This window comes from Rhinolophus sinicus, chromosome 7, assembly GCF_057876585.1.
Source record: "Rhinolophus sinicus isolate RSI-liver-muscle chromosome 7, RSI-T2T, whole genome shotgun sequence".
NCBI lineage: Eukaryota > Metazoa > Chordata > Mammalia > Chiroptera > Rhinolophidae > Rhinolophus > Rhinolophus sinicus.
Window position 1 is genome coordinate 6,462,540 of NC_142507.1, and position 72,089 is coordinate 6,534,628.

At 41.0% G+C, this 72,089-nt stretch overlaps 1 protein-coding gene and 1 long non-coding RNA gene across 5 annotated transcripts; one reads left to right on the plus strand and one right to left on the minus strand.

The window, feature by feature from the left end:
- Window positions 1-14,804: 14,804 nt before the first annotated feature.
- On the minus strand, window positions 14,805-23,990 carry LOC141568444 (uncharacterized). The gene is made up of 3 exons (XR_016021684.1): window positions 23,743-23,990; window positions 20,901-23,470; window positions 14,805-15,893 (listed from the first exon to the last, which is right to left on the minus strand). It is a non-coding gene; the product is annotated as an uncharacterized LOC141568444 (long non-coding RNA).
- Window positions 23,991-24,132: 142 nt separating this feature from the next.
- PEX2 (peroxisomal biogenesis factor 2) lies at window positions 24,133-37,134 on the plus strand. 4 transcript variants are annotated; one of them, XM_019725699.3, is made up of 4 exons: window positions 24,454-24,701; window positions 28,066-28,160; window positions 34,244-34,344; window positions 35,849-37,134. In XM_019725699.3, exon 4 carries the CDS (start codon window positions 35,866-35,868, stop codon window positions 36,781-36,783), a length of 918 nt encoding a protein of 305 aa, XP_019581258.3. In that variant the 5' UTR covers window positions 24,454-24,701; window positions 28,066-28,160; window positions 34,244-34,344; window positions 35,849-35,865; the 3' UTR covers window positions 36,784-37,134. The 4 variants fall into 4 exon arrangements, with proteins under 4 accessions (XP_019581249.3, XP_019581258.3, XP_074174508.2 ...); XM_019725690.3 differs by lacking the exon at window positions 28,066-28,160 and having other exon boundaries at window positions 24,133-24,701; XM_074318407.2 differs by lacking the exon at window positions 28,066-28,160 and having other exon boundaries at window positions 35,329-37,134.
- The last annotated feature ends 34,955 nt before the right edge of the window (window positions 37,135-72,089 follow it).

Genomic DNA, 72,089 nt, shown 5'->3' on the forward strand with positions numbered 1-72,089 from the left:
AATAGAACATAAAGGGAAAGTGATTTTAAAAAGATATTGAGCCTCATATATTAAAAATAAAGTGCTGGATTTCATCCAGAAGCAAACTGGTAATTGTGTTAAAATGTGGATGCTGAAATTTCTCCCCGAGCTGCCTCTTGAAGTTGACCAGGTCACGCTTGCATCTGCCAAAATTCCAAAATTGGCACTTCTTCTTAAGTCAGTGTATAGGGGTTGGCCAGCTGGAAAACTGCCTGTGGAGTTCCAATAATTTGAAAATCATCAACATAAATTTTCTCCCTAAAAAGAATGCTTCTTCTAGAAGGCTGTTGACACATAGATACTTTACCGACAGCACATCCAGGAACTGGCCTGAATTTATGCTTATGGGTCCAAAGTTGACCCCTACTTGGAAAGAACAAAAATGAGCACAACCCCATTTCCTAGGAAATAAGGAATCTTGGGGAAAAAGAATACACACACACACACACACACACACAAACACGTGTGATTATATATCGATATTTGATACAGGGCTTTATTTTGGGTAACAGTATCTGTGCTGGAATAATTCACCCATAGTTCTTAAAGTAGCTTTTGGTGGAAAAATCACAGCAATTTCTGGGATAATTGAGAGTGGAGCTGAAGAAGTCAGTAGTTTTTGCTTAACAAAGTTGCCATTAACTCTGACAAAAAAACTTGATACAAAGTGACTTCATGTTAACCAACCAAATGACACTGTACAGTATATTAAACACTAAACCAATAACATCGTTCCAAGGCCTGCTGAGGGTAGTCAAGATCGTTATCATTCACCTAGTGGCAAGCTCCATCTCTAAAATCAAGCTATTTATGGAACCAAATTTCAGGGCAAACTTTGATCAGCTTATTTCCTCCTATCAGAGAATTCTTAACACAAACATAATCTTTTTTATGATTAGTTTGGTGTTCTTTTCAAGCCCAAGAATTCACATTCATGAAGAAGACGATAATCATCACAGTTTTCTAAAACACTTGCATGGACGACACAGCCAGCCAAAGTAATGCCAATCAGCGGAGGAGACAAAAATCTTCTGAGAATGAGCATTCCTGTTCACTCACAAACTACATTGTAGGGAATGCTAGGAAATGGCTTTTACTTAAACACTTAGATATGCATTTAATTAACCAGAAGTGCAACTTTTTTTCCTATGAAGGAACCAGTGAAAAATGTCAATAACATACCTATTGAATAAATTATAGCAGTTGTGCATTAAAAGTTTCTACGAACCTAAAAAAGATAATAATGATTTAAGATAACATCGTATTTTCCCGTAAATCATGACTATTGATTCTTACATCAGACCTGTGAGTGACTGAGAAAGAATCGCTAGTCCAAATGTACAGATGAGGAAACAGGTATAGTTGTTTCCATGTTAGTATGGAGGCCTGAGCTCCATGGATGAAGTCATCCAGAATGATGACACTGACAGTGTTGGAAAGGAAGAAAGCAGGGAGGGTGCTGAAGCAATCAGAGACTTCGGGGAGAGTGGCCAGAAGGAAGACGCTACACTCACTTACATCTGTGGCTAATTTTAAGTACTACAATTATAATAGAAGTTCTATTTCTTTAAATGTCTAGTTCTTTGAAAAAGCTGACAGATGGAGCTGTCATTCTGTCTGATGTCCAAACACATAGCTTGATTTAGATCATGAAAATCATTTATATGTGGCTATAGAGTTATTTGAGCTGTTGAAAACATTTTGCTTTTGACTGCATGGTGTAAAATGCATTTAAAGATGATCCAAACAATGAGGAAATGCATTCATTCAGCAAACACTTATTGAGTGTTCTTTGCAAAACTTGCCCCTCTCATCCTATAGGTGTCATCGGAAATGTCGCCTTCTCAAATCCACCACTTGTCTAGCTGATCGAGTCAGCCCCGCCCCCTTCTAGTTTCTAACTCATTGGCCTGTTTAACGTCATTTACAGCACTTACCCTTATGTGGAATCATCTTATCTAGTTGTTTATATGGTTTTTTTCTGTCCCCTGCTAGCCATCTACCCCCAACCAGCGGTTTGAAAGCAGGGAGTGTGCCCTGAACAGTTATCTGGGTGCTGTAACGACTCGATTTATATCGGAGGAAAGAATAAAGACCTCTGAAATTTTACCTAACATTTTATGCAAAATAGTAACGTTGCATGTAGCATGGCAACTGATTCTCCGAAAAGTACTATGAAGTAGCTGCACTGAGAATATATGTTTAGGAAACATCCTCCCGTCTTCCCCAAGCCGATAGTTTACACAACATAAAATCAGTGTTCACAGACTGTAACAACTGTTGAAAGACACCCGTGTTTTCAAGATGTGTTCAGTGCCATACACTCGCCAGATTGAGTTCCAGCTGCTTTGTTCATCCTATATTCCAGATGTAGGAGCAAGCACCAAGCCCACATACACTTCCAGGGATGTTTTGTTTCCTAAACAGTATGAAGCCCTGAGAACTGCTAGAAAATCCACCTATTTCGCTCCCCCCCGTTAGCCCAGCTGGCCACAAATGCCAAGCCATGTTTCTATACACCACTAGGCTGAAAACAATTCATTTCTCTTTGCAAGATGTGTTATATCTAGGATACACCGTAGTTAATTGTATTGTTATTTTTATTTAAATAACAATTACATTGGGATACACATTATATGTTTCAGAGTCTGCTTTTTCCTTCTGATTATAAAAGTGCTGCCAGAGAGCTCCGTTTTATCGGAATACATTTCCTTTTCCTCCAGAGTACACAGCCAGATTTCATTTTCTAGCTCCACAACCAGGTGAGACTGTGTCTGAGATCTGGCCTGGGGTGATGCATGTCGATGGGCAAGTGTGGTGAGAAGCAACTCTGACGAGCACAACTCAGGAGCCTGTATGCCTGAATGCTCACAGAGGCACCTCCAACACGGTACACACCCTACCCCACGGGCTGTGACATAAAAGACATATGAGTTCCTATTACATTAAGCCAGAGAGATCTTAGGGATAGTCTGTTACTCAACTAGTGTTATTTTCCATCATAGTATTCCTAGTAGAAATTTGAAAAATACAAAAACATATTGCTTATTCCCACATATTTATTATTCTAGGTGAACTTCAGACTTATTCGGTCGGGATTTTAATTGGAATTGCAATGAATATATAAAGTAATTAGAATAATTTTGTCATTGTTATAATACTTCATATTGTTATTCAGAATTAGGTACATGTATCCATTTATTGGAATCACATTCTTCATTTAGGAACTGTATTATTTCTTGTTACATTTAGTCTGAGGTATTTGGTTTATTATTACATTTAATTATTTGCAATTATATTTGGAATAGTTTTCCCTATATCATTTTCTTGCTTATAGTTTTATCAGAGCCATTTTACATATTTTGTAACCACTCACATTATTAGATTCTTCTATCTGAAAGTACTTTTTCCTGTGAATTCTCTTGGGTTTTTCAAATACATAATCATATCATCTATACTTAATGATAATATTGCTCTTTCTTTTCCAATGTTTATGATTATTATTTCACTCCTTTGTCTAATTTAACTAGATATATAGTATTTCCAGAAAAATATTAAGTAATGAGGGGCAACTAGGCATACCTACCTTATTCCTGACTTTGGTGGGGATGCTTTAGGGTTTCATCCCCCAGAATAATGCTAGCAATGCATATAATTTTATTCAAAAAGTATCATTCCCTTCCTATTTTATAAAGGATTTTTCTTCTTTGACCTGTAGTCAGTTCTACCAGGAGATTCCATATTGTTAAACATTCTCGCATTCCTGAAATAAACCCCACTTGGTCATGGCATATTATTTTTTTAACATAGTGCTGGATTTTATTTTCTGCACTTTAGTTACTGTTTTGCATTAGTTTTCATAAGTGAGATGATTTATTGTTTTCTTTTTGTATGTGTGGTGTCTGTCAGGTTTTTGTTTTGTTTTGTTTTTTTCAAGAATTGGAGTGTGTTCTTTATTTTCTATGCCTGAAACAATCTAATCTAGATTGCATAAAAATTACCTGTTCTTTGAAGGTTTGAAAACATTTATCCATGAAATTCTTTGATATTTTTACGCAAGGCCCTAATTTCCGTGATCATTGTTTTGTTTAGTATATCTGCATATTTTGAGTCAATTTTGGTTATTTATTTTCAATTTCTTGGAAAATTTAGAAACTTGTTCCTGAATTTTTAAGTTGTCTATGGATTGCGTAATATTGGTCTGAAAAGTAGAAATTCAGTATTTTTTTCAAGCAGATTTTAAAGGAGATAGTCCCAAAATTATGTTCATGGATGTTAACAGGATACCATAAAAGAGGCTACAAAGCCCATATCACTGGGAAATGCTTTAAAACAAATACTGAAGATCTCTTTTCTGTAGGACTTCCAGATTTCCTTAAAGCTCCTATGTGCATCTTGACTCTTTAAAGGGGGATTGGGGGATATAACCTTTTCCATAGTTGACTGTATAATCCCCCTTTTTCTTTCAAGGAGCAATTCATGGCACTTGTATATACACTTTAAGAAAGAGGGCTAAGAAATCTGAAGAACATAGTTATCATTGCAGAAGTATTTTCAGGATTGACATGACTAGGAAGTTCTGGAAGACAATCCCCTCTAGAAAAGTCATACCAACACAACAGAAATATATAAACTCCAGTGGCTCAGAAAGACGCACTTTTGTGTCATGCAAACATTTTCTGTGCTCATACCTTTGATTGTATGTCACGCTGAGAAATTCCAAAGACCTCAAATATTACGTAAAACATGAAGCTGCAACCATCTGAATATTTAAAAGTATTCATACTTATGTTAGCTTAAGTAACTAGAGACTTTGCACAATCTTTACTTATAGTAGTTAAAATATTGCTTATTTAAACGGGGGTTATTTTATATTTATATATTACAGATATTGACCATAAAGCCAAGGTTTCTCCCTGCAATATTACATTCTATCCAGCTTACAAGTGGAGAAATGTTATATTCTATCTCAGCAAAGCCTTTATGCAACTCTTCAGAGTCTTGGTCTTTAGAAACTAACCTATAATGGCATCTGGAAAACTTTCAAAATGCCGAATTATAAAAGGAAGCGCTAATGTGTGACTACACCGTGTAAATCAAGGTTATCTACCTCGCATATCATATAAAGGCTTCTTTTATCATATTATTAAAAGAAGTCCCTAAGTCAAAACAGTGAGTCTACTGGAAACCCACAGAAGCGTAAGGATGGCAGTGGACAGCCGGGGTGGCTTGTCCAGCTAGCGAGGGCCAACTGTCCCCTCTTTTAAACTGTTCAGTAACCTCACACTGGTAGCTTTGGTAAGAGCATTCGTGTCATGGAAACTGGCAGACATTCAAATCAGAACTTTTTTTCCCTCAGAAAGTTGTTTATTACACATTTACCAGCATACCACTGCTAATTATCCAAAACATCAATAATCCTGATATCCATAACTATGAATTATTCTGTTTATAAATGTGAATTCTGTAATAAACCATGAAGTCACTCATTCTGAGTTCCCAAAAACTACATGTGCACATAATTTATCTTATTACTTTAACACACTGCAAATTCTACTGCAATTGCTATATATCTTAATTATAATAGATTACACCATAGACATGTTTCATTATTATTTATAAAACTTTGAAACACATCCCATATTTGACATAATTAGATAGTTGTCTTTGTTGTGAAAAAAACCAAATGTACCAAACTTGAGCACTTCTGTGAGTGGTTTGGCCTGTGTTTTTATAGTTACTCTTTTTTTCTATTTAATAATGAGTCTGTATATCTCAATGGTTTTCCTTAAATTTTTCAAATATCTTGATCACAGACCTTCCATTTCTGTGTTTAACTCAATACTATTTACGTATTTGACCTAAATGTTTGAGGAGATATTTGCTGGAGCCATAGGTAACATTGTGTCAAGAAAATTACTTCAAGTTTACAGAATTAAATGCTACATGTATTCACATTTCTGTGCACTGATTTTAATCATAAATTTCAAAAATGGGAAAATTTGCTCTCTTGGTTCTGGAATACTCGTACACTCATGCAAATTTCCTTTCATATGAGATGGTAATCTTATTTATTTTATAGTATGTTGAATAATTTGATAATCTGGAGCATTTATAAGCATCAAAAAGTGCCGATGAATACATTGTTATTTTCTGAAATAGTACCTGTTGAAATTATTTATTTATCCACCTCTTTCAATACATGCGCGCGCGCGCGTACACACACACACACACACATTTTTTACAACCACCTATCTAAAGTTACTAATGTAAAACTCTAGATACAGGAAAATAAAGAATTCAAATACAGCAACAATGACGGTTAAGATAGCTAATAAATTCTGTTCTCACACTTAACCCTGTACTTTCCAGCAGCCAGAAAAAGAGGCAGGGAGAGGGGATGCAAATTGCATGTGTCTTACTTTTGCAAAAATAAAAACTTACGTTTCATCCAGTAAGTATTTATTAATTGCCTACCACACGTTAGGTGCTACAATAATCCTGAGCACACAGAAGTTAATCAGCCATGCAAAGCAGATATAAAAGTCAAGTAAGTGGAAATGATATAACATGTGCCATGCTGACCCTGTGGGGTACCCAATGAGTGAGTAATATTAATCTAGGGTGGGGGGAATCATGAAAGATTTTAGAGAGACTTTTCCAAGAAAGATTTTAGAATTAAATGTATCTTTGTGTGACAGGAATTTCAAGTGAAGAGTGGCACAAGCAAAGGGATGAAAGCCCCGACCAACAGGGCACTTCCGGTACGTGTTGTTCTGGTCAAGTGTAGAGTCTGGGAAGATGGAGAGAGATTGAAGGTCACAGCACACAGACAGTTACTGTTCATAGAAGAGAACTGGGTTCATTAACAGTGTCTGCTCTGAGAGAAAGAAAAGAAGCCCTAACCATAGGTGGGAGAGATTGGAGGCTACACGGTAGAAAGTAGAGATTCCTAGATGCAGACTTCTCAGTGAGCGAATTAGGGAACTGAGAGACCGTGTGAGAATGAGATACCGTAATGTAGTCTTTTCGAGGTAGAGGAATTCAAAATTCTTCCAGACTCAAAGGATCTCTGTGGAGTGGGATGACCCATGAAAAAAGAAGCGTGAAGGTAACTGGAAATGAGTTGCTCAAGGAATTGAGAGTGGAAGGTCCAGGGAGCAGACAGGACTCCCTGGCCCAAGGGATGGTCATGTGAGCCGTGCCTGGCCAGTCAGGCTTCCCTGAACTTCGGGGCCTGGTGGCAGCCGTGGTGGTGCTCATGGGCATTAAGCAGGGGCAGTTGGGATCCTGACAGATGCACAAATGACAGAGTCTTATGTCAAGCTTTTCTCTAAGTGGGTAAGCCAGAAACACATGACTCTGGCTGCTTTCCACATCTTCATCAGCAGCATGAATGAAGCCTGTCCTCCTTAAGAGGAAACAAGCCCCCCAAAGAGAAACACGATTCTGGGGATAGAGAAAGGGAGAGAAAGAATGGATACAAAAACCACTGGCATCCCTACATCAAGCCATAACTGCCATCTACCCACTTCTCAATGTCATGACAATGTTCAATCAAGTTAGTTTGAATTTTTTTCTGTTTCTTTGCATTCAAAGAGTCACAGTAACACTTCAGACTTAAATCTAAAGCTGGTTTCTTATTCCAGCTAGATGCCCAACCTTGTGCAAATCACAAGCGGTCTGCACCACCTTACCCGCAAAGTGATTACATGAACTTGGTACCTACGTATTTGTCTGTTCCAGGATTCTATGACCTAACATATAGTTAAACGAAAATAACTATTTCATACTAGATCTTAGTTTTGCTCAAATACCATTTCTTTTCTAACTATTTCCCTGATTCAAACCCTGTATTATTCCTATATAATGGAATCAAAGAGAAGAGAGTGCAAAACTAAGGCATAACCAGCAGTATTTGGCAAGGTTTCATTCCTGATTTGGTTCTATTTTCATGGGAATATGAACTGTAGATAAGTTACCAAAATAAGTTATTCATTCTCTATGGAAACAACCTAAGTATGTTTCTTTATGTTTATTACTACATAGTTTATGCTAGAACTTGTTATCTAAACTTACAACCATAATAAATTCTACACCAATTAGATTTGATTCAGAAAAGTTTATTAAACACTTATCCCAATGAAAAAATAATTTACATTATCACCCAAACTGGGTCTCTTTGGGTCCCACGCTTAGCGCCTTGCTCTATACATTAAACACTCAATAAATGTTTGTTAAATTAAATTAAAGCAGTTGCTTTTATTGCAGCTCACATGCCCTTCCATGATTAATGAATCATCACTAAGTGAGACATTAATGAGTGTGCTTTGCTCATCAGGAAAAAAAAAAAAAAAAAAAAAAGAAAGAAAGAAAGCGTTCTGTTTTGGAGATAGACGACATTTTACAACAGGGGAAGAGCTGCAACTCCAGGAATTAAATTTGCCATCACTGCTCCTGACAGGTGGCTAGACTCAAAAGAACAGTCCCAGCCACTACCCGTGAGCTGACATAGCTTCAAGTTAATCAAGACTCCATACAATCAGAAGGGACAAAGGAATGGGAGAATCTACCCAGGACAGGTCCAAAGCAGAGACAACTCTGAAGTTTAGAGTTCCCATGGCTGCCATGTTTCTAAACATTCTGCCCATAAATTTCTTCTTCTTTGGTAATCAAAGGACCAGCGCACACAGGGAAGATTGAACAATAAGACTAGGCTGACCTGAATAAAAAGAGAGAAACTAGGGATAGATCCCAAAGTAGGAAAAGAACGTAACCCTGAATCCACACGTGGCATGTGAGGGAACCACAGCAAACCGGGAAATCTAGGCAGTCAGATTTCAGATGGCAGGACGATCGGGCAGGACAATCGGGCAGGGAGCCGCTGCTCTTGAAGTTAGAACGTGGTTGTCAGAGGGAAGCAGCTACTTGTGATAAGAGGTCTGTATATGCAAGCGAACAGCAAAGGATGCAAAGGCACCCAGGAGCCTGGTCTGAGGTAAAATTGGGTAAGATCAGGGAGAAGAATGCGTTACGGAGAAATTAGGGACAAAGGGAAAGGTCACAGTTGTAGCGAAAGGCTTGACAACACCACTGATTGCAACTGGGGCACAAGCAAGACGCCAGGCCTCACACATGGTGGCTTGGTGCCGGGTCAGCAAGCTGCAGTCCCAGGGCACACCAATCTTTCTCAACTATGAACAGATCAGGTCTTGGGCCTGGGCCAGAGAACAAATGATCGAGGTAACGTACGCCAAGTGTCTAACAGAGAGGAAACATTTCCCTGGTGCCATGTCCTCTTTTTCTTTGTTCAATTATTTTATTTAGGGGCCGGATGAGGGGGGAAAAATCACACCACTAGAACCCCCAGTATGCCTTCTGCGACATATAGCTGGTCCCATCAACATCTGACCACTCGGATTTTTAGCGAGCATTGCCATGATTTGTTTTGCTGTCACCGACAGTCCCATGCTCTTCTGAAACATTATGTGCTGTGAATAGACAATAAATACAGAATTAGTGGCCTTGGGAAAGGATAAGTAGCGTGACCAAAAGGAAGAAATAAGCAAGGGAAGCTGGACTTCAGAATCCTGGAAAAGGCGCTCGAGGGCCCTCTCAGAAGACTGAAGTGGTGCCACGTGGAGGAAACTGCCTAGAGGTCGCTGAGTGTTGTCACTGGAGACCGGAGACTGTGGGTTTCATTCAGAACGACTCGATTTACAGCACGTCGTAAAGAAAGTAAAAGAACTGGCCAGAAATTTCTATCAGTGTCTCCTTCATCATTTCTCTATTCCAAAATCACTTGTGCACTGATCTCCTACTCGTCGGCCCTTTGGGATCTGATAAAATACAGGGCTCAGTAATTTCCTCTACAAGACTATCTTTACTTGCTATTAGTGACCAACAAACAGGGGTTGTGGCATTTTTTGGCCAAGGGACATATATGGGGGAAGGGTATAGTTTTCAGATCTGACATTGACTCACACTGACATTACAATATAATGACAGTTAAACATAATTCTAAAAAAATAGGGAGAAGAGTGATTTACTGAAACAAATTCCTCATACCCTTGTCAATTAATTCTAATCTCACAAGTTTGTCTTTAGGCACAAAGTTATATTCACCCACAGCAACTTTCACAACAGTCATGGACTTTTTTTACTATTCGAAAATTTAAAAAGCCATGTAAACTCTTTTTTCTTTAATGATACTGGGATTTACGTATCCTTTACAATAAGATACAGTCATCATAATATTTTTAAAGGTTATTATCTTCATTCTTCCCTGATTAGGACATGACACTGTCATGAGCAGTTGATTTGGTTAAAATTATTATGACCTATGTTAATTTTATGATTCTCAACTCTAAAACTGATGCAGATATTTTAAATCCACCGGTAAGGAAAAAAAAAAAAAATACAGACTTGATATGGGATGAAAGAAAACTTGTTAAAGTTTACATCAAAATAACTGCTACAAAGAAGCGATGCACACATTTCATGCAGGACATTGTAACAATTAGTGTTTAATCCTGCCAACCAGTTATTTTCTCCACTTAGGATTTTAGGTTTTACAGTGTAATCATCAGGCCAGTAATAGCTAATCAGGGCATAAAATAAAGTTAAAATGTTTTACCAGCCATATAAACATTTGTGCTTCTAGATTTTTCACTAGTTGAAAGCAACATGATAGGCTGTTAGGTAGCTGAATATAGAGTATATTGGAATTGCACCATGTGCTATTTCAAAGAAACATCTGACTTAGCTAGGAACATGCTTTTGATTTATTAGTTGACTTCTGTGCAGACATATGTGATTTCTTGATTCTTTTATTCGTGTCACACTTTTGATGCAATCAACCCTCATGTTCTCTTCTCCTTTTCTTCAATTCCTGGGAGAAAATATAATCAATCACCGAGGAAGTGCAGTAGGGTAACAGCCCTTTTTCTAATACAATTTTCCTTTTTTATCCCGCTGTTTTAAAAAATATATTTTTGAAAGAGAAAATAAATGAGGTGATTTAGTGGTGATCTTCCTCTCTGCACATTCTCAAGTTTGGACTGCCTTGGTTTGTCAATTTTGATACTGGAAATTGATGGAAAATGATAAAATTCCTCTTACTTTTATATGAATTTGTTCCTAAAAAATTAGTTCTAGTTTGTCATATCGTCCAGTACAAGAATGCCAAAATAAAAATGGGGGTTGAGAGACCAGACAGGCAATTGGTAGACGCTTCAGATGCAAGTGGCAAGCCCAATACTAAAGGTGAAAAAAAAATTATTATGAGTTAATTCTTATTGAATACATACTGCACCCTGATGAGTATTATGCATTTTACCTGGATTATCACAGGTAATTTCCCAACAATACATAATTCAAATATTGGCCTTAGTCCCATTTTGCAGTTCAGATAACTGAGTCTCAGGACTGACGTCGCTGTCCAAAATCACACAGGACTGACGTCGCTGTCCAAAGTCACAGAGCTGTGCTTCAAACATGGGTCCCCTGGCTTCCTGGCTTACCACACGAAGCTGTTCTCTCTCTCTCTTTCTCTCTCTCTCTCCTATCAGCCAGCACTTTCCTGATGGCTTTGGTAAATGGTCTGCCAACTCTGCCCGCTTGTGAGACATAATCTCATGGAGGGTTTTCTGGCCCTACATAATATAACCACTCCAACAAGCCCACTTCTCTCAAGCATTTTGCTTTCTCTTCCTCTCCCATCTGCCTGGCCAACTCAGGCATTCTAACTCACTGGGAGTTGGCCATTGTTTTTCTAGGTTATCTAGGAACCACCACAATAGTACATGTGCCCTACACCTAGAGTCTTGGCTGGGATGTTAATCCTTATTCCCTAAGAAGGTGCCTCCAAATTAATCAACCTTTGCTTCATCTGGCCCCTGGACCGAGCACTCTTAAAAAGCCAACCCCTACTCACTGGCCCAGCATCCAGGAAGGTGATGAGGGCTGAACCTGAGCAAAGCACCAGATCCTATGGGGAGGGCCTTCTGTAGCATCTTCCAGCACCGCTGAAGTGCCAGCCTTTCCTACCAAAATAAGTGTGGCCGCCCTAGAGGGGTATGGAGCCCACATCCTCAGGGACACCCGGAGAGCCCTGGCCCACTTCTCGGGATCCCGAGTTTTCCCCACTAGGGCTCTGGCCTCCCCACTAGACCTGCCTTAGCTACAATTCTCAGTTGGTTCCTCTCTCTGCCATTTGACTGCACTGCCCTTTAAATGTGCCCAAACCACCCAAGCTCTCTAGTTTCGCACTTAGCCACCAACCACGTGTTAATGGCTGGCAGTCTTTTGTTAACCTTCTGCAGGGCCTCGTTTCAATCCAGCGGTACCCAGTCAACTCCACTGTCTTCGTAAGCATGGGTGCCCTGTGTTAACCCCCTGTGACCCACACCTAATCCTCCCAGGCCCATCCCTTATATCTTTAGCCTGATGTTTAGGATGTTTGGGGTTAACTGGAAAAATGATTTCAATCCTGTCCAGCTTCTATCTCATCTCACAGCTGAAAGCAGGGCCAGTTTCAGAGGTGTGTGACTCCAATGGGCTCTGTTATAGCCATCAAGAAAGTCTCAGTAATTGCATACTTGAACTTGGGTTTTGCAAGTGAAGTCCATGGGACAATGGAACATACACACGAGCAGAGGAGACACAAGCATTCAGTCGGTTGTGTTCCCTACTTCCCAATTCACATGGCACACTTGTGATGCCCATGAGTACGGGGACCCCCAATAAGTGAAGGCTCAGAGAGACTCCAATCAAGGATGTAGTTAGTGTGTTACATTTATAACTGAGTAAGCAAGGAACCAAGGGCCCCCAGAGGCCATGCTTTCTGTTTGAACTGGAATTGCTTCAAACACAGAAAGAAAACAACGTTGTTCTAGAAACATGACAGCAAAGGCAGTTTATAATATCCTTTCATACTCATGTTAGTGCCCTGTATTAGTAAACCACTTTACACTGAAAATCATGACATAGAAGGAAAGGAAAAAATAGGACAATCCACATTTCCTTTTTCTTTCAATCTTTCCTTAATCATCCAGAGGAAGCCAGAGATAGAAAGTGTTGGTAAATGTGTCAAAAGTGAAAAAAAAAAATCAGTTGAGTTAATTTTTTGCAGAGTTTCCACTGTTTGGGTAAGAAAAAAATACACACACACACACACACACACACACTCAGGTACAAGCTACAAAGAAGCTTCATGCAATTTTGGTGAATACACATGCAAGTTAAATGCTCTCATGTTTGCATTTAAAATAGACATTGCGCAAAACAAAGGTGAGTGGAAAAATTCATGCTAACAATTTAAACTTTTAATTGTTCTTTACTTAGAACATCAAATGGCAACTTTAGAATATCATGACGAGAGAGACTGTGAAGGGAAGGAGTCGGCTTTATATTCTAGCACCTTCGATGATACTTTTTCCTGTCTTTGGAACAAGAGGCCCCACATTTTCATTTTGGACTGAGCTCTGCAAATTATGTAGCCGGCCCTGGCCGCAAGCTAGTTATTTGACTTCTTCCCATCTCACTCATTTATTATTGAACGATTAAGTAAAACCCAGGTTTTGGCTCCAGGCCTGAAAAGGAGGGGAGCTGAAGTGCAAAAGGAAGCATGTTGTGATTATTAAGAGGCCCAATGCCAGAGTCAGGGGGCCTGAGTGCAAATTCTGACCTGTCGCCTTCACCATCTGAGGGAATTTATGTAATTTCTCCGTGTCCCATCTTCTTCATCTGTGAAAATGACATTGTGGTCATAACAATGCCCATTACACGGAGTTGTGAATATCCAGTGAGGTAATATAAACACTTAGAATAGTGTCTGGCATGTAGCTGGTATTATATAAACATTAGCCGTTAATATTATTTCACAAAATAGAGGGAAGTAGCCTAACCTTAATTGGAAATATGAGCCACCTATACTTTATGACAAATAAGTACTTTATTATAAAGTAGCATTCTTTTCAAAAATTATATATGACACTTAGAAATATTTGTCTTCACTAAGCACTACTTAAACATACAGGGATATGGTAAAAGATCTGGATAGGGGAGCAGGAATCCATTGTGATTATCCCATAATGCATTTGGTGTTCATCTTAAGCCTATGAGTGACATGTCAGGCACTGCTTCAGGTGCTCAGCCCGTAGATAGTCAGAGTTCATTATTGCTGCACTGTGTTAGAGCTACAGTGACCTGGGAACATGGAGAAATTGGTAAAATTTTACTTCCTAAATTAAATGTTAATTTGGTAATTCACTAACCACCCAGAAAACAATACCTCACAACAAAGCTGGCTGAAACAAACTTGCCTTAATGTATCCTAGAGACTCCCCAATGTTTGGACGTTCCGGCACTCACAGATCATACATTCTATTGAAGTAACACAACTTGGAAGGTTCAATACTACAGAGAATAGAGCCTGAACTTAGAACTGGGAAGTAATGTTCGTAATTGTAAAGACCTAAGTTCTCATTTCTCTAAACAGCTATGAAACACTCCCATGTTCCAAATCCCTTTGGAAGTATGTGAATGTACGAAGGAAGGAAGTGCCCAGCCTCAATAATTAAAAATACCACTACAACGTTTATCTTTAAAGAGAGCTTTGCACACTGGGAAAAGAAAGATTTCAACCTGCTTCTGAGTAGAATAATCTTTAATTCAACAAAGCACTCACAAAATAATTGTTTTAGAAAACCAACGCATACAATTTCCCTTTTAGGATAATTCCAGTCTCCGGCGAAATGGCCTGGGCATTTTGGTTCTTTCACTCCTGTTCATATTATTTCTTCATGGCTTTTCTACTCTGGTAGCATACAAGCTACTACACGGTAAGCACATTCTCATAAGTGTTTATATCCTTCCAAAGTGACTAGCCTAGTGTCACGTAGGCTGTAAAAATCTCGTTTCATTGATGGCCACGGCTCAGTAGGGTTTTCTAACAAGCATAACTTTTAACTGATAGCATTTGGAAGGAGCAAATACAGAAATCATCCATTTTATACCGTCTGTCTGTCATAATGGCTAAAAAGAACACTTTGAAGTTATTAAATCTCTGCAAGTTGAATAGTATAAAACAAAGCACTTAGAGATCGTAGAGCAATCGCAAACGTGTTGTATTCTCAGGGTTACTTTTCTTCTCAGACGTTTTGGAATCACAGTGGATTCAACCTGTGCTCCTCCAAGTCTGGATAAGGTCAAACCTAGTGAAGCAGCTGCGTTACCTTCTGACATCCCTTCATTTTGGTGTCTGAGTCTAATCCAAAGTGTCTACAGTCATGTGGCAACTTACTCTTAAAATTGTGTAACTTTAGAACCAGAAAACTTCTCACAATTTATCTGCCATATGCTTCGTCTCCCACGAGGGACTGAGGGCTTCGGGAGTCCCATCATTTGCCCATGAGCACGTATTTCCATGGGCGTGGTGGACACAAGCAACCAGGTCTCTGACGTCCAGCCCCATTCTTCTAACTCCACAGCTTCACCTTACTCCAACTGTCAGGGGATGGCTGCGACCCAGAGGTAACCAGGAGCAATGTTTAGTTTCCAGATCCTTCTACAATGAGTCACCGGAGGGACAATACACGAATTCAGAAACTCGAGAAGAATCGGGACTTCTGGATGCTTTCCAGACTGTGTAGAAATCATGTGCAAACAGTGTACTTATATAAATCTTCACTCTACACCCCACATTCTGAGGGATGCAAGAATATTGACTGTGGACCAGTCCTGTGCCCCTGATGCAATAAGCATCCAGATAGCTCTCATTCAGAATACCTTGTCATGGTTTCAAAGGCATCTTTTTGAAGAAAGTTCCTCCCTCTGAGAGTCACTGGAGTCCTCCAGGGTGGAGTTGTGGGCTGGGGATGAAGCTAAGCAAGGGATTCCGAGGTTCTCAGGTCAATGATGTCAGGTTAAATTATTGCCATGTATTTTTTCTCTTTTCCTCACTGACTTCCTCTGTTACAGCAGTAAGATATACCGTAGAGTACAAATACTTGAATACATTCAGAAAAAGGAGCTATTTTATAAAGAAATGACTTCCAGCTTATTCCTCGAGGGCTGATTCAGAATCTGTCTGCCTGCACGGTGCAGGGAGTATCTACCCTCTCCTAAATTATGAGATCAAAATAACACGAGGAGCCAGATTGGGGGTAGGCTAAGAATTTAGGACTTAGCCTCTCTTATGGATGCAATTATATTATTGCAGAAAACCTGCAGACCTAGGAAAGAAGGCTTCAAAAATACATGCAGACAGCATAGAGGCCCATAAATTTAAGCGTGGAATTGGGTTAACTCCAGGCATACAAAAGCAGCCTTCAGGATCCTAATGCATTAATACAAAAGGGTTCTTAGAGGACATGGCCAAAAGGTGACAGATTAAGAAACTGAGGCTCATGACAGTTAAGAGACTTTCCAAAAGTCACACAACTATCAGAGACAAAGTGATGCCTCTGTATATATTTCAAATGTGCAATCGCCTGCCTAACGCTGCTGTGAAACAGAAGTTAGTCCCTAAAAGTAAGAATCAAAAGGTACCCTATGGACTGGAGAGTTTTGAGGCATGTTGAGGATGGAGAGAGACTACGGGAAAAGAGGTTACATATTTTCCTTTTGTCATTAGGCAGTGAGCTCTCCATTCCTCTATGGCCACTGCTTTTGGCGAGGTCTGAGCTGTGGAAACGTTTTTCCTGGATTCATCTGTTCCCTGGAAAGGAAACTCAATCTGGCTTAAGAGAAAAAGTTCCTCTCCAAGTAATGATAAATTGTCTAAATTGAAAGCTCACACCATAAACAAATTTGAGCAGTTCAGACATCTTGCAAAATTAAATTTCCATCTAGTGAATTTGAATGCTGGTTTGAGAAAAAAGAGAGGATACTATTTTAAGCCCTGCTTCATATGACTTCTTTCCATGGGACTGTTTTGAAGGTCCACTCCCAGGTAACTGAAAACACAATCATAATGATTTTTTTCTTTATTTCTATGTGCTCTATTTTTAGTGAAATACTTAGTGGGCTTTGAATGTGACCACAAATAGCATTGTTTTTAGAAGGAAATGAAAAGGCCTGCAAATTTAGATATTCATGTAGTTTTACTGAAACTAACTATAAACTGAACACATCTTTGAATGTTAAGAAATTTAACCACACCAAGTGTTTTGTGTGCATTCCTATCTCATAATAATCTAAAATTATATATATATATATATATATATATATATATATATATATATATATATATATATATATAATGATCTGGTATGTGCCTCATATCTAGTGAGCATTCAATAAACGTAAGCTGTTACCAATATTCTACTTTTATTATCATCATCATCATGATTTGTAGTGGAAAGAGCTTTTGCTACGAGCTAGGAGATCTACAAAGTTGCCTGACATTTCAAGGCTCATTTCCTTATCTCTATACTAAAATAGTATTAGTACCTTAGTATTAATTATCTATTGCTCAATAACAAAATACTCCAAAACTGCGTGGCTTGAAAAAACATTTATCATCCCATAAGTTCTCTGGCTTAGGATTTCTCACAAGGCTTCAGTCAGGGTGGCCACTGGGGCAGCCATCATCTCAAGGGCCCCTTAGAGAAAAGTCACCCCCAAGTTCATGCTCTGGTTGTTGGCAGGACTCCGTTCCTCACAAGCTGTGAGACTGAGGTCCTTCATTCCTTTCGGGCTGCTGGCTGGCAGCCACCCTCAGTTCCTTGCCATAAGTGGCCTCTCTACGGGGCAATATACCCCACTGGCACTGGCTTCATCAAAACAAGCTCGTAAAAGGGAAGCAGGCATAGTGTGAGCAAGAGGGAAGGCACGGTCTTCTGGAAGTTGGCCCCAGAAGTGATAACCTATCACTCCTGTCCTACTCTATTCCCTGGGAGAGTCTAGATCCAGCCCACATTCAAAGGGACAAAGTTATACAAGGGCCTGAAGGCTACATGGTAGGGAACACAAATGGACATCTTTAGGCTGCCTACCACCCCTAAAGTTATTGGAGACATTAAATGGGAATAATGTACTACTATCTGAAATTCCCTGTGGCGTGCTCAGCCTATAGCAGATACCCTCCCCTCTGACCAGAATCACAGTCCTTGAAAACAAGGCCACTCAGCACTCTGCTAAGCACATCTGGCTCTCACCAACCACTCGAGGAATAGATGGTAAGTGACACTGACATAACTATTCACAGTTTCGGTAATATCGCCTCCATTTTCAGAAAGTACCACCTATGTCCCTTTCAGCAGTGATCCATGTACGGTACACAAGTGTGGGAGGCAGAATAATGGTCCCCCAAAGACGCACCCCTAAAGCCTGTCAATAAATTACATGGCAAAATGGACTTTGCAGATGGAATTAAGTTAAGGATCTTGAGATGGGAGATGGACCTCAATTATCCAGGGGGACCTAATCTATCACAGGAATCCTTAACAGTTGAGAGCCTTCCTCGTCTGTCATCAGAGAAAGAGACATAACTGCAAAATTGTTAGAGAGACACAAGATAGCTGGTTTTGAAGATGGAGGAAGGAGGCCATGAGCCGAGGAATGCGGATGCCTCCTAGAGGCTGGAAGGGACAAGAAAACAGATTCTACCCTAGTTTCCAGAAAGGAATGCAGTCCTGCCGACCACATGATCTTAGCCTAGTGAGATCAGTGTTAGGCTTCGGACACACAGAGCTGTAAGATAATACATTTCTGTTGTTTTCACTGTAAATGTGTGGTAACTTGTTACATTATAGCAGATCACAGGAAAATAATGTAAAGAGAAAATAGGTTAGGTTACTAATGAAAGGGACCCTACACAAGTACTCGCTAAATGTTTAATGAATATTTATAGTCATTCTATTGTATAAGGTAAGATATTAAAAAATAATTGAAAGTTAAAAATCTCTAATTAAACATTATCATAATCACAAAACACGGGGCAATTTCTTTTCACTGTGTTATAAGGTTACATTAGCTGTCACCAAAAGCAAGAGAACATAAACCATGGTGTTTTTACTTAAGAAACACAGAATAGTGACCATGAGGTAGAAACCACTGTAGACACTTCATAAACGTGAACTCATTTGGATCTATTAGCCCTAAGACACAGTTCCTGTTACCACTCCTGTTTTAAGGACAAAGAACACACACAGGGTCCATTAGCTGGCCCAGGAGACACAGGTGGTAAGTGGCAGAGCAGAATTCAAAGCCAACTGCTCTGGCTCCAGAAACCATGCTTCTAACCACCAGTTAGGCGTCTTCTAAAGTCATAACCTTACACAGTCCCATTCAGTTACTTTAGATACTTCTTTAGACTTAAGCAGAATTTTTTCAATTGTATGTATTCTGGGTTATTTTTCCCTATTCATTCATTCATTCATTCATTCATTCATTCATTCATTCATTCATTCATTCAACAATGACTACTAAGAACCTGCCTTGGGCACAGAGGAAAGGAGAAATGAATAAAATGAGGAGCCTCCCCTTAATAGAATTCACAGTTGAGTGACAAGAGACCGACATGTAAACAGATAATGACAAAATGATATCACTAATTCTTCCAAGCAAAACCACCTTGCATTCCCTATTAACGAGTTCATGATTTAGAAGGAAAGACAAATGCTTAAATAAAACAACCGTGATAGCTTTAATGCTCCAGTAGAAGCAGGTAAGGAGCTACGAGGCGTATAAAAAGGAATAATTATCTGCAGGAACTGGGGGGGTGGGGGTGGCATTGAAGGGTTTGAAGGACAGTAACAGTACCACGAGGACTTCTGTACCGCAGGAAGATCATGAGGGTGCAGAGATAATGAGGGTTCAGCAACGATTCTTAGAACAGAAGAAGAGGTGTGGAGTTGTATGAGGGTATTAGAGCCAGGGACCCAGGATATGCCCTGGACCTCTCCTCTCAGCCACACATGGGCCTCTCTCAAGGAATAGTAATACCAGAAGAGAAGAAAGAGAAGTTAACAATGATGGTTGTGTATTAGGCAGAGGAATAGTGGGGGGGTGGGGGGCTTTGCATCCTTATGCCCTTCCAAGGAACTCAGACAGTAACCTGGGGCAACCAGAGTCTGGACAATGTGTTTTAAGTGCACGGGCAGATAACACTAGAAAGTAGCACTGCTAGAAAGATGGAGGAGTGGGGAGAAATCAGAGGCTGAGAAAGGAGACAGCATTGTAGTGTATTCAAAGGCAAAAAATTAGTTTTTATTTCATAAGGAGACTGGATTTACCTAAAGGAAAGATTTATTTTTAACAATAAACTACTGCTTTTAAAAGTCGAATTGTCACCAATACGTATCGCTAGCAGTAGTTTACTATGTGCAGACACTGTTCTAAGTACTTGACATATAGTGGCTTGTTTAATCCCCAAGTGTTATTTTTCATTCAGTCCATTGCTAATTTAGACTCAGAGAGGTAAGGTCACTTGTCCAAGGTCAGCCCGGAACTGGTAAAGATAGACTTTAAATCCAGATACTGTGATGCTAGATCCTGCGCTCAGAGTCACTGTGTCACCAAAGCATGTTGAGTAAATAAATCCACACATTCAGAAAGTTTTACCATGTCATGGTTCAGAGCACACACGGACTCTGCAACCAGACTGTGTAGGTTTGAATCCTGATTCCTCCACTCAGTGGCTATGAGAAGTTGGGCCAGCTACTTCCCCACTCAGCATGTTTCCCTGCCTCTAAGGGGGGTAATAAGTGCTTGTCTCCTAGGGCATTTGCAAGGACTAAATGAGTAAATGCAGACAACGGATTTATAATAGCACTTGGAACACACTACACATCCACTAAAATATATATGTTATTGTCAACATTATTCTATCTAAAGTACCGAGAATACTGGTGATAAAGGCTGGATACACCTACCGCGTGGCCCCAGTTGTGATCTGTGGCAGGCAGATCCCTGAAAAGACCCACGTCCTAATCCCAGGAACCTGTGAACAGGATACCTCATCCACGCAAAAGGGATTTAGTAGATGTGATTAAGGTTATGGACCTTGAGAGCTAGAGGTTATCCTGGATTACTTAGGTCGGCTCCGCTTATTCAGATTCTTAGAAGATGGCACTTGAAGAGGTAAAGAAACAACAGGACAGGTAAGAGAAATCAGAAGGATGAGAGAGTCTCAACTCACCACTGCTGGCTTTGAATATTGAGAAAAAGGGCCACAAGCCAAGGAATGTGGATGGCTTCTAGAAGCTGGGACATCCCTCAGCTGACAGCTGGCAAGGACCCAGGGACGTCAATACTGCTACAGCAAGGAACTGAATTCTAGCTACAACCTGAATGAGCAGAAAAAGAGATTCTTCCCTGGACCCTGTAGAAAGAGCACAGACCTGAAGACAATTTGATTTTAGCCCAGTGACACCTGACGTGCACTTCTGACTACAGCATTGTAAGATAATCCATTGGTGGTGTTTTGAGAAGGTAACTTTATGGCAATTTGCTATATCAGCAATAGTAAACTAATGTAAGGTCTGTTCAATGTTTTCCTAAAAGACTCAAATATATTGATTTAAGAACTATGTAATATGCTAAAATAAATTTAACTTTTTAAGTCAGCAATTTTAAACTATGTTAGCGGCATAAATCAATGTCTCCTTTACATATCTATTATTAAGTTGCTGAGGACCTAAAAGTCACTGAAGGGCTGAAAGGGGGTATTATAAATAAGATGCTATTATAATGTTTCATCTTTTTTCTATTTAAAGGTAAAGAAACATTCTAATTTAAATTTTTTGGTCTTTAGGGTCTCATAATGAATGCATGAATGAAGTATACTTTGATTTTTTTTTTTACTAATATTTTCAAGCCCACAGCCAAATCCTAGTAAGACTCTTTCGTAACATGTCCGCAGGAAATATAAACTGTTTTAGGTTTAAAATATAAACCTGTTTTAGGTTTAAAACAGGTAACTTGTTGAATTTACAGAGGCACAGCAGTTGCTCAAAAGCAAAATACACTATTGCTTGGTCATTATCTACTTTTTCACTGTATCCAAATTGATACTCATTAGCACCGAGAGAGTAAAGGCCACGTATGTGCTGTTCACCTTTATATCAACACTGCCTGGCCCCTCGCAGGCTTTTGTTAAATAAAGGAATGAAAAATAAAAATAAAGCAAGTATGAAAAACTGGAAACAAAGCTCCTCTGAAACCTCGGCTTACTGGTTCACTGGAAATCTAAAAAGGTGTATTTAGAGATTAAATGATACAAGCCAGAACTTAAACATTCTTCAACAGAAGTCTTAAATGTTCTACACGTTTCATGGTATTCTGCATCAGATTCATTAAACATAATTCAGATTTCTTGATAGCTTGGTATCTTTATTAGTATCAACAGATATTGTGATGCTCCTGTGACATGAATAAGGCCCCATACACTAGAACTTGCTTTCTGAAAATATCAGTCTTTTTTTTTTCTTCTTTCGGTCCTTTTTTTCCCCCTTTCATAAAAATTACATGAAGCACCGTACACCTGAGGGCCTATCTAAGCTGTGCAACATGGCCACCTTCCTTCACAATTGCTATGTGAAAGACCCTAGAAGGTAAGCAATTATAGTCAACGACAGATTGCACATCAGACACTGTCCCATAAGATTGTAATGGACCTAAAAACTCCTATGGCCTCATGACAGTCACAGCTGCCGTGAGGTCTGAGGTCATAGTGCAACATATTACCCGCGTTTTGTGTAAACAAACCTACTGCACTGTCGTGTAAAAGTTAGCCCCTACAATTATGTCCAGTACATAATACTTGATAATAGCAAACGACCATAGTACTGGTTTATGTATTTCCTATATTCTTTTATCATTAGAATGCACTCTTTCTACTTATAAAAAAATCTGCTATAAGACAGCCTGCCACGTTACACTGGCAGCAGCCTCACACTTATGTTCACTGTGTCTGATTGTGTCGTTTTCTCTTGTACTTGATGTCATCTCGTGTTGTTTTGTAGAGTAACGTGCTGTGCAGGCTTGTGGCCCAGGGGCAATAGACTGTAACACACAACCTACGTGTGCAATAGGCTGAATCACGTAGGTCTGTGTAGGTGCTCTGTGATGTTCCCACGATGATGAAATCACCTAACGACGCGTTTCTCAGAATGTTTCCCGTCGTTAAGTGGAACATGACTGTACCTAGAAGGTAACCTAGACAGTCTAGAGGCTGAGATTCTTACCCTCTGGGACAGCCCTGCCCAACAGAACTATAATGCGAGCCACACGTGATTTTAAATTCTCCAAAACATTCTCAATTCAATGCGTCACCAGTATAAACGTTTATTCTTTTCACACTGGATCTTACAAAGCTTGTAGCTCCTATGCGATCGCATTTGTCCTGTTGGTTCAGGTGGTGCCAAGGCCTTTCTTTCACTGGTTCAAGGAACCATATCATCCTCTTCCTCCTTTAGGCCTGTTTTGTCCAAGATCTCTTTAACTTGAGGAAAACAAAATTCCAGGTGTAAGTGATATTAAGTTGTATATTTTTAATGTAAAACAAAATTTGAACAGTATTAGTTTGTTAATGTCTATCTTGCCCATGTTTCATAGTCTAACAACTGTTCCACAATTTTTAAAAACAAAAGGCTTTCTTGTAACACTGCTTATCCTCACAATACAGCCGTCGTGGGTCTCAGTGAGACGAGAGTGGGGGTGAGCCAACAGCTAAAACGATCTGAAGACCTACTACGTGCGGGCAGCTTTACCTACCTGACTTCATTCCCATCTTACAACAAACCGGCCAGGCAGACATTGCCATCCACACTACAGAATGGGAAGGCAAAGGCGATCCAAGCGCCGGCTGCAGACACACTGCCTGCTGAACGCTCCAGAAGGACCTTCCCCCGGGCCCCAGCCCTAGAACGCCTGCCTCAGTTTCCTAGGGGTGGCCGACCCAGCTGTCCTTTTCTAAGAGCTCGGATGTGAGTCAGACACACCCCGCTGCCCGAGGCCCACTGCCTGGATGGTGCGAGCGCGTCCCGCAGGGTCCCGGCCAACTGCGTCCCCGAGCCTGCGGAGGTCAACAAGCTCCGCAATCTCCGCAGCCACGCGCAGCCACACGGGCCCCGCCCACAGGCCCCGCCCACCGGAGGGTCCCGCCCACCAGGGATCCCGAAACGGGCCCTCCACCCCAGGCGAGCGTGGAGCCCCGGGATGCAGAGGCGCCCCGCTGCCACGCAGCGGCGCTTGCCCGGCGGCCCGGCGCGGCGTGTGAAGGCAGGGAAAGCCCTGCCCCGGCGAGCCGAGGCTTCCCCACCGCCCCTTGACCCCGGGGCCGCTTCACGCGCGGTCCCAGACCCGGGGCTGACTGGTTCGCGACTCTCCTGCCAATCAAACGCGGTTTTCCTCCGAACGGCCAGCTGGCCAATCACCGTGCGCGGTGCCTCCTTCGGCCCTTCGGCCCTTCGGCTCTTCGGCTCTTCGGCTCTTCGGCTCTTCGGCTCGTCGGCGTTCGCTGTGGCTGGGCCTCCCTGGGCCTTCCGCCTCGCTCCAAATCGCAGTGCTCGTGGGTTTAATTTCCCCCTTTTTTCCCCAGACACTTCCGGGTCCTGCGTCGCTCCGGAAGCCCGTGAGTGCCGGAAGCCCGAGTAGCCCAGGAAAAGCCACGCTTCGTAGGGAAGGTTTCAGGAAAAGTTACGTGCAGCGGGGGCGTTTCGCGGACTCCCAAGGTCAGTGTCGGCCGAGGAGCCGCGGTGCGAACCCGAGCTCTTGCTTTCAGCTGGGAGGGCGTGGAGCTGCACGACCTTGTCAGTTGTCGCCCTTCGCTGGAGTGTCCCCGTGTCTGGCTGCCCGTCTTCCGGGAAGGGGCAGCTCAGAGTGTGATTGGGGGAGAGGCCAAGAAGGAAACCTAAATTGCTAGAAATGCCGTTAGGATCGCAGCATTGAAAAGAAGAAAAGACCGCCCGCAGGGACCTGAGCTCTTTGCCTTCCCCGGAGTGGCTTTCTAGAGACAGACTTTAAATCTTTTCCTCGCACTTGGCGGTGGTGAGATTCCCTCTTAATTTCATGCAGGTTCCAAACTTGACTCAATTAGCAGATGGTTCATGTAAAGTGTTATATTTGGTACCCCCCTCCCCCCAAAAAAAAGAAAGTGAGTATCCTTAAGTTCCCAACATTTTTGAAAGCCTAGGAGCTGAAAAGCAGTTTTCATTTCGTTGCGGAGGAAGACGCACGGAGGATTTTGCTTATAACATTGCTTGCAAGGAGGTTGTTAACATTTAACATTAGTTTTGATAAATATAAGAATGTTTGAGAATCAGCTTTTTTTTTTTTTTTCCTTCCGGGGCCTACCGTTAAAAGTTATTGTTTGTTTATTTTTGGAGGTTCCATTTTCCAAAAACACATTTTGTGGATGAAAGGGCTTTTCACAGAATGAGGAGACCAAGTTGTGGAACGTTCACATCTAACATGGGGTGTTGTGTGATGCTCCTTGAAAATGTTTTACCTTCTCAGTTTCCAGCCATTGCAGGGAGACTGAGGCTCCAGCCACACCAGTTTGTAGTCTAAACACCTTCCCCTAATGTTACCTTTAGTTAAACCTGCAGAATAAACTTGGGAGGGCTGACTTTTCCATTTTTTCTTTTTCACTTTATATTCTCTCTCATCTCACCTGTATTATCAGTTACTTGTATCCAGAAAGATGAGCGTTGAATGATCTTGACCCAGCAGGAGATTTGAAAGACAAGAGAGGGATGGAATTATTTGCAAAGTCAAAAAGAGAACCACACATATTTTTTTCTTTAAAAAAAGGGGGGGGGGGTGAGTGAATACAGGTAATAGAACATAATAGAGAGAATGCCACACTAAGTCAAGAAAATTGAGTTGCAGACCTGACTGGTTTTACTTCAGTTGCACCTCTTGGCCTTACTCTCTTTATTTTCAGAAATTAAGGGTTGCACTCAGCTTGTGGTTTTAAAACTGTTCCCTAGAAGAACTCCGGGGAGAGACAAAGCAGAAGAGCAGCTACGTTATACGTTCTAATTGAAAACCAGGGTTCCTGTTAAGAAAATTAAATTCGTATCTTAGACTAGATGATCTGTGTTTCCTTCTAGCATTAAAACTCTGTTTCTTAAGATAAGAAGCAGAATTTGTATTCACCATGCATTTATGAGTTTTTTAATAATGAATGATATATGCTCACGGTTAATTCATTACTAAGAGCCATAAGCATGTCTATATTCAATTTCATTTGTTTAATAGATACAGATTTCAAATTTGATTTTTTTCTTTATGAGCAGAATCATAAGTCCTTGTCTTTCTTCCCCCTCCCCTTGTATTTTAGCCATAAAATGTTTACTTATATTGAAGCTTGTAATCATCTTTGCAATAGGGAGGGGGGGAAAGTATTTCCCGTTTGATGTATTTGGTACCTGATCCTTAAAGATGTTAGCACTTTAGCCCAGCATCGCATTGCTAATCACGTTCTGGGTACTGCACCCCCCTCACCCCCATTTTCCTCACGGCATCCAGTAATTTTCATTTCTTTCCTTCTTGTACTCTGCTGTGTTCAGGGCCTATAGTACAGGGACCATTTATGCCAAATGCACAACCTTTGTTTTTGGACAGAAGTTCTGCTCTGACTCACTCGCTCCTTTTTTCCCTTCCTTTGATTATCTGGGTTGGGCAACCTATAAGGAAATTGAATGTTCCCTTTCTCTCTCTCCTATGAAATGACAGCACTTTCTAAACATCCCATATTCCTCTTTGGTTCCTTCAGAATGTGGAATATACGTCAGGAGAACAGCCCTGAACTCTTCCTCTGGCCCCCAGTCTGTAATCCAGCCCCAGTGCTGCAAATGCCGCGCTGTGAGTTTGACACCTTGGCGTGGATGCAGAGAAGAGGGGGTGGGGCACCCTCTGTCCTTTGCACTGTAGGTTTCTTCCCGACCTTGCCCACCTAGATAACCAAAATGCCCTTTTCTGTACTGCTTTTTATTTATATGCATATTTTTTATCAGAGCACCCCCATCTTATCTGTCTGTCACTAAGTTGAGATAAAATTTCACCCCCATTGGCTCTGGAGTAATTCTGTTTGATTTGGTTGTGCATAGCCAGTCATTTCCAGTGTTAAACGGATGAGTTGGTATTGCCCCTATTTTGCGTATAGTAGGTGTTCATAATAGTTGAATGGATGTTCATACCTCATTGTTTTGCCCACTGTCTTTGTGCAGATTTAATAGTCAGTCTCTCCAAATGGTCCTCTGACCACATGTAGAGGCAAAGAGAGGGAATGACACTCATCCCAGCAACTTGGGCAACTTGACCACATTCCTTTCATTTTTTTCCCCATCTACAGTCCTGAGAGCGACGAGCAGTCTGGTCTTGAGGGAAAAAATTGTGCTTTGACCGCTGTGGCATTGAATTTGATCCAAGCTTACCAAATAGCCGTACTTGTGTGTTCCACAGTTTCTGTAGCGTTTACCAGAAAGTTACTAATTGCCAGCTTGACCTTAAACAGCTGAGTTAATCTTGTCGAGCCTTAATTTTTGTCTTCTTAAAATGGACATGATAATAATCACCGTGTTCTGAGAATTAAATGAGATACAGAATGTAAAGACAATATACATGTTATATATCAGATGGTATTTCCTCCTCTTCCATTGCTAGCACCTCTGTTCCTTTGTGGATATTTCCACATTCCCTCGAGTGCCATAAAATGTGGAATGAAATGTGTGTTCCAATAATTTTCAAGTCATTTAGAGGTTTCTTCTTAGGCAATTAGATCTTAAAGCCCTTTTTTTAAATTTATAGACTCCTTAAAGATCTAGTTGCTTCAGTGTTTCATGTGGCTTGTTTGTTCTTTTTCTTCCTTTTCCAAGGTTTCCTAAAACAATTCCTGTAAGGATTCTAGATCGATAGAATTTTTACAGCTGTTTTTTTTATTTTATTTTATTTTTTGAACTCCTGAAAAGTATAGTGTGGTAAAATGACTCGTCCAGAGTCACACAGCCTGTTGGGGATTGTGGGCTAGATCTGAATCAGTTTAACTCTTCTTCCCCCACGTTCATTCGGACATCTGTTCTTTATTTTCAGAGTGGGCTTTCTCTGTTAAATACTCAGAAGTATCAACTTTCTGAAAGAAAAGATTATGAGTGCCATGCTTCTCTCTTAAAAATGTATTTATGAAGGTAGGTCAAGGTATTGGAAATTCTGTGTTAAGGTCTACAAAACTATGTTGTGTTAGTTTTAGGTACCTGAATGCATATACCATAAATGAAATAGGGACAGTACTCAATTGCGTGTCAGACTAATTAACTTCTTGAAGATTGAAGCATTTGAGCGGAATTCCCACTTCTCTCCAAAAAAAAGAAGAAAAAAAAAAGTCCCCCCCCCCCCCCCCCCCCCCCGCTAGGGCAAGTTACTTATCCTGTTCATCTTTTTGCAAAATATACATTTTGTTTTGAAGTGTATTCTTCAGATACATTTTAGAAACATTGTGTGGTGTACCCTCTGTCACCCCCAAAAAGAAAAATCCTGTTTGCATTTTGATGAGGACTGCATTTCAGTTAAGAGTGATCTAGAAGTCTGGTGTCTGTAATTTTTAAAATTCCGCGTGTCTTTATATCCAGATGAGCACAACTGGGATTTCTAACATCGGACACTATAAAGTTTCACTATAAACTAGTGAAACTTTGTATTTGATGCAAGTGAGCCACAAAACAGTAGTGACGAGTCACTTAGCAAGTCTGTGGCAGAAGTGGGATTTGAACTCACCGCTGTTGATTTCTCGGCCTGTTCACAGTGCCAGAGGTCGCAGTGTTCTAATGGGTCTCAGCCATCGCTTTTTTCTCTTTTGCTCATGTTTGAAATGTGTTCTGGGAATCAGTGTCCTGTTAAATCCCTCTTTGATGCATGTCCCGTTTATGAGTATTGATTTCAATACAATGGACAGTAAATCTATCTGACTACACGGAGGACATAGTCGGGAGTCGGTTCAAAGCTGAAGATCTCCAGTTTAAGAACTTTATTCACATAACCTCATAATGTGAAATGGTAGCTTAATTTTTTTTTTTTTTTTAAACCTGCAAGGAAACAGTGAACATACGGTCCCATCCACTTTGATGACTAGCAACCTTAGGATAGTGTGGCAGCAACGTCCTCAGACTAAAAATTAGTTGATTGCTGTGCATCTGGGAAAGGCCAGCCTGGCAGGGGCTGCATAGGTGGGTTCCATGCCTTCGGGATAACCTGGGAGGCACATGTTTCTGCTGACAAAGTTTACAGGGCTGTAATTCTAAATGTAGACTTTCTGGAGGCAGCATGCTTTGACAAATATGCCTAATGGTAATACATCTAGCACTGAGCGTCTCGGAACAGGTCAATAATAACGTGTGTATTGATAGCAGCGGTGGAGGAGATGTTACTCGGGATTGTAGCTAAAAATCCATGCTCGTCCCCTTAGTCATAATTACATTAATATTGACAGGCCCTCGACAATACCCACATTATTATTGATAGGTTTCTGTCAATAACATGTTTTTAAATAAAATATATCCATTCATAATTTGCACGGCACTCAATGAAAGCTCTGGACTACATCCTGAAAAATTCTCCCATCTTCCGTGAGATGCAGCCCTTCGTTTTGGTTTCAGAATGTGATGTAGGTGACTTGTGTTTTATTTGGGGGAAAGAAAAGCACAGAAGGAAAGCCTGCGTTATTTAAGGGATGAGGTGACATGTCCCTGCTCTTAGTAAGCACATTTCAGGTTTGTTTGGGGTTTTTCCTGTGAAAGAAAAGCGATGTGGTAAGTCTAGTGATCAGATGTCAGCAGGAGACCTTCTTGATAGTTTCTAGATCATTTTGTCTTAAACGTATTTATGTGACAAGTTAATCACACTAACCCTAGTAGGTGCTATACTTTTTATCTGGTCTTGATTTTGCCTAAGCATCATTTTCACATAGCCTCTCCTGATGTGATACAGTGCCAATTACTTTTAGTTAATTATTTAGTTAATTAATAAAAGTCCCTTTTCTGGGTCATAAGTGTTTTCCCCTGTGTTAGCCTTTTAGAATCTTAAATAAGTAAAGTTTGGGGAGGGAGAGGGTGATAGGCTTGTGTATCAAAAGAATGAGGTTTCATGGCAGAATAGGACAAAGCATTACCTGTTTTGGGCATTCTAGAAAAGTCAGTTTGAATTAAATCTGATGGTGTTTCAATTCAAAACAATCACAACTTTTAAAATAAAGATAAGCTTGCCTTTTTTTTTTTTAATTCAAGTTTGAGATTACTTTTGCGTAACTAGATGAAACGTATAGGAACCAATAATATGGGGACTGTTAAAGCTTACTTAAATTCTTGAAAGGAAAGTAGAACTAGACTGGCCAATCCAGTTGGGCTTGGATGACAATCCGTGTGGTTTACGAAGAATCGAGTTGGAGCTTTTTGATTCAACAGTGTGAGAACACTATCATCATCTTTTTTATTTTCTTGGTTCTTCATGAAGCAGGTTAAGTTCCTTTGACTTTTTCAGAAAGTGGTAAGCACCTTACTTAGTTCAGGCCCTTGAATTTTTGCAGGAGCCCTGGAGCTGGTGGTCTCCTTGAGACACCATCGTACTGAACTGTGCCATCAGATGAATCCTCTAAGGTTTACATCCTGTTATGTCTCTTTTATTCACACCTACACAATCAGTGCAATTTCCTTAAAAGAGGGTCTTTTACAGAGGTGGCGTCTTCAGCCAGTCCCTCCTGCCAAGTCGTTCTGATCACAGCCGATGACTTGTTTCTCTGTTCCCACATAACAAGTGCAATCACCAAGGATGTAGCTCACGTTGGAATCCACCCCGGACCTCCCAGATAGACCGTGGCCAGGCTTCACGGTCCTCACGTTTCTGGGGCTGGCACAGCCTGTTCCCTTGCCTTAAATACCGTTTTTCTCTTTTCTGCCTCGGAAGTTTGGTGGCCCTTGATGGTGTTTTCACATTTCGTGATCCATTCTTTGCTCAGAGATCAATGACCAGTTCTGATAACAATAGCATTCTATTCCCTCAAAAATGCCTGGTACCTAGGAGAATGCCTGGCATTTGGTAGCCACTCCGTAAATATTGGTGAAATTGAGTGGCCATTTGTCAGCTAGAATTCACTAAAACACAAGCTGCTTACATTATATTGAGAATAACTGGATGTGATTTCAGGGCGTTTATGGCACTTTTCTGTGCTCTACACCTTAGGGGCAGACATTGCACAGCAGTGAAGGGAAGAGGTTCCATCATCAGATGAATCGCACTTGTAGTTATTTCGATTTCCTCAGTTCCTTCTACTCCTGGGCACTACCCTTCTCTAAAGCCAGTCTTCTAGAATCAGAGGGGAGAGGAGGAGGAACTGAACGTGGTGTGTGGGGATGGACCAAGGCTGGAGCCTGTCCTGGACTGTCTGTACCACACCCGCTTCAGCGAAGCCCCCAGAGTCAGATGTCATCAGCGTCCCTTCCCTGGGGAGTCTCTCCTTCCAGGTAGCAAGCGCAACCGTGTTGGTGGGGGTTAAATAACCAAGGGGACAGGTCATGCTGGTCCCCAGCCCCTTCTCTCAGAATCCCCCCTCCGTCTTCTCCTCCAGGTAACCTACAGGTGACGAGCGGGAGGTGTTTCCCCAGAACTGTGCCTCCGCCTCTTGCCGTCTGGCGTCCACACATGCACACACTGATGGCATCATGGTCACTGTTTAACTGCTACCATTATATTTTCATATGTAGCCAGTACTTCCTGGGGAAAACAGTGCTTTTGCCACAGGTTGATGGAAGCACTCGGACGCGTAACAAAGATTTCAGTCTTTTGAAATGAGATTTGCCAAAAATCAACTTGAAGTCTTCTTGTGCCCATCCCTAGCCCAAGCAGAAATAATAATACAATAATAATAATAATAATAGTGCTTTCCAGTTTCCAAACCGCTGTCATAAAATTATCTGCTTTAATCTCAGCAACTTTGTGAGGTAGCTGTTATTTCCAACTTTTTGAGCCCAGGTCCGACGGGGTTTAAATCTGCTTTTCCCACATAATCACAGTTACCTAAATAGAAATGTAAAGCATGGTCTATTCCACTTGAACGAACTACAGTGTATAATGGACAGTGTCTGTTCTGTGTTTACAACAAAAAGAACTCACAAGAATGACGAAAATGTTGGGAAATAAGACCTAAAACAAAAAAATAGAGCAACAAATTATTCATCTGGAAGAGGAAAGGCTAAGAACAGTTTAATAATAGCCTTTGGTCTAGTAAAGAGTCTCCTGTAGGGAGGAGATCGGGCCCAGCTGTTCTTAATCTGCCCTGAGGCCAGGCCTGGGGAGAAAAAGAGGGAAGAAAAAAATGTTAAACTGTAACAGAAGGGATAAGAAAATTTCTGATAATAAAGATTGTTAAATATTGGCTTGGTTAGAGAGTGTGTTAAGTCTCCTTTTCTGGCAGCTATCAAAAATTCCTATCTCTACTAAGTGTTCTTAAGTATGATTCATCCAGAAACAATGGATTTGAAATAAATGATTCCTCTGAGAAACCACTCCCTCTGACCAGCTTCTCACTAAATGTAAGTAAGGAGTGTGAGGAAAAAAGATAGCTATGCCCCTCACCCTCCAGTTCATCTAAGATGCTCTCCCAATATTCAGTCAGTATACTGAGCAGCTGCTGAAGTACTCACTCCTTTGCACACAGGTTCAACAGACATTTATTGAGCAGCTGCTATGAGCCCATCTTTATGGTAAATCCTGTAAGACAATAATTATTCATCAGCCACAATCGGAAACTGTGACCCTAGTATTTCAAGAGACATAAATGGGCACAAGTGGCTCTGCTGCAGGTCGTATATTCCATCTGCTTCTCAGCTGAATGAAATAGCAGTTCAGGTGGGTCCATATGGAGGAGAGGCTGAGGGACAGAGCTGGTCATGTGGGCTTATATTGACGTCCAGCATGGTCGGAGCTTTCCACGAGTAGTTCAGCAAAAAGAGAGCTTCCCGTGTCTTGCTGACCACAGAACATCAAATCTGGCAACGACGTGTGGACACTGTTACAACAGAAGCATTACAAGTACCACATTCCCACATATGAATGAGTAGAATTTTGCATGAAAAAAACTGAAGTAGGTATCAGAGTCACTTTGTAGGGGGCAGGTGCTTTGAGAAGTTAAGTGTAAGATAAGGCTCTCCCCGTAACTAGTTTATAGTCACATTAGGAGAAGATGCACAGATGGTGGAGGGCTCAAGTGGGTGGGACACAGTTGCTGCTGAGTTAACGATGGTACTCGTGCGAGTGGGGGACAATTACAAGGTTTTCGTGGAGAGTGTTGAAGGGCAGGCAGTTGAGGGCAGCGGGAGTGGTTGGTAGGGAAGATGAGTGTTTTATGTACCTGAGAAAAGACACAGGCAGGACTGAAGGGTGGTGTGGAATCAGAAGCTCCCCTGGGGAAGAGTGGGTTAGGTGGTTGCAGAGCTGGAGGCGGACTTGGGCTCAGTTAGGTCAGACGTTTGTGCTTTATCCCAGGGGTCACCTGAGGTAAAGAGGTGATTTGGTTAAGTCTGGGGAAATAGTTTTGTATCCTTCGGTTCACTTACGAGGTTTTTTAAAAATAATGTGTTAGGGTTTTTTTCCCCCCTTAATTACATAAATGATGTAAGTTAATTAGAGCCAATTTGTAAACTGCAGAAAAGCGAGAAAAATAGACAATTAAAAAGCAGTTCATGTGCAGTACATAAAATACCAAACTAGTGTGTGTACAGTACATAAAGGCTTAGAATGAGGGAGCATGGGGTGCTAAGGGAACAGCAGAGGCAGCTAACCCAAATTTAGGGAATCAGGAGGAAGTGATGTCTAAGTCAGTACTTAAAAACTTAGTATCATGTTTCAGTTAACAAATGGGAACATGCGCGTTCCAGGCGGAGGGAACAGACAGGGAAATGTCCACTGCTAAGCGAGAAGCGGGCGCCTTATGACTAGCGGTCAAAGCATGAGAGAGGGAAGCAAGCTGGGGGTAGACTTGAGGTAGTTTGTGTTTTCGAAGGATTACTGTGCTGGAGGAGTCAAAAGGTGGGATTAGACCGGTGAGACGTGATCCAGGGGAGAGGGGAGAGCAGTGGAATTTGGGGAAAGGCTTGCCGGGGAGGGGACAGAGTAATGGATGGCTTCGAAAAATATTTTGGACAAAGAACAGACCTTGGGGATTCATTCGGTTTGTAGAGCGAGGAAAGAGAACTCTGTCCTAAGCCCCTTTCTTTTCCTGCAGCTCCTGGCTAATATGAGGCAAGGATTTCGCAGAACGAGCAGCCAGAATCACCAGTGCTGTAGGCTGTGGAGTCCTGAGGAAGCCACAGGAAGGGGGCAAAGGTAAGATCACCCCAGAGGGCGACTGGCATCCGTGGGTGAGAAGCATTCCTGTTCAGTGTCTGGTTTGGGAGAATAGCCCTGAAATACAACCTACTATATGTCACGGTCGTCACTTTGGTGTCTTGTACTTGAACTTGTTAGCCATCTAGTCTTCTGCCACTCGGTCATCTACGATCCATGGGTAATTGAAAATCTTCCCTCCTGAAACACTCTTTCTCAAAGGTATTCCGATTTTAAGAAGTACCACTTTATTTTAGGATGCACTTTTCAGTCCCTTTGACGTCTAACAAATTACATCTTTTTAGTAAAAATCATAAAGTAATAGAATTTTGTCTTCAGCCCTAACTTTATGAGAGAAGAAACCAAGGCAGGGATTAGGTGAAATGACTTGTCCAAGGTCACAGGGCCAGTGGTGGCCGTGAACTTAGGGGGCACCCCTGCCTCCCTGTAATTGGGGTTTCTTTCTGTCTGTACATTGGGCCTCAACGAGGCCTAGACATGATCAAGCTCTGTGTTGAGGGCGCATTTTAGAAATCAGTGTAAACAGATTTCCTATCACAGCTTGGATTTGCCCGTTCATTAATGAAATGGGAAACGTCTGACTGGTCTGGACCCTCCTTGACAGCAGTGGCCACTGAATTTCATCACATGTACCAGGCAGTTAATAAATGTGTTTTGAATCAGTCAGTTGTACCTAGCTAACCATTCATCAGCTTTTTCTATTTCCCTTTAAAAGATTTTTGTCCCTTTAGCACCGACTTGTTTCCTTAGTGTGTTTGTGAAATGATCTTAGAAGATATATTTTACATCATAGTTTTTGTAGAAAGTGTACGAGGTGTACGTTTTTAGGACCTTAATAATGACATTTCTGCATCCATGTTGCTTTGTGCTAGTATTTATTTTCTGCAGTTGTGTAGTAGAATAATAAACACTTACTGTTCTTTTTTTTTTTTTTTTTTCCTGCCTTCCTTTACAAATACGTAGGAGATTTAGTGACTTGTTCAAAAATATACCTTTGGAGTCAGTACCCGTGCTGGAGGTTAAACTGAGGTGTTGACTTAGCATCCATCGCAGTGTTCCATGTAGTTTATTGTATTTGTGAAGTTCCCGTGTTTCTCCATCGGTCATGTTACTGTTCCGCCTCACCATGGCTATGTAGCTTCAGGATTTTCTTATCTCCCGCTAAATGAACCGTGGAGCGTTACAGACAGCTGCATTTGTGGCAGTGGGATGCACCTTGCTGGACCTGTTGTTCTTTTGATGAGGAGGGTCCCCCCCCCAAAAAAAAAAAGGAAAGAAAGAAAAGAAAGGAGGGAAGGAGAAGAGAGGAGAAAGAGAAAGAAGCTGCAAGTAAGAAACGACTGTTGGCGGTGTGGTTTCGACACTACCGGAAGGCCCGTCTGTGTGTCCTGTGTCCCTTTTGCTCACCGTTTTCCAAGTGTAAATTGAGATGATACAGTATTGCTGCCATGTGATGACGTTTCCGAATTGTGCTTTTTCCCAGAGACCTTTGGAGAAGGCATGGCTTCCAGAGAAGAGGCTCCGGAGAGTACACACAGGGTGCTGAGAATAAGTCAGCTGGACGCGCTCGAACTGAACAAGGCCCTGGAGCAGCTGGTTTGGTCCCAGTTTACTCAGTGCTTCCACGGCTTTAAGCCGGGGCTCTTAGCCTCCTTCGAGCCAGAGCTGAAAGCGTTCTTGTGGCTTTTCTTGTGGAGATTCACCCTTTACTCTAAAAATGCCACCGTGGGACAGTCCGTTTTAAACATTCAGTACAAAAACGATTTCTCCCCGACCCTGAGATACCAGCCGCCAAGTAAAAACCAGAAGCTCTGGTTTGCTGTCTGTACCATTGGTGGGAAGTGGTTAGAAGAACGATGCTACGATCTATTTCGAAACCGTCACTTAGCGTCATTCGGGAAAGCCAAACAGTGTGTGACTTTGATGGTTGGGCTTTGGAAGTTAGGTGAGCTGGTGAATTTCTTGTTTTTCCTCCAAAGGGGCAAGTTTGCCACTTTGACCGAACGTCTCCTGGGCATGCGTTCCGTCTTTTGCAAGCCCCAGAGCGTGCGTGAGGTGGGCTTCGAGTACATGAACAGGGAGCTCCTCTGGCACGGTTTTGCCGAGTTCCTCATTTTCCTCTTACCTCTCATCAACATCCAGAAGCTGAAGGCCAGGTTGTCTTCCTGGAGCATCCCTCTCACCGGGGCCCCTGACGGCGACAGCGCATCTGCCACCAGCGGCCGGCAGTGTGCTCTGTGCGGGGAGTGGCCCACCATGCCGCACACCATAGGCTGTGAGCACATCTTCTGCTACTACTGTGTTAAGAGCAGCTACTTATTTGACGTGTACTTCACGTGTCCGAAGTGTGGCACAGAGGTCCACAGCGTGCAGCCGCTGAAATCGGGACTGGAGGTATCAGAGGTGAACGCCGTTTAGTGACAGACATGGCTTCCACTGAGGAAAACGGCCTGAGGTTTAGATCCTCTGCATTAGTCATCCTGCGCGTACCGGTTAAGTGTCGTGGATGAGGGCCTGCCCTTCGCGGCCTCTCGCTCCCCTTGCTTGCCCGGCATGACTAAATTTTCTTCACTGGAGTCCACCTGATTCTTAGTATATTCTGTAAAGGGTAATGTGTGTGTGTTGTTTCGTTTGTTTAATTATTGCCTTCAATCTTTCATTTCAAGAATAATGGATGGTTTTGTCAGATGACTGCTAAGAATGGCCTTTGTTTTGCTCCTTGCTGGAAAAAGCGTAGACTCTAAAAGTAAAAGATTTCAGAGACTCTGGGAGGAGTGTGCATTTCTTTATTTTCAGAGATGGTGTTATAACATCATAATATGACAATGCTAAGCCCCTGTTGTTTTAAACCTTAGGACCTGAAGGCCCAGTTGTAATTGTAAGCTTTCCCTGAAGCCAGGAGGCAGAGTGATGGCCGTCAGAAACAGAACCCTTACGTCCTACAAGCTCCCTGATCCCACTGGCGTGTCAGCTTCTTGCTTAGTAGTTCAGCGAAGTCCCAGCTCACTGTCGTTGGTCTCCCTGGGATTATGTGCACAGTTCAGAACCAGGATGGAAAAGTGCTCCCTGTTACCTCCAATGGGGGTGACATCCTCGCACGTGTACCACATGAACCTGAAGTAGGAGAGGAGGCCGTTGGCTGCAGGAAACAGCTGCTGCCGTAAGCGCAGTGGGAGGTGGACAGGTACAGACAGTCATTGCCTCCCAGAGTGGACCTGTGTCGTCTTTATACCGAAAGTCTAAGCCGTCTTCACTTTGCCAGCACCTAGCGTGACAAGGACATTAGTAAGGAACTGAATGGTGGTCTCAGATTTGAAAGGATTAAATATAGTTCACATTTTGTTACACCAACAATTTGGTTACAGTGTTACGTTGATAGCAGAACGAATTCTGAGTAGGCGCCCCTAGTGCCATAATTTTAATATGAAAACAGCCCTTTACATGTACAAGTATCCTGACTGACAGAATTTCAGTGTTATGAAGGGTTTATTTTTTCCCACCGACCCTGATGGCACTTAGTACAATGTAAATATTTTAATTCTTTTATTTACCGTCGGCTGTCCACTGGGTGATAACCCCATGAGATCAGGGACTGGCTGCTGTGTTCTTCCCTGGAGAACCAGTCTTCTCAGTTCCCAGCACAGATGCTTCGTTCGCCGAAGGACTCGTCCCCACACGGCAGACGGGTCAGCAGGGGTTTGCAGTGCAAGGTGCTCATCAGGGAGCCACACCTGTACGAGTGCAGAGAAGCAGGAATGGCAGGTGGAGTAGCACTCAGGAGCCCTGAGGGCCTGGCCAGCCCAGGGGGCACCCGCTGCCAGTGCTGTCTGCTGGGTTGTCCCGCATGGGGCTCAGGCCTTGACCTGCACCTCAGGTCCCGGGAAGCGGGCTCTGGGGAGGGCGTGCGTCAGGCAGGCAGCTGTGCAGCTGAGGCTGGCCCTGCAGGCGCTGGCAGCTGGAGGCCGTCGGCCCACCCCACTCCCTGCGCTGGGCCACAAGCCCATCCTTGGAGGAGGAGCTGGTGGCTGTCTTCACATGGGCCAGATGGAATACTGTCCCCCCGTTGTTTTTCTTTGTAGTTTCCCTTTGTCGTGTTTCTTGCTTGGAAGGGTACTTGGCACACAGCACACTGGCAGTCGGTAGTGTCCTACTTTGAATCGGGGTGTGACTGGCTTGTGCATTCTAGTGCTACCTCAGGACCCCCGCATCCCTTCAGAGACGCAGGCCTGTGGGCCCAGCAGCGTGATGTCCCAGAGTCCCTGCAGTCCCTGCTCTCGTACCCTGCCAGAGACGGGCGTCTATCCCCAGGCCCCTGTGGCCTCGGGGCTCATGGTTCAGGACAACTGGGGCGTGTTTAGCTGCGTGATAATGTTTCCACTTCAGCCTCGAACCTAGCCATCAGCTATAAGCGTCTCCCCGTGGGGAAATCAGAACTGTAGTAACGTTTTTCTTCTCTCTCCCACGCAACTGGTTCTCTAATCAGGCTCGCTACTTGTGTATTTAGTGTATCCGAGTGGCTTCGGGAATCATACCTGAAGCACTAAGTTATCAGTTGAAGCTGACACCGGCGCGTCCTGCTCCCTCACCCCAGTTCCCTGTCTCAGTACTTAGTGATTGTGGGTTCGGGGACAAGTTTGTTTAACTTCTCGGAGATTTAATTTGATCAGCCTGTGAAATGAGCATTCAGTAATGTCTACCTGTTAAGACTGCGATAGGAATTAACTTAAAATCATTCCCTCAGAAATTATTTACTGAGCCCCTGGAGGCATCTTCTGTACTCAGAGATGCTTTCATGAATAAAACAAAACCCTGCTCTCACGGGGTTGACATTCTCAGAGGGGCGATAGGCAATAAGCACATGTGTAAGAATTTTAAATGTTGGACGTGCTCTGAAGAAGTCCTGGAGAAAACGTCCCAGGCCGAGGGATTGGACACTGACGGGGATGCGGTACTGTATTGTCAGCATGCTCACGGGCGGTCTCCCTGAGCAGTTGACATTTGAAACGAACTGAATGAAATGAGGGAGAAAGCCAAGCAGAGACGGGGTGCCAGGATAAGGAAGGAGCAGTGCCCCATCTCTGAGATGAGGGTCCATTGCCCGAACAGCAAGAAATCAGAGTGGGGTGAGGAGACAGGTTGGTGGGGGAGCCAGGGTCAGGCTGTGCAGCCAGGGTGAGGCCGCATCTGGATGGATTCTAAGTATGAGCAAGCCAGTCGAAGCTTTAAACAGAGCAGTGACATGAAATTCATAGTTTTAAAAGATCACTAAAGGATGTATGCAGGGGTATGAACAAAAGCAAGAATTCCAGGTCAAGGGCCACAGCACATAATCAGTCGGTTTGAGCCCCGGTTGTCACTGCTATTAGGGCTGTGGCACATTAACAGTGTCACTCTCTGTCACGGTCGGAAACCTGGAGGTCCACAGACCTTGAGAAACCGAGATGAACGGTTTCACATGCCAAAGCTGGACTCCGGAGCTCGGCCCTCTTATCGCCATGTACAAGCTGCCTCCCCTCGAGTAGAATTCTAATGAACTTGCACCAACCAATGAAAACTAACAGGTAAGAGGGAGGGAGAAAACCAGTGAAAGCAGGTATGTTTACAATAACGAGAAATAAGAGAAAACCGGTATCAACTAAAAAGAATTTTTTAAAAAAGCTATAATCTGGTACCATTTACAGTAAGGACAGCCACGCTCTCAGAACTAATAGTAATTGTGGTTTAAAAAATGACCTTGGATCATTAATAAAAGAGACCTTATATTCTGTATCATCTGGTTAAGAAGGCAGGCACATTAGTATATTCGAGGAAAGCCAATAAAGGCTAAAACTGGGTTCATTTGGGACATCTGCGTCTAACAAAAAGGTGTTTTTCCCAACAGCACTCAGTAAGTGAAGTGTTAACCGTATTAAGAAAAGGTATTTTCAGCAACAGAAGCATCGCAAACACACTTTTTAGCCAGACCAGTTGACCATATTATCTGTAGAATGGATGCTTGCTGGTCTGCTGCAGCTAAAACCAGTACGTCATGTTTAGATTCACCTGTAAGTTGGCAAGAGTTTTGCTTGTGTGTCTGCTTTTTTTCCTCCACGGCACATAAATCATGAAACAAGACACAACGTGCCTTCAGGTTTTCAGGTCATCGCTTCCTTTCTCTCAAAATTTTCAAGGAAATATTTATGGTTTTAAAATGCCATTTAAGCAAACAAAGTGAGCAGCGTTTTGTGCAGTGGCCACCATGTCCGCCTGCCTTGAGCTGTTACCCTGGCAATTCAAACAAACAAGGTGAAACCCAGTCCCTCCTGAGGCAGGAAATCCAAAAGCACTGTATCCAATCCATTGTCAACGTTCCTTCTCATTAGCAGGAAACTAAGGTTTCCTCATTAACACCTTCAGTTCACTCCTTCGCTGAAATCCCAATGCCAATAAAACATCAATCTATTTAGTTAAGCTGACTTTAAAATCAGACTGATGTGAGTGGGTGTGTTTCCATCCATTGACCTTAAGAATTTGTCTCAAGGAATTAAGAATTTGGATATAGATTTATTGAAATGACGGTGCTTTAGTATGGCACCGTCCATAATAAAGATACAAAACAATACAAATGTTCAACAATAGGGGAATAAATAAAATAGTACAGCTATTTAATTGACTCAAAAATTTTATATAAGTACCATGGAAAAGAATTTTAAGCAAAAATATATATGAATAATTTTAATTACATGCCAAAGTGCCTACCATATAATATTAAATGAAAGTAAGACATTAAGTTCCATGCGATCTCAACTAAGATCAACAGGCACATATATACATCTTATAATAAATGTATGTGGGTAATTCAACTTTGATTTTTTTTTCTTTATAATTTTCTATATTCGGCAATTTTCTTCGAGCATGTCATATTTAATTTCCCCGAAACAAGTTCTTTATCTCTTTAAAAATCTTATAGTCAGTTTTGTTTCAGTTCAATGCAAAGAGAAAATATCTGCACAGCTAGTAAACAAGCCTTTTAAATATGTGAATTTAGGAGATATAAGATCCTAAAAACCCTAGAGTACCTACTTTTGGTTACTATAAATAAAGACCGCCTCTATGGCCAACCATGGCTGTTGGAAAAGTCTGAATTCATACATTTTAAATTCTATGTTAAGTCTGACTCCACATAGTGTATACATTTTTAACCACTTAGAAGTATTAGAAGTATGTAGGCAACTGAAGAATAAAAAGTTCCCACTCCCTCTTCTAAAAGTATTTGTCTAGTATTTGGAACTGTAGTTACTTTAAAATATGTAAGTCACAACAATTGACATGAAGACTATATGAAAGTCTAAAGCCGATAAGATAGCATTTCCTCAACGAAGCATCAAGACACAAGGTCTGACCCAGTGTTTTGGATTCCTTCCAGATGTGGACACACAAATGCTGCCATTTCCAAGGCATTTTTACGGTTTGGTTGCCAATAAGACGTAATGCAAACTTGAACTTCAGCTGAGACTTGATCTAAACAGTCACAATTCTGAATGCATGCAGCTTTACTGTTCTGAGAGGTGTGAAGGCTGGTCCCCGGTCAACAACTCACCAAACATTCAGGAAGTAGCATCCCCTCCTGAGCCCCAGTTCCTTTATATCCACATCGAACTGTAAGAGTGCCTTCTGCATCAACAAAAATCATGAAATACTGCAGTATGATTACTTGTTTTAAACAGGCTTAGCTCCAGACCAAATGCAAAGGGCCAATACATTCTTTGAGAGCAAGAACCCCCATGCAATATTGCATGATATTCCTTAATGCGCCTTCAGAATTTGGGGTTTGATCAGGAAGGCCATCCCAAATATTGACCAGAGCAACTGCTGGTATTGTGGGAAGACACCTGCGTGCGTCTCTGGAACAGTGAAGGGAGGCTGGCACCCCCGGCTTGTCTTTGTAGTGCATCTTAGGGGTGCCATTTTTAATTTAAAATGTTCTGTGGCCTTCTTGCTTTGAGGGAAAACACAGTTGGAACTCAGGAGCACAATAAGAGAATTAATAACTTTTCTTTGAAAATGCATGCAATTTTGGAGCTGTCAATTTCAGCTATGTCTCTTTAAATACTTTTTCTTCTAGAACCCAACTGGTAGATGAGATTTTTTTTTAATTCCATTATAGAAGTAATAGCCCTGTTTTGGTGTTTTGTAAGCAGATAATATTCTGCTAGTGACTGTCTTTGCGGTAATGCATTGGTCTGAATTCTGAATTCTATTATTTTACACCCACAGCAGCTTAAAGTGTATTTTTTATAAACAGCAAACTCCACCTCATAAAAATTCATTACATAAGGGTATAAACAAGTGCTTTTCCTTCTAGTTATTGGTGGTAAGTGATTCATCACTTTTCCACAGAAAACCAATTTCATTGCAGATGTTCTGTAATTTCCAATCTCCCTGAGTTGTGGAACCATATCACACAATCCCAATGCAAGGAATGTAAGGATTTTTTTTTTTTAAGGTCTGTGCTTAGTCTCTGTAATAGGATTGAATATCATTTGCTGTCTCATCAGTTTTATTTTTAAAAATTAAGTAATCAGTCTCCTATTCTTTCCTTTCCTGCATATGCTGACTCCACACACAGGGATGGTAGAAAATTCAAAACCCACAGATCACTTAATGTCTGAAAACAATAACATTTCATTCCTTTTACCCAAGTCAAACTAGAGATATTAAGAGAAACAAAATGTTTCCCAAGTTGGAATCCTCTCTTTTCTTACTAATGTTTACTTTCACTTTTTTCAACCCCAGGATGAAGGAGGGGCCGTAGGCGGCTGTGGAAAACAGAAAAATGCCCTCCTTTCTATCAACAGTGGAACTGAGAGTGACCCTTGGGAAAATGACCTCCACCAACACTTGAGTTGCATTTGGTCCAGTGTTTCAAAGTTGACTCATGGAAAATGGGCACGCAGGTAGAAAATAGGGAGTTAAGAAGGAAGAAATGTCAGCAGATTTCAGTGATGGTCCAAGGCCATACACGATACATGAAAAGTTCTCAAAAGTGCTGAGAAGGAAAAGATTAACTGTCTCCTAAACGCCTTAGGAAATGCAAGTCCCATCTTTTAAAAAACACCTCAATCTTAGGATTGAAAGGTTGAGTGAAAAGCATAATAATTGAATTTACTAATAACAAAGTTACGAGGGGTATTGCAGGGGTGAAGTGACAGACTTCCGTGATAACCAATGAGATTCTGAAGCTCGTCCTTACTTACCCGTCTGCCTTCCACAGCACCTCTGGTTCCCCACATACTTCCTTTAATGAGTTACATAAGGACTCCTCCCGGCAGGACCATTCTTATGCAGAGGCCTCCCAGTGTGTTGAGAAGTATAACTACCTGCCCAGGAATCTGCCAAGGGGCCTGAACTCCATCCCCCATGGAGAGTATCCTGTTTCCCCGAAAATAAGACCTAGTCGGACCATCAGCTCTAATGCGTCTTTTGGAGCAAAAATTAATAAGACCCAGTCTTATATGTGTTATATCATCTAAGACCGGGTCTTACATTATAGTAAAATAAGACCGGGTCTTGTATTAATTTCTGCTCCAAAAGATGCATTAGAGCTAAGGGTCCGACTAGGTCTTATTTTCGGGGAAGCAGTAGTATGTACATCTGGACCTAGCACTGTCTCCTATGCTAAATAAATCACATGGAGTGTGCTACCACCTCGGTGGGTGTCCTGCTGGCACCAGGCCGAGACTAGAAACACCCCGAGAAAGGGGAGAGTTGGCCCCTATGGGTGTATCACCCATGAAGTACAGAACCACCAGTGAAAACCCATTCCATGTGGGCATCCCCTGCACTCCCCACTTATCACACATTGCCTCCTTTGGCTCACTTTCCTTCAAGTACGTTTTATACTGGCTTCTTCATACAAACTGAAATTTCAAGTCCGGGGTGATGAAACATAGCCTGCCTCTCCATTCGTTTCAGACACAATAATTGAACACTTACCTCCATATATGGGGCACTAGAAATCCAAAGAGAAATAAGCGGTCACACACTGCCTAAGGAGGACATGATGAGAATACATGATGAAACGCTGGGAGAGCATCTGGAAGTGAGTGAGTCATTCCATCAGGGACCTGTAGCAAGCCTCCTGGGAAAGGGGCCATTTGGGCCAGCAGGGAAGTCTAAAGATGCCTCAGACAGGTCCTTCAAAACTAGGGATAAGACTGGTAAAAAGAGACAGACTGGTGAAAGGAGACAAACCCATAATATTTAGCCCTACTCCATGGCTGGTAGGTGCTCTTCTAGAATTTTTCATTCAGTGAGAAAAATGTTAGGGAAGCCATACATCACAAAAGCAGCCACTAAGGAATTTGCCCAAGGTTGCAGTGCAAGCGTGGAAACTAAGATCTTTCTGATTCCATGAATGTACCTTCTCTCTATAATGCGAAAATGCTTTTCAATTTTATTACACAATTTCTTCCAGAGGTGCCTTGCTCAGCTGGCTTGTCCATACCCTCTGTATGACAATGGTCTCAACAAAAATCAGGAATGTATCAAAAAAAAAAAAAAGTTACTTGGATGGCATTACCCGTTAGAACATTGGTCATAATAGAGCAGACACTGGTTAGAATGTCCTATTTGAGTAACTATGTGTCTATAATTGAGAAATAGGGGAGGTACAATGTATTCTTCAGCTACTACTGGGTGCTTGAGAGATAAAGTCTATGTCAGGAATTTCTTTTGACCCCAGAAATGGAGATAATGACTCAGGAAGGGGAGGAGGTCTCACCGCTCAGAATGCAACATTGTGCCTGGGCCGTGATGGAACTGTATTAGTTAAATGAAGAGAAAAATGAATCTCAAGGGAAAGGTAAAAATACGTACCAAGTATTGTTGGGAGTATAGGAAAGTGAGCATCTTCTTACCTCACTGCGGGAGTATAAATTGTTTGCGAGAACAGATCAGTCATTTGTATCAGAAACGGAAATATGCCTTCTTTTTCACAAGAAATTATAATTCTGCAATACTGCTGATATATGGAGAGATTTACTTACCAGGATGTTTACCTCTCTTTACTATGGTAAAAATTGGCAAGAACCAGAAATCTTCAACAGGAAATAGGTTAAATAGGTCATGCTGTGAAAGAATATTTAATAACATGAAAGATTCATTATACGAGAGTAAACACTGAAAATGTTGTAAGAGGAATGTGCAGTATAATGTTTTCCTAAAAACAAAATATTCATGTGTATATACAGTAGTCCCGCCTTCTCCGTGGTTTTGCTTTCCACAGTTTCAGTTACCCACAATCAACCGTGGTCTAAAAATATTAAATGGGAAATTACAGAAATAAACAATTCAATAAGTTTTAAATTGCACACCATTCTGAGTAAAATGATGAAATGTCACGATGCCCCACCCAGGATGTGATTCATGGCTTTGTCCAGCATTTCCACGCTGTGGACGCTCCCAGCCTGTCAGTCATTGAGTAACCGTCTTGGTTATCAGATCGACTGTCATGGTATCACAGTGCTTACGTTCAAATCACCCTTTTAGTGATTTGCCAGTAGTGATGCTGGCAATTCAGGTACGCCCAAGAGGAGCTGAGAAGCCATAAAGGGCTGTTTCCATGTTGTCAGAAAGTGAAACACCATGCACTTCAGATGATTCCCAGGCCTTTAACTTTGACATTGCCTCTATTTTTTTTATTACATTTATTGGGGTGACATTAGTTAGTATAATTATATAGGTTTCAAGTGTACAATTGCATAGCACATCATCTATATGTCACATGGTGTGCTCACCGCCCAGAGTCAGTTCTCCTTCATCACCATATATTTGATCCCCTTTCCCTCTTCTATCAACCCCTCCCCCCCTTACCCTCTGGTAACCACTAAACTGGTGTCTGTGTCTATGAGTTTTTGTTTGTTTGTCTTGTTCCTTTGTTGCTTTCAGTTTTATATCCCACATATCATTGAAGTCATATGGTTCTCGACTTTTTCTGTGTTAACTTAGTTCGCTTAGCATAATATTCTCAAGATCCATCCATGTTGTTGCAAATGGCGGTATTTCATCTTTCCTTATGGCAGAAAAGTATTCCATTGTGTATATATACCACATTTTCTTTATCCAATCATCAAAGGACCCTTTGGTTGTTTCCATGTCTTGGCCACTGTAAATAAAGCTACGATGAATATAGGAGCACATATATCTTTGCAGATTAATGTTTTGCGGAGCTCCAGTGGTGCAATCGGCTAGCGCGTGGTACTTACGCAGATAAATGTTTTCAGATTTTTTGGGTAGATACCCCGAGAGAGATTGTTGGGTCATACGTATGATAATTCCATTCTAATTTTTTAAGGAACTTTAATACTGTTTTCCATCGTGGCTGTACCAAGTTACACTCCCACCAGCAATGTATCACTCGTGCATCCTACTTTCTCTCAAAGTCAGTAGTCGTCATGACGATAATAACCTAATTATCCTTGTTTCTATTCATGGAAGTTATCAGTGACCTTCAGCAATAATCACACTTCATAATCAAGGTAGGAACTAGTAGTAGGAATTAAGTTATTATGACTAGAATAAATCCTCTCAGAATGGCATGTTATATGTTATCATGATTTTTGTTTTTTTTAAATAGCTGACATAACTGTATCACTTCCACGCTCAGTAGACTCTGCCTTGGAAATGGCAATAGTTGAGTATTGATTGTTTATACCTTTGCTTGGTGCCTAGAACTTTGTGACTTTTAAATGTTCTCTTACATTTCTCTTCCTGGGATCTCCACACAAGAGCTTTTAACTACGCATATGTAGGCAAAAACATTTGCTAATCATTTCCCCCCAAAACTAAGTAAAATCAGAGGATTGAAACCTGTGAAGAGATTAGGTCTAAATCTGTTTTAAATTTGTTCCTAATATGTCATGTTGAAATGTAACAATGTTTTAATGAAAAAAAAATTTTAAATAAAAGTTCTTATCAGCAGAAAGCTTACTTGGGTCCTTGTCATCAAACCTTCCGACGGCTCAAGTAGAGACAGGGTAAACAAACAAAAAATCTATCTCCATAGGGTTTAAAATAATTTGAAACCCACAGATAGGAGGGAGGGGTGAGTCAAATCTAAACTTAGGGTAACTAAGCTATCCAGAACGCCTACATTTTTCAGAAGTGATGGAGATCTGCTGTGTCGGAGCCCAATAACTTCTCTTGACCAATTATTATGGAACTATAAACAAAGAATCAAAACAACAAAGGGGGGAGGGCTGCTACACTAATAGCATTCTTCTCTTTGAAACAGTTTCCAACTTTCAAGAAACAGTTTCATGCTTTCCTGAACACAGGGAGAAAAGGTTTTGCTACACAGCGACATATCTAGAGCGTGAACAACCTTTCTGAGAGAAAGCTTATGTATCTGAATTAATTAAAAGGTCAGCACCGAACTGATTTCTTCTCATGGAGGAAGAGCAGCTGGACAGCTTGTAGCTCCAGGAAGCCATGGATGTAAAGCAACAGGTTGGGAACCCAGGATTGAAGAAGACACTGCATGAAAGTGAAACCCGGAAAGGTGTCTGAGCCATCACAGGTCAAGCAGAAACACAATCATTTCAAAATTGGTATCTCATTTGCTTTTGTCCTTTCTATGGAGCGTGTCATGAATATTTATGCTTTAGTAGTATTTGCTTCATTTTGAAAGAGATAAACCTGTTGTTACCAGTTGATGAGAAGACAGGGATAGGATTTTAGCTACCTAAGCAGACAGTGGAACAGCTAATTGAGGTCAGTCTGAACCACAGTCTTTATGAATTGATTCAATCCATCTGTTTGAATGGCAAGCATCCCATTACCTTATCCGACTCGCGCATTGTGGGAAGGGTGTTTTTCAAACAACAGATCAGGACCCATTAGGGGTCATCAAATCAGTTTAATAGGTTAGGACCAGCATTTTTTAAAACTGAAATAAAATAGAATTAAGCAGAATAGAAAACATTTTCCTCACACATGGAAACGTGTCAGGATATGATAACATTTTCTTGTTACCTAAGTGGTTTTGACACCATGAAAAACTTTCCTTCTCACTCACACAAAGCCCATTCTGACTAGGTAAGCCGCCTCTACCTTACAACTTCAGAATGTGCCACATGTGACCTCCAAGTCAGGGTGTCACCTGGAGCGGTGAAGGCAGTTGGAGGGCCACACAAGGTATATTTAAGGGCCAAGCCCGGAAGTGGCTTTTCTCAACAGAAATTTCTTTTCTTACAGTCTGTGGTAGTTTGGTAGGGCAGCCCAAGCAGACAGACAGGTGCCTACCTGGGATAATGAGTAACGATACGTAAGTGTTAAGTGAGTCCTGTGCAAGTTCCCCTCACTCACCTGTGCAAACTGAGTTCATGAATCCGTTTTTCTGTCGTTGGAAACGTTCTGACCTTGCATACACATGGCATACATCTCCCTTTATTGGCGTGCTTTGTGTACAGATTCTCTTCTGCTAATACGTAAGTTCCTGCACAGGAGAAATCAGTCCACAGATGCCTAATGGCGCGTACACATGAAATAACCCTAAGAAGCAAGTGTTATCATCTCGCATTTGCAAACGACAAAACTGGCTCTCTTTCCTTTCTCCGTATCTTGCCACCCATTTGGACTTGGTTCCCAAACACCAGCTCAGCCTTTACCCCTGAACCATCTCTTCCTTCCTCCCTTGTCTGCTTTCCACCATCTCTGCCCCTTAAAACCCTTCGGCTTTCTTTGTCCCATTTCCTTCACCCTTTGTCATCTACAGTATTGACCAAAACAATGCATGTTGTAATACTCGGTGCCTCTATACTTAGTTAGCAATACTTTTTTTGAGTGTGCTTGTTATTATAAGATAGCTGATGGATCAATTTAATTAGATGTAAACAAATTTGTCCTGTTTTTAAAAACTAGAATCTGTCTTCTTCATCATATTTATCGCTACCAAATAACAAGCTAGGTCCTTCGGGAAATCACTTAAACCCATTGCGTTTATGGTATCGGGTACAGAAATGCTGCCATCACAAGTCTTTAATTACTTCTTCAACTCATAGTAGGCACTCAAAAATCATATATGATATGAATTTCTTAAACTATTGCAAAACAAAGAAGAGCAAAACATCAGCCTCCCTAAAAGCCTGATCATCTTCATATTTTTTGATTCAGACAGTGGGAAGCAATGTACATAGATTAATAAAATTAAGAGTGACTCGTATGCGTTCCCAATAATTGAGTTCACTAAAGAATGTGTCATGCCTTCAAAGGCTAAAAGAAGCCCTGGTAGCTGAAGGTTTAAATACACCATTTTTAAAATAAGTGCTTTATTCAGATTTGATTGACTCTCCTCAAATTGACCTTAAAATACTTAGGAGTCATTTTGGGTTGAATGCAACCCACAGCAAGCCTTATCGGCTGTAAAAAGCACATTAACACTAAAGCTAGTGATAAGCCATAATATTATTTTCAAGATGAGTCTTTTCCTGACCACTGGTAATGTTTGTCTTACTCTGTGAGTTACCATCTTTATTTATTAAAAGATCTCCATGAGTTTTAGCTCCAAGATGCTCTTACTACAAGGGTTCTAAATAAGTTAATAGGCAGTCCCAATGAATTCAATTTAAAAAAAGAAGCAAATAATACCTATTACGAAAAAAGAAAGAAAGAAAAGAAACAAACAAAGAAAGAAAGAGAAAGAAAGAGAGAGAGAGAGAGAGAGAGAGAGAGAGAGAGAGAGAGAGAGAAAGAAAGAAAGAAAGAAAGAAAGAAAGAAAGAAAGAAACAAAGAAAGAAAGAAACAAAGAAAGAAACAAAGAAAGAAACAAAGAAAGAAACAAAGAAACAAAGAAAGAAAAGAAAGGAAAGAAAACCATGGGGACTACACAGTATAAATTGAAGACACAATTCCAGTCAATCTTGGCTCAATTTTAGCTTTCAGTTTTTTTCCAAACTCTGGTATCAGGGGTTTCATGCAGAAAAAAATGAAAACCCCAAAATTGCCAAACTGCCCTACCAAATATACTCACTGGATTTGGATATGCCAAAAGAGTTTTGTGATGTAAGATAAGCTCCAAATAGTATAATATTAAATGATGACAGCCTAGATCCATCAATTCCAGTGTGGGGGGAAAAAAAAAAAGAATAAGTATAAAGGGACTGGCATTGTTGTTGAATTCTATTTATTTTTAGAAGGATTGTTGATCCCAGGCCTGTTGCCTTTTAATTGCTCTGCAAGGTCTTGGGTGGCTTTCTGCTCTGCCTGTGTGTTCCCATGAAATACAACCTAAGTGTAAATATTGGTTATCCATGAATCATGTTTAAATCTCATTCCATGCAAAGCCACATGTAAGCTTCCCCCACTAGGAATCCATTCACTCCGTGCTCTGTTATTCTAGATGGTTTGCACTGATGCCCTCGCTCAGTCATTCAGTGTCTGTCTTTTGCATGTCTACCAGATGGCTGCTGTGTGTAGCGTGGGAAAAACCAAGTGAGAAGTCATAGTTCCCACCCTCAACAGGCGGGCGGGACGGCAAACAGTCACTCTGTGTGTCAGGGTTTATTGTGTTTTATTCCTTACAACCACTGCCTCGTCAGGGAGTTGTACCGTCCCCATTTACAGGTGGGGACAACACCAAAAGTGAACCTGAGTCTCAGGAACGTAAAGCAGGAAGTCCAAGGTCATAAGACTCGTATGTCACAGAACTTGTGTCCTCATCAGAGGTAGGTAGTTCTCTCTGGTCCTGACCTATGGCTCTCATATTATTGTTTTCTGCTTTCCTTTATCAGTTTAAATGTACAAATGTGTACTGAATTTATTTTGTGTGTCAGTTTCCTGAACCATTCTTATCGATTGGTCTTAAAAATTGACATTTTGCTGTCTACTGTGCTAATACTTGAATATGTTTAATTTGTCGAAAAGGAATGATACCGTTTTAAAATATTTTAGGCACTAAAATTCCATACCAGGGCTTGTGCCGTAAATATGTTTTTACTTCCTCAACAGGCAGAGGGACTAGGTCCTCAGGACCAGCCCCAGAAGGAGCCCCATTCTTTCGGCCAGTCATGGGGATGAAACAGCCAGGGTTAGAATGAGTGTGGTCATGAAGAAGCATATCCTGAAGACGAGCCAAAAAAGACTCTTAGTCACCCTAGAATCGGAGGAGTGATTTGTAACACGCCAGGAAGAAGTGAGTCAACAAGGAAGAATGTAAATCAAAAGGGTACAAGTGAAAGGAAAAACACAGTCACTTTTATGTAAATTGAAAGATCTGCTTTTGCCAACAGGAAATTCTGGGAAAGATCTCGCCTGCGCATCAGCAACATGCAGGCAAGTTCCCGTTTGATTGCATCCCTCTGTCAGGAACAATTTCCCCAGACCAGTGGAGCATGTAGGACTAGACTGGAAACAGAATAGGTAGAAACTCACCTTTGCTATGAAATCAAGAAAGGTGTAGAGGCAAGTGTTTCGTTTGTTTTTCCTTCCTATTTCTTGAGCAGTTTTCAAGACTGCCGTATGAGCTGGACTGTTCTCCTGGGTATAAATCGTTTTTAGACCCTTTCTAGATTGAAGTGGTAGACTGGAAGCCGAGAGGTCAGTCACCGTTTATTTTGTCCCTCTCCGATGACAATGGAAATCAATCCCATTTTAGTGATTCTTGTCATGCATCTGGGCAAAGTCAACTGAGAACCTTCTGGAAAGGATTCACCATTTCAGACACCATGAGGAACATTCATGAGAAGAGGTCAAAATAGCCTCATTAACAGGAGCTGGGGAGAAGTTGATTCCAACCCTCAGGGATGACTTTGATGACTTATTTTGAAAGAAGTCCTTCTGTGGGTACAATGCTGTCTGCCAGCATCTCACACTACAGAGAAACCATGAAAGGAAGAGTCAATCGATGCAGCAAACTTCACTGTTATCTTATTTGAAGAACTTCCCACAGTCCCCGTAGCCCTCAGCAACCACCACCCTGGTAGGTCAGCAGCCATCAACATTGAGGTGTGAATCTCCGCCAGTAAAACAATTACAACTCGCTGAACGCTCAGATGACGGTCAACATTCTTTAGCAATAAGTTAAGGCATGTACATTTTTTTTTAGACATAGTACTACTGCACACTTAATAGACTACAGTATTGTATAAATATAACTTTTATATGCACTGGGAAACCCCCAAATTTTGTGTGACTCGTTTTATTGGGATATTCGCTTTATCTCAGTGCTGTGGCACTAAAGCTACAGTATCTCCAAGGTCTGCCTGTACCTCACAGAAAAGTGAGAATCACCAGATGCAAACTCTCTCAATTTCTCAGTTATTCCCTTTCAGACATACTTATAATGGCGGCTCCTATGTTTTAGGCAAACTCGGCCACCCGCTTTAACCCCTTTTATGGACCCTGCCACTTCCCTAGTGTCCTGATACTTCCTCCACCAATCACCTCATCTCTCCTGCATCTTCTGTGTCTTCTACACACTTGGCCACAAGCCCAAATGTCTCTAATTCTAATGAACACCTTCCCATTCATTTTTTAAATTTCCATCGCTGCTAAATTTCTCAGAAAAATATTCATTACTTGCAGATCTTACTTTCTCATATCTCATTTTATTCTTAACCCCTTAAGATCTTAGGACTGCCTGTAAAATATCATTGCAACAATTATTTAAAAGGGCATTTAGAATCTGCTGGTCACATCTCAGTTCTCGTGCAGCTTGACCTCTCTATAAAATGACACCGTTAATAATTGTGCTATTTTTGAAACTCTCCCTTGGCTTTCATGAGTGTTTCTCCTTCCTGACATCTCCCCTGAGCAGCAGTCTGCATTTAGGACTGCCCTGAGTCTCATTCCCTGACTCCTTTCTTCCTGCCTGTCAATCCTCCAGGGCTTCTGAGTCTATGCCTGGTCCCAAGGAATAAATATGCATCCATAGCCACCTTGAAATTTAAGTTCAAATTTAAATTTCTCAGATTTCTTTCCCAGAACATAAGAGAAGGGAGAACCATTCCAGATCTGTCCCCTCTCTGTTTCTCTTTCCCCTCTTTCTCTGTGCAACGCCACGTGGGGCTTCATGGGTGGGCATGTGGAACCCCATACTTCAAGTCCAGGCTGCATCCAAACTCTTGCCAATGGCTGTCCTTTGAGCATCTCTTGGGCCTGAGGGAGGCACGTCCGAGGATGGACCCAATGCAGAGGACTGTGCCAATCCCCGAAGTGGACTTGAGGCCAGTGGGCATAGGGTGGAGGCTCTGAGGAGCCCAGAGCCCATCTAGCAATGGGTTGTGGGCTCCAGGGTGCACCCCTTTTGGACCTGTGGATTCCTCACCCAAAGAGGAAGCATATGCAGACCAGGGACAGGGTAGTAGAGCCCTCTAAATTGTGGGGCCCAAGGGCAGGACTGCAACTATTACCGGCCAATCAGCTCCATGATAATGCTATCCTGGCTTATCCAATTTTCATTCATGTCAATCTGAACTTACTTCAGCAGGATTATTCTTCCCCAACCTGGCCATCCTCTTATGGTCCTATATATGTGCCATCTACCTAGTCACACATGTCAGAGAATTCAAAACCATCTTCAATCTCATCACCTTCCCCTCCCTCATCCAAATGGTCACCCAGTACTATTTAGCCCTTTCTCCCAAGTCCACTTCAACTGCCCTAGCTGAGACATCGTGAGTAACCCTCTCAACTTGTTTTTCTCTTTCCAATTTCTTGACTCTCTAATCCATTCTTCAAATTCAACTTACCTTTCAACAGCTCAGAAAAAGACATTTCCCTCCTCCAAATCTTCATCGGTTTCTCCCTGCTTACCCAGTAAAATTCTTATATGTCATTATGTGCCCTCTAGAGATTCCTACTGTAGCCACACTTGCTGACTTATCACACCAATAACATCTAAACACTTTTATACATTTTACTTTTTAAACTTTTCTCTCCTTAACCTAGAAGAGCTTTTCCCCATTTCTCAGTCTATTGTGTTCAGCTCAGAAGCTGTTATCTCAAGAAAACAATCTTGCTCTTACTCTCAGAATTTAAATCAATTCTCCCTCTTTAACTCATCTGAGTAATTTCTCTACTCATTCTTCCATCGTTTCCTCCCTTCCTCCAGCCATTCATTCATCCAACAAATGTTTGTTGAGAACCTCTGAACCAGGTGCTGTGAGTTTCTGCTCTCGTGGAGCTTAGATTAGTGGCGAAGACAGATATTCAAATAATGACACCAAGATATAAGGATGAACTAAGAAAGATGTCAGCGAGAAATGGGTGTTTTGTGAGAATGTGTAACGGGTTTTTTTTCTGTACAGTTGGGATGTACTTTTGTGAGGAATTGAGATATGGAGGACTAGTAGAAGTTAACTAGATGAACAGGTGATCTTGGCTTATTTAAGGAAAGGAAAGAAAGCCCAAGAAGCCGAAGGGCAGAAAGAAAGGCCTGAACAATATGCGAGTATCTGCTGTGACGGGAAGTATCCAGATTTCATCTTTATTCAAAGAGAAATGGAAAATGTCCAATGAGCTTTAAGCAGGCGAGGTGTCACAGTCTTCTAGAGAAGTTTTCCATTGTAACATGGGAAATTATCTGAGGATAACCAAAGTGGATACAGTTTAACCAGTTACAAGACTATGGCAGTAAATCAGGCATGAATTGGTGGCTTGGGTCATGGTGGTGTCAGTGATGATAAAGAGAAGTGTACAGATTTGAGAAATACTTAGGTCATAAAATCATCTGGATGTACTGATGGTTTGGTACCGAGGGGGAAGGGGGCCGTCAGTGTCTCAGGACTGTGTGTAATGAAGGGTGGTGCCATCCCACCAAGATAGCAAGCACTGGAAGAAGATCAGGTCTGGGGGAGAAGATTCTTTCAGTTTGGGGAAAATTGTTTTTGAGGTTCACTTAAGATCAAAGAAGCCTGTGTTTGATGTAAATTTTAAACTTATTAGCCCAAGTAAAACACAGTGCTTAAGAGGAGATAGAGCCAAGCACCCATCCTTGAAGAACATAAGAATGGAAAAATATCTAAGGTGTGAGTTTATAGGTGCAGGCAAGCGGGCTGGTATGGAGGGGGTTATACCTGCAAAGGTGTCTGGGAATTTCTTCAGCTTGGATTTAATGTTCCTACTTTTCTGTGCTCTGATTGTCTCCCCCCTGAAAGTTCCTTGAGGATAGAGAGCATATCTTTCTTACATTTATAGTCTCTGAAATATAAGAAAGGGACACTGTTTATGATATGACGCTGGAATTGGATGTTGGTGAAGCCAACAGCCGTTGTCTCTCCCCCCCACCCACGTGGGAAAAAAAAACTTCTTTTAAATTTAGAGTCATTTGTATTCATTGAATGTTTTTTCAACTTAATTCAAAACTTCTTGGGCTACAGTTTAGGATAATTACTTTCAAAAGAAAGTTAGACTTTTCATCCTATGCATAAGACAATGAAGATAAGATCACAGGAATCGCTTTCTCTTTGTTTTGTTCGTGAGCAAAAAACAGTCTTCTGTACTGATTTTGAATGTGGCTGTCACCAAAATTTGAAACGATTGTAAACTAAACATATAAGGCAAATCTAACGAGATTCATTTTCTAGAAGTCATAAACTTCAGTCTGGGTCAATTGCATTCCAGAATAACTCTGAAAGGTAATCATTTTTTCACATCTTCAACCACAAAATGGTTTGAAGCTTAAATAGGTAGTTTACGTATCTTCCTTTGTGTCATTTTTTTCCAGATATATAGACATTGTGGGGACACTACCTTGAGGTCCTGCTAAATCTAGGAAAGTATACTTTGAAATTAATAGCGTCTGCTTAAAATACTCTCTTGTCCTTTTCATCTCTTTTCACAATTTTCAAACACCGATCTTCACATGTTTTCTTCTCTATTTCTAATTCTATTTTTCTCTGACTCCTTCCTCCACTAGCAAAATTGCATGCAAAAGGAGACGCCTATTTGAAATCTCTAAAGCACAATGACAGCAGTAATACTTTGCACAAGATTCTGTGGAAGCCAAAGTGTGAGAATAACATTATATGTTTTTTGTGTGGGGCTCACACTTTTCTTCTCCTTGGAAACTCTTGATTAGATTTAGGGAAGAATGTAAATTATGTGTGTTCTCTTTCAAGGTTAACCATTCCCTGCCCCCAAAGCAGATCAGTGACAAATGAAGTCAGCGTTTATTACTACGTTCCTGTCAGGAATTGATAATTCCACCTATGTCTAGTGAGTAAGTGCCTATTTGCAAAAACAGTTGGATTTTGGAAACTCAGTCTCTGAGAATCTGTTCTATCTGGGTTTTCTGTGTGTTTTTGTTTTTGTTTTCCCATTTCTGTATACTTCTTATATTTTCAGTCACTAAAGGCAGGTCATGGCACATACATTTTCATGTTTGGGCAGGGACCCACTGTGTGAGTGGGAGAATCTCGTTTAATTACAAGAAATTTTTAAAAAGAGGGAAAATCAAGAAACTACACTAGTTTCTTTGTGGCACATCTACTGAAGAACAAAGACAGTGGATATTGATCTTAAATCACTGGCTCACAAATTAGGCAATAATTAGAGATTTCCACTCATGTTTTGCTTATATTTCACTTTATAAGACTTGAGTGGCTCATTGGTTTCTCCTACCGTGTTTTCCTGAAAATAAGACCTACCCCGAAAATAAGCTTCAGTTAAGATCGTCAACCAGACGGATGCATTTAGTACATTATGATGATGTTCCAGAAGAAGATGGCATGACTGTATTTGAATAAATGTCGATTGTTGTACATGAAAAAATAAGACATCCCCTGAAAATACACCCTAATGCATCTTTTGGAGCAAAAATTAATGTTAAGATCTGGTCTTATTTTCAGGAAAACCCGGTATGTGAAATAGTAAACATCTTGACACCAACGTTACGTTACTATTCCAAGCTGTTCTGGTCTAGAAAGGACCAGTCCTGTTCTTTGCTGGAATATCTGACAATTGCTATCAGTCCAGACCTTCAGGAGATGAATAGCATTACACAGATTAAAGGAAAACCAGAGCAAAGCAAAAAAATAATAAGAAAATTCTTGAAGAAAATACCACATAACCTAAGCTAATCATAAATACTAATAAACAGTACTTTCCACAATACATGACAAGTTTTGGGCTCTCTGAGGAAGCGTTGTGACTCAAAGGAGTCTGGGTACAAATCTTTTCTCTGCCTTGTATCAGATACTTTATCTTGGGTGAATCACTTCGCCTCTTTTAGCCTCAGTTCTCTCATCTGTAAAGTGGTGATGAGAGTGTTCCTGACAGCTTATGACAAAATCTATAATTGTTTAAAGTAAGAAAAACTTAGCATAGCCAAAGATCTTAGTAACAAAGTTATCGTACTAACCAAATACACCAATATCAATAATCAACAACATAGATTATAAGACAACTAATAATAATTTAGACAAAGGAGGACTGTAACCTAATTTTCCCTTTAAAAGAGTGAGTGTGCTTATTGTATTGAAGATAGATGATGGTGAAAACAGGATGAGCATGGCAAGTTTATTTCTGTTTTATTTAAAAAAAAAAAAAAAAAAAAATTCCAGAGGTAAGAATCACAAGGCTGCTTTGGGGTCTCAAAAGACATCAGAGACCCAAGTTCCTTCTGTTATCCAAAGTGCCTCTAATTTTGAACTTTCACCAGCATATACATATGAGATTCCACAAAATATATGAGATTGCCATTTGTTCTCATCCTCACTGTCGTGCGGGAGACCCTGCTCGCTCCGCCATTTGTCGTGTGGGGAGTCATGCGGGGTCTCCGCTCCCACTCCCCGTACAAGAACGCAGGACATGGTGAGGCCAAAAAGGAACACCCACGGAGCCATAGGTAGGGGAGTCATATCACTATATTCTCGCTGGTGGCTGGGTTGGAGACACAGGAAACAGGAGCCATACAATTCTCAACCCTCATTGCTCCGCTTGCAGGCTCAGCCGCCATCTTCTTGCTAGCCCCCATTTTTTTTTCCTCTCTCTTCTAGCATTGCCACAGCAGTTATATTAGTGGCCAATGGCTCACTGGTTACAGCTGACGGCCAACTAGCCACAGCTGATGGCCATCCCATCACAGTTGATGGCCATCCCATCACAGTTGATGGCCATTTACTACCTGAGCCAGCACCTGTCTATGTGAGGCCGAGAGCTTGGAAACTGCTTTCTGGGGCTCTGTCCCCACACTCACTAACTGCCTTATTGGTGATTATGTATATATATATATATATATATATATATATATATATATACACACACACACACACATATATATGCATACACATATATGTGCACATATATATAAAACTTCTTAGCATACTACATGACAGCATATGGTTTATTGATGCTGTTATGTATATTTTAACATCCATTGTACATTCATATTGATAGTATTGGGAAGGTATAGGTGTAATTAACAGAACGAGGACCTGAGGAAATTATCAGGCAACCCAAGGACAAATATTTTTGCCCAACAATTTAGATGTTACAGGTGAAAATTCTATGAAAGCTTGAATCATTTCAGTTTTCTCCCTCACGTTGCTATTATTAGTTATATAAACATTTTAAAATTTTATCTTATGATAAATTATCTGTGACAAATATGAATTACTCATGTAATCCTTTACCTCTTGTATGCAGACAATTGTTAAACCTCTCTGCTTTTTGTTTTCTATACCTAGGATATCCTCTCTAGCATCATGTAATGCTAATAGTGTTATAACCAAATATATTCAGAATATTTTCCCAATGTTAAGAGGACCTCATAAGTCTGGGGTCTGCACTGTCTCCATGTATTTACTTTTTAAATCTACTCTATTGATCTGAAATCTTTTATTTCAAAGACTAGTTAGCAAATTATTTTTTTAACTAAATTATCTAACTGCCAATTGCATCCTAATTTTAAGGTACACATTATACATGCATATTGCTAGAAATTTCTGTCGTGAATTGGAACCCTGCATAAATGAGAAATTGGGAACAGGAGGGAAAATATTCAGCAAGTGAAGATACTCATTAGCCAATCTGCCTTCTCTTTCAAAGGAGATTCTAAATTTTAACCACTTTAGGGTTGGATTCTAAAACTATTCTATTTTTATTCATAGACAGAAAACAGGCCTGAACCAGAGATTAGGAAAGCTTACAGGTTATTAGGAAAAGTCCTTTTTAGGAAAATTGTAGCTATTAGTCTGCTGCTGAGAAAGCTGGGTTCCGTTCAAAGGGTCTCTTAATTATCTCTCCTATTGCTGAAACTGCAGTTAACATATAGAAAAGAGTGTTCTTCCCTTTAATGAATTCCCAAATGCTGTGGCATTTAGTAACGAAATATTTAAGCAGAGCCATTGTTCAGAAGATATTTTATTCTTTCCTTACTACCACTGACCCTGCCTCAGCTTATTAGTTTCCTAGTGGGAGGTTAAAAGAAATCCCGAGAATATATTGTATTCTCCGTCTGGCCTTATTCCTTACTTAACTTTGTACTTAAACTGGTAGAGAAATAAAAATAGGATCAGACCCTAGTGGGTGCTGATTAAGAAAACTCTTAAGCAGGACACAACTTGTTGGGTTCTACTAAGATTCTGTTTTCTTAGCACTTTTCACTTAATCATTAATATGAAGAACATTAAAGCACACGAGTATTCTTTTTTTTTTTTTTAGTGCGTATTTATAGAGTTTTCAATATGAGTGAGGCTTGGTGTTCAGTTCTGAGATACAGAGATGAATGATACAGACCTGGGTCCTGGCCACAGTGGAGATAGAGGGGAAGATAAATATGTGTTTATACGATGTAATGAGCACCCTATGAGGAAGAACACACCTGATGAGCACCGATGCAGGTTTGGGGGACCTGCGTGCTTCCAAGAGGCAGTTGTGGATCTGCCTTTGGGGGAGACCAGGGGAATCTGTGTAATTGAAGAACAGCAAACATTTTCATGTAGCTGGACCTGAAGAATCTGTGGGGAAGTGAGAGAAAGCGAGAGGATAAATAATACCTTTTGGGGGGATACTGCTAGAATAAAACAGATCGTTTAATGAATCCAGGCCTGAATGCCATTTGCAAAAGAAATATTGAGCAAGGAAGTTAAGACTATGGGTAAGAAAATGGTCCAACCTGGTCCCCGGACCCCAGGTAGAAAGACCCTTGGTCTTAAAAGCTATAGCTCCTCCCGGTCTGAAATAAACCTAATGACTATCAGCGCCCAAAAGGAGGTTCCACATGCCTGTTTTTCTCACTCTCGTGATGCCTGCCTACCTGGCTCAATGTCATGTGAGAATACATATATATAGAGAGAGAGCATCTCACACGACATTGAGCCAGGTAGGCAGGCATCACGAGAATGAGAAAAACAGGCATGTGGAACCTCTTTGGGGGCACTGATAGCAATATAGATAGATAGATGATAGATAGATAGATAGATAGATAGATAGATAGATAGATAGATAGATGATAGATAGATAGATATGTGCATATGTATGTATATATGCACATATACATACCATAGCAGTACTATTATGTATAGAAAAGATGCAGTAAAAATGCGGTATAAAAGATCACTATTGTACACCTGTGTAGGGCACTTGTTACGAATGGAGCCTGCAGGGCCGGAAGTTATTCTGGGTGATCCTGAGATCTGGTCTGTTACTCCCGACCTCGGTACTGGGCAAGTCTGTCACGTGATCCCTTCGCGTCCTGATGATATTGCCTGGTAATATTGGTTTCTACCTCTGCTTCTTCCATTCGAGGGTAACCTCCTTGAAGATGGGGCAGGACATTTTCTTTTTTAATCCCATTATCAAGCACCCTGCCCACCATAGTGTCTGTCCTCAACATTTATTTCAATGAGTGAAAATATGAATAAACTATAACTCACTCAGCTGCATCTCAGGACATATTCACCTGTACAAAGGACTTCCAACATTTGATAAGCCAGGTGGGAACTGCTATACCATTTCAAGACTTGCCTCTGCAAACACACGAGAATACAGAGTGCAAAATGCCCACGGCCAAGAAGATAACACCCCTGGGATTAAGACGGGCATCTAGAATATTGCCTGGTCACTCTTGGCAGTGTACAGACACTTGCTCTGTCCGCCAGTGTCAGATGACCCCTGAAGGTCACATGAGTGTCCCTAGGCTGTTAGCAATTCTGTGAGGGCAGGCTGTACAGTTTTCCACTGAGCTATACAGAAATGTGAACTTGAGTGACAAAGGCTTAAGGACCTCCCTGAAGCTAAAGGAAGAGACTGTGTTGGAATTCTAGGAGCTCTGACCCCACCTGCTTTTTGGAACATAACCCTCTTTACCTCAGCAAAGCTGCTGAGAGCTTTAGCACTTTCAGTAAGAAAGCAGAAAATATCAACAACGCTTTTCCGGAGTAATAGGCCTTTTCAATGGGTGCCTAGTCTCTGCTGAAGATTTTCTTCAACAAGCTGAGAGAATTAATGGAAGAGGTTCTCCTTATATAGATTTTCTTAGTTCTTTTTTGCTTCTTTAGAGAATTTCTTTTTTTTTTTAAGTTTTATTAAATTTACTTGGGGTGACAAAGTAAAATGATATAGGTCTCAGGTGTACAATTCTATAAAGCATCATGTATATATCACATTGTGTGTTCATCACCCAGAGTCAGTTCTCTTTCCATCACCATTTATTTGATTCCTTTTACCCTCTTCTCCCACGCACTCCCTGCTTACTGTCTGGTCACCACTAACCTGTTCTTTACCAGCCCAGTGTGAATCTCACACTTCCAATATGAGATTTATGGCCAGTTTTGAATTTGTGGTTCCTGCTGGTTGGTTTCCATCCTATCTCTCTGGGCTTGCAACCCTGCAAAGAGTTTACCTGCAGGCTCCATGTTTTAGTCTATTTCCTTGTCGAATTCTCAGGCTTTGACCCTTCTAAAATGGCAGCAGCCATTTAAAAAGTCAGAATTGGACTTAGACAATGGGAAACTGTGCTCGGTAGCGGTGTTACTGGAACCTTCTCCCCCATTCCCTTGTTCTTTCGCTTTATCACCAAATTTTCTGCACCAAAAAAAAAGTTATTGGTGTCTCTGAAACAAGCTTCTCCTCCATCATATGGAATCTAATTAGTAATTCCACCCGTGTGTAAAGGCCCAATCAGTTCCTGAGTTTATTTCATCTCTGTTTTAGTCAAAACTGCCGTTGTATATGCCTATATGTAACAGTTTTCTCTTGGGACCCCAGTAATTCATATTTTATGTGAAGTAACTTAATTTTATGATGTGTCTGGTATAAACAGATTTTTTTTTCTTCTTTACTCCACAAAGACAATGGCAATTTGATTTTCCATTTATGGTAACGTTAATGTAATCTCCTGGAGTTTAAGCACATCATTTCTGTCTTGTTTCTAACAGCAATCTCATTTGCTGAGCACGGATTGAGTGGAGTGTTTAATACAGACATCGCACCCCCAGCACGGAGGAGAGCTTTGGCTGAGTAACCAATCGTAGGTGGGGGGAGCCAAAAACCCTCACGATGGCCTCTCTGTTCACAATTCCAGGTGATAACTGCCACCCATTTAGCTTCAGAAAATATGTAAAACTGCTTCTCCATGGAGGCATAATGGCACATGTTAGATTTCCATTTTGAGTTCTGTGGATTTCAGCTGGGTAAATGTCCTCACACCATATTTCTTTGAAGGCATAATGTGCCATATATATATATATATATATATATATATATATATATTCATTGATATATATCAATGTATTCATTGATATGTATATACATACACATACATATATATACATATATATGTATATATATGTGTGTGTGTGTGTATATATATATATATATATAGATATATATCAATGAATACCCCAAGCTTCCAGTACTTGTCATTAATGATGCTCATAAACTTCTCCCCACTGCTAATATTGCTGCCCTTCAGGGAAATGAGTGCTAAGTAAAGTGCTGGATTCCAGTCAAGCAAACTGGGCCTGGAAGGCTTCATTCCAGTTCCATTGTTCTTACGTACCATGCAGCTCCAACATCATAGCAATGACACTGAACCTCTGACATAGTGCATTTTAACTAGAATACTTGGACATTCTGTTTTGCGTGTTTTACTCAACATCTAAAGGAGAGAAAAGAGGTCACTTACTAGTTTGCACAAGAAAGAATATCATTTTTTTAGATGTCACTTTAAAAAGAGTCAAATCCAATTTTATAGCATCATGCACACCTACAAAAAAAAAAAAGATGTCCCAGAAATACATGACCTCTGTTAGCTTGGAGTTTTTATTTCAACTCTTCTTTCCAGCCAAGATCAATCCATCTTTTCCCACTGACTTTGTAAAATACCTCTACCAAAGTTCTTTAGGTATTCCTGTGAAAATCGGGCCGGACACAAGGAATTTCTGAGTTCTGATTAAAAATATTTATGGTTTCTTAATGCAAATATTGGACTATCATCAGAACACTAATGATACTCTGCACTTTGTCTCCTTTTCATCTCTTCTGACAGCGTAGCTTTAGAGCTTACTCAGAGCCTGGCCAAGCTAAGGACTCACATGAAAGCCTACTGGCTGAGTTTCAAGCTAAATAAAACAGAGGTGAGGATGCTGGGGTATGGGGTTGAGAAGGGGCCAGGGACGTTATTTAGAAGAGGTTGAAACCTGGGGGTTTTCTTACTCATAACTGTGCTCCACAAACCTTAGAACCCGGTGAAGATCATGCCCTGAACTTGACCCCAACCACTCTACCTGTCACCTGACATTGTGAAGCAAGATGAGACGTTACAGTTTCTCACAGGCGTGGCCTGACCACACTTCCATTATCTGTTTGTTGTCATTTTTCAAACGATGCCACCACTAGATTGCAGATTCCTTGAAGGCAGGATCCTGGCTGTTCACTTTTGCGTCTCTGGAGTTTAGTGTCATGCCCGACGATCTTCTCTTCACTGGGGCAGCCAAGCCAAGCAGCCCTTCAGCACCCATAGACTCAAGGCAAAAACAAACTGTGGCTTGGAAATGAACGTTTTCAACCCTGGCTCTGAGGTTGCTAAGGATTTAGCTCACTCCGATAAGGCCAGAGTAAGACCGTCCGTCTGTTCCCTGACGCCAGGTCCTGTCCTGGGACAGAGAGAGTCAGCAAGGAAGCCAGGAGCTTCCCTGAGCACCGGCAGGCCCCTGGCAGGGCTGAGGGAACCCCGAGCCTTTGCAACACCCCGCCCCCAAACCTTCACTCGGACAAGGGTGACAGCATCTTGGTAAAGCCAGGAGAACCGAAAGCAGAGGATGCCGCTAGCCCTTTTCTAGGGAGTAGAAAGACTCCCAGAGTAAAAGGACTTCAGAGACTCGAGGACAGCAATCAGAAGTGGGTCCTGTGGTAGCCCCCCCAAAGATGGACAAAATCACAATCCCCAGAATCTGTAATACAATCATTTACATGGCACAAGGGAATTCCCAGATGTGCTCAGTTACAGGCCTTGAGAGAAGAGATTATCCTGGATTCTCCACGTGAGTCCCGTCTAATCCCAGGAGCCCTTCAAAGTAGCTGGCCCTTCTCAGCTGTGCTCAGAGAGTGATGACAATAGATAACAGGACAGAGACACTGCTGGTGGTGAAGATGGAGGAAAGGGACCATGAGCCAAGGAATGTGGGTGATCTCCAGAAGCTGGAAAAAAAAGCAAGAAAACAATCTCCCCAAGTGTCTTCAGAACGGAGCACAGTCTTCACATTGATTTTAGCCCAGTGAGGTCCATGTCATACCTGTGACCTACTGACCCTAAAATAATAAATTTGTATTGTGTTAAGCCACTGAATTTCAGTCAATTTGTTACAACACCAATAGAATATAAACATAGCTAAGCACAGGCTCGGTATGGCCCGCTTGGGAGTTTTCACATCAAACCTTTTTTCCACTTTCTTGAAAACCAGAAGATCTGTGAACATTGGTCCATATTTGCACACAGAGGCCATTCACTACAGCTGAAAAATGGCCCCCACTTCCAACAAGACAAGTTGTTCTCCAGGTCATCACGGTCCCCACTACCCACCGACCTCAGCTGTCTGCTTACCCATCTAGCTACTGGAGGTATTTGATTTGCAATGTAGGTCTTGGAATATGCAATCAAAATAGCCTCTCAAAGCACCCTCAGCATTATGCAAGCGTAGTAGTATAATCCTAACATGACCAAAGAATATTTGGGACACGCTAAAGTCTGTAGGCATCCCCCTGAGTTCTCGTGCCAGGGAAAGAGTGAGGGATACAGGCAGAAGTGATACTGGAAGGAGTCTTACAATCAGAAATTAAGGACAATGCAGCAGTGACAACTAACTAGAACAACTAAAGACAGCGGGAACAAGGGCATCTCACTGGGTGCTAGCAGTTTCCTTTCCCAGTGCTTTGGCAATATTTAAATAACCTTCCCAGAATTTAGGATTCACAACACCAGGCAAAAAGGGAGCCCTCAGTTGACTAAGATTAACTTTACTCTAAACTGATGAAGGAGAATATTAGTAAAATCCTTTAAAGAACAATCAGTGGGGTCCATAAGATGCAATCAGGTAAAAAAGAGGGGGCCGCATTAAACAAACTTTGATGACAATAGTTTGGGGCTCATCTGTTATGTCAGAAAATAAAGCACAAGAATGAAGGTGGTGAAAATTATAGTGTAAACCACTTCCCTGAAATGAAAAGTCCCGTATGTCCTCATGAGACCGGTTGTTTTTTTTTTCCCTCTCTCATATCCAACTGCAAAAAGGAATATAAAAAAATATAAAAATTTAGCCCACTTCTTCCTTCTTTGAGATCAGGAACAGGACAGAAGACAGGAGTCAGTATGAATTATGTCAAATCTAAATTCATCCTACGGCAGGAAGCGTTATAGTGCTATTTTAACATTAGAAATTAGGTTCGGTTATTGATTCCAAAAATTTGTATTTCCTGAATGCTTAAATGTGTGACAGATCTTTTCAATGAACTTCAGATAAGTTACTTATACAATACAATGCATGTGAACATTTTAAATGTACAGTTTGATAAATTTTGACAAATGTATATAAGCCATGAAAACATCCCCCCCGATGAAGATACAGAACATTTCAGCCACCTCCAATGAAGATACAGAATAATTCATAATGTTCCCTCATGCCCATCTGAAGGCAATCTCAGCCCCTCGACCTAGGCAAGTCACTGACTGGTTTCTATTATAACCTAGTTTTGCCTCTTCTGGAACATCAGATCGATAGAATCATATACTAGGCAGTCTCTTTTGTGTGGCTTCTTCCACTCAGTATAATGCTTTAAAACTTCATTCATGTGACTGCATGAATTTATTCCTTTATGTTACTGTGTATATTATGTTCCATTCATTGAGTGAGTAGGAACAGTTCATATATTCATCTGTGGATGGATATGATGTGTGTCCAGTTTGAGGCTATTATGAATCAACCTACTAGGAACTTGTGGGTGTAAGATGTTGTGAAATGTTTTCTTTTGTGTTAATACCTAGGATTAAAATTGCCATTTCTTGTGGTAAGTATATGATTCACTTTACCAAAAATGGCCAGACCGTTTTTTAAAGAGGTTATGCCAACGTTTTAAAATTTACTCTTCTAACACAAACTATGAGGGTTTCATTTGTTCCCCATCTTCAGCAACACTTAGTATTGTCAGTCTTTGCATTTTAGCCATCCTACTGGGTATAAAGCACTATGTCACTGTGATTTAGTGTCACATTTTGCTAATTTGTAATGATGTTGAGAATCTTTTTATGTGCTGATTGTCCGTTTGAATATCTTTTTTTGTGATTTTCTGTACAAATATTTTGCCTATTTTGTGTTGGATGGTTTCTTTCTTTTATTGAGTTGTAAGGGTTCTTTATATGTTCCTGTTACATGTCCTTTATCAGGTGTGTGTTGCTAGAATTTTCTACCAGTCTGTGTATTATCTTTTAATTTTCTCAATGGTGTCTTTTGAAGAATAGAAGTTTTTATTTTAATGACGTCAAATTTATCATGTTTTTTTCCTTTTTTGTGTGTGTGTGGTTAGTGCATAAGAAATCTTTGCCAGTCCCAAAGTTGCAAAGATTATCTCCTATGTTTATTTCTATGTTTTATAGTGCTAAAACTATTTTGTGTTTGTAAAAGGTAGATAGGATCCATTTCTAACTAATTGTGACATAAAATATGTAGATCACAGTTCTTTTTTTTTTTTGTATGGCTAACCAATTGTTCCAGTGCCATTGTTTTTAAAGTCTATACCTGCCCCTCTGAAATGGATGGCTGCATCAAAATTAATTGACTCTATACGTGTAGGTTTATTCCAAGCCTTTCTCTTTCATTGTTTCATGGATGTCCTCGGAGATAGCTTAAACAGGGCTTAGAGAGATTAAATAAAACACCACCACAGATTTGAAACTGTAACGTGGGAGTTTCTGCTTCTGTGTATAACTCCATACTGTTCAAAATTTCCCGTTGGTTGTAAGTCGTAAGAACAAGATGGCCTGCTTCAGATGGTGACAGGGAGTCTCCTTTTTCTTCGTATTTAGTGGAATAATACTTCTTTAGAGAATTTAGGACTTAGGTGGGAAATTCTGAAACACAATTCCTTTGAAGAAATTTCCACATAGCCCATCAACTTGTTCCTTAATAGCTGTTACCCTCCGAAGGGCAGTGTCTGATTATTAGCCTCTTGTACAGACCACTGCACAGAGCTCAGAGCTGGCACACAGAGGCCACAGTAAATAAGGATTAGCCATCGGGAATACCACCTGCTACCACTTCTCTGAGAGGAGGTATGGAACACAAATCCAACAACAAATCTTGAATCTCATAATTATTTTTATTGCAGCAGAAGTAAATTAAAAAAAAATAATAATTTCGCCCTTCAGGAGTCATGCTCTATTTCTAAAATTTCTTAATAACAAGCATCTACCAACTTCTAAAAACAGATACAGCATGATCCGCACCATTTATACTTTACTTAAAATTAAAGGACCAAATCTGATTTTGATATATGTGTATATACTGTATATGGCATTAGATTGCTGTGACACAGCTGTTACCGCGTTAAAATCTATCATGTATGGCTAAAGAAGAAGATATAAATTTCACCTGTGGACCGTGATACAGTCAGCCACGTCACTGAGTGTTAACCGTGGTCTGTTTGTTAGCCTTTCCTACTAGACTGAAAACTCCCTGCAGGCCACAGCTCTCTCTCTACAACTGAATTGTTACATGGTAACATTCAATAAATATTTGGTGAAAGAATAAATGGAACAAGTAGCAAAACGGAACGCTACCAGCTCAAGTTCTGAAAGAAAGTACTTGTGCTTTTTCAGTGTAATGCCAGAAGAGCTTGAACAGAAGAACACATGCTGGGAGCAGGACATGTTTCTATCAGATGCTTTATTTATCCCTACATCTTTCAGAGAGCAGAGGGAATGTGCTCCAGCGGGGAGAGTGGGATGCTGGTATCACGTCTCCAGGGTTTAATTCCCAGTTTTGAATCTCACTAGCTTCAAGGCCTTGGGCAAGTCACTTAACCTCTGTTCCAAACAGAAATAATACCCCCTCCTCCCAGGAGCACACCAAGGCAACTTTGATTGATGGCTAAGCGCGTGGAGTCTTTGATGCAATGTGCTGAATGGCTGCCAAGTATTACTGCTAATAATAATAAAGTTTTTCTAACACAGTCCCAAAGAGCAATATAAATCAGTAACAAGGGACAGATTGCTCCAACAAACCAAATTGTGACCAGTTCTTTTTGAAAGGACGATAGGCTTCATTCCACAGCGGTATCATTTTCTGTCCTCTGTTCTCTCCTTATTTATAAGGAGAACAAGTTGCCATATGTCTACGTGAGACGTTTTACATAGGCTCCTTTAGGAAGGAGAAATGAAGAGGAAAGATTGGAACCGAGCACAGACACGGTCATATTAGGGAAATATCACATTTCTTGGGAAGGTTGATCATCTATATATAAAAAAATAAAAAAATATCAGGATGTCATTTGTTATTTCACCAGTTACATGGTTTTATTGTATCCCATAAGAAAGTTTAAGGAAACGCTAATCCATCAATTTAGTTTCAGAGCATCTATGTCTTGAAAGGGAAATATAAATCTACACTACTTAACTTTCTTCCTTTCCCTTACAATATCTAATATGATTTCAAAATAAGATTTCTTCAATCATTTTCCTGGTTGTGAAATAAACCGTGTTCACTCCAGAATATTTGGACAAAGATAGAAAATATAAATCAATAAAAATTGGGGTGTTGTTATAAGGTAGTAATTAAAAATGTGTTCTCTGCCGAGTCTGCCCAGGTTCAACCGCAGATCTGCCATTGTCAGTCGGATCGAACCTCTTAATTCCTGTCTACTTCAATTCCTTCATTTTCTATGTGGGACAACAATGCCTCTGTCCCTGGTTGTTGTGAGATGTTAATTACATTAAATAGTACACGTAAGCACTTAGACAGTACTTGGCTCAGAGAACATTGTTCAGTAAATTATTATTGCTAGCGTATAATTACTCATAAACTCTAAACTTAAAGACAATTTTTCCCAAAGTCCTTTCTATGAATATAACATTTTATATTAAGTATATACATAGCTTCTTTTGCAAAATTGAAATCTGTGTTTCCCCCACCCTCCACCCCGCTAAATTCACATGTGACAGTGTTTGGAGGTGGGTCTTTTGGACGTGATGAGGTCACGAGGGTGGGGCCCTGATCTTAGACTTCCCAGCCTCCAGAACTGTGAGAAATAACTGTCTGTTTATTTAACCCTCCAGTCTGTGGTACTTTGTCATAGCAGCCCAAACAGGCGAAGATAAGATCATACTGTGACAACAGTTTGTAACCTGCTTTTCACCATTTAGAGCATGACAACGACTTTCTCATGTCGTTAGATATTTTTCTGTGTTGATGGCACAGTCATTGAGGTCTGCAAATGATTCTATGGATTCTATGAATTTGCCATAATCTCAAAGAACCAACCTCTTATTGTCAGCCGTTAACGTCTGTCCCAATTTTTAAATGTTGCAGTCACTAGCATTTTGTGCAACTTGGCTTTGGGGTCGATCTCTAGAAGTAGGATTTCTGAGGAGCAAAGGATATACAAACTTTTAAATCTCTTGCTATTAAAATATCCCCCAGAAATTTTGAGACAGTAGTATGTATGTCACACTAATTTACTGTCATCCTATTAAATCCCCCTAAACATGTGTTTATCCCTGCATGAGATATACCCAGGGTCCTCCTGGAAGTCAAGGGGGAAAGAAAGAGGAATATAGATTTAAAAAGCATGGGTGGCTTTTGCATTTTCCCAAGATCAAGTTCTACTCAGACAAGTATGAATGGGCATCTCGGATATTTCAACCTTGGTCAAAACTTGGGAGCCTAACGTCAGTTTTTATTTTTCTGTTCACTAACTCATACTTGCCCAACAGTTGGTCTCTTTACCTTTCTAACCTTGCATTTTGTTTTCTGAACGGCCCTCCGAAAGGAGGACTATCATTTTTAAACTATGGTTATAGTCACTGAATCTAAAAAGTAAGCAACATGTGGGTTTGGTTTGGCAGGAGGAGAAAAGAGAACGGAGGTTCAGTGATCTGAATTAAGACCTGCTCCTTGAGGTTAATGTACCTAAGAGTTAACATTTAATAGAAAACTCTACGTGTATCGCAAGAATGGTGTACATCTAAATTCTACACATCAAGCTGTAATTTCATTGAAGGTTTCTAGTGACATTGATAAATGATGTCACGGGGAAGCTGGGCTTGAATTACAACTTTAATTATTTACACGGGGTCTCCATGATTCCTGTATTGTACCTGTCATAGCAGTGTCTTGTCCTGAGCCTGCTAACAGGAACCTGAGGAGAATTTACTCCAACGGTGGGTCAGGTAGAAGAGCATAGAAACATCAGTCAACACGTCACATGCAGGTGAGAGGAAGGCAGGGGCCGGTTAGAGTATGAGGGGTGGCATTTACCAGGAGCTACTTTGCAAACTCTCTTACCTAGGGGAAAGAGGAAAGAGGGTTCCCTGGGGTGTTTAGGGACTAGCACCTCTAACTTGCTAACCTCTTAAAAATGAAAACTCTGTTATAGTCTCTCTCTCTCTCTCTCTCTCTCTCTCTCTCTTTCATTTACAAATACCTCTGAGATTATTTTGATAACAATAGGGAATCCAAAGGATTTTTTTTTTTTAAAGACATTTTCATTTGGAACTTATATGTACCTGTGAGCAGACCCCAGCACCTTTTAACGAAATTATCTTGTGACTTGTTGTATGTTAAAGTCCCCAGGAATAAAAGTAACCTGGTCTTGACACATAAAGATGATTAAGAGATTTTGGATCCATTTTATTTACCTAATATTTCACTTAACGGAAATCTTCAGGTTAAAGGTATTTTTATTTATAGAGGAATAATTGTATGGTCCAAATTAAATTAAACGTGATGTTTGCACATGAGAAGGTAAATTGTAAAGCTCAGTGCCAGACAACGTATTGTTGGGATTGAGTCCTCCTTGGTAGGAATGTTTATGTACATTTTCAAATACTCTCCCAGAGAGAAGAAAGAGATGGTGTGGGAAGAGCTTTCACTGGACATTTGTCACAATTAGTATTTGAGGTCCCCAATGGGCCCATGTAATTCATGTTACAGTCTGAATGAAGAGAAGTTTCTCTAACAAACAAGGGAGACACCAGTCGCATGTAAGTGGACACTATTTTGGAATCAGCTTGTGTATAACTCTAATGGCTGCA

Excerpts from the sequence above, each read along its gene's own strand:
- PEX2 (XM_019725690.3), top strand. The coding sequence starts at position 35,866 with ATGGCTTCCAGAGAAGAGGCTCCGGAGAGTACACACAGGGTGCTGAGA.